The sequence below is a fragment of the Sciurus carolinensis genome, chromosome 4, assembly GCF_902686445.1.
Source record: "Sciurus carolinensis chromosome 4, mSciCar1.2, whole genome shotgun sequence".
Classification (NCBI taxonomy): Eukaryota; Metazoa; Chordata; class Mammalia; order Rodentia; family Sciuridae; genus Sciurus; species Sciurus carolinensis.
Genome location: NC_062216.1, coordinates 127,273,989 through 127,346,077, shown reverse-complemented (window position 1 = coordinate 127,346,077; position 72,089 = coordinate 127,273,989). Strand labels below are relative to the sequence as shown.

Genomic DNA, 72,089 nt, shown 5'->3' with positions numbered 1-72,089 from the left:
TTGTCTGTATTGTAGTTGTCAACGCGGCTGCTGCGGTTGTGGCTGCTGCTGCAGAGGCTGCAATGGCAGTGATCACAGCTGTTGTGATGCCAAAATCTCTTTTGTTTCTTGATAATCGCACTGGTAGTTCTGTATCTGTAACAGAGACTGGGACTGGTAGGAAGGTAGCAATACGCATTAAGACTGCCCGTGAGAACCTAGAAGCATTCCAACATTGAGAGAGAAGTTTGGAGAATAGCAGCTTGATAAATACCCTGCTTTAAAACTTGTATACTTGGAAAATATGAATACATTTAATATTCAAGGAGTGACCATTTCACAATTACCCTGACACTTTAATCTTACTAAATTTAGTTTTTAAAGAAAAATTTAGACTCTGTAACATAGTACAATACTCTTAACAGTTGTTCAACCATAATTGTATAAACCCCAATTTTTAAGACTAATTGTTTTAAAGAATAAAACTTAATAGACACAAAGTTAAGAGTAAATTAGTGTTTCTAAGAAATTCTTGTTATTTTACCATGTCATTTTACCATATAGATTAAACTTTGGCTTATATCAGAACATTAGTATTTCACCTTAGGAAAAACCTTAAATAGCTTTAGCTGTTTCACATACACACAACCAACTTAGTTACACACAGACTTGTTGAAACTTGCCCTTTACTTACACACAGACTTTTTTAGCACTTACTTAGACCCTCATGTATTCCATCACATAGGCACTTTCTTACCCAGAAACATTTTCTTTTCCTTTTTATTAAATATATTTCCAAACCTAGAACCTTTTATTCTCTCTTCCTATCTGTTGACCCCTTTTTGTTCACATTCTGAAACAACTCTTATGAAATTTCTGAATTTAGATAAATTGCTCTATTTTAATAAGATTAAATATTTTGTTGTTTATAGTACTCTAATTGAAACACAGCTGAAACTTTTGGGACCCTTTGTATATAGAATTCCACTTGTTAGGACATACCTCTTAGTAACCTTGTTTTTAGTTTAGTGATGACACAAAGCAAGTTTAAACCCTTTTATTTACCAACCTATGAAAACACCAATAATGTTTAAGTATGATACCCCATGGAATTTGAGGAGTTAAGAGTACTTGATGTTATTTAATAATTAGCATTTTAACTTTGCAAATTAATCAGATGTCACCAACAAACACATTTGAGTAATCCCATACATGTTAACTTTAATTCACTTATTCTGTAAAAACCAAGAAAGCAGACAAGTGTCCTGAACAGTATTTGCTGTCTTTTTCCTGTTGAAAAAAAAAAGTCCTAAAAACAATTGATATTAGACATTGTTTAACATTAACATTTCATTAGTTTGACCACCTAGAGACTTGCAAGTTATTTTTAAAGACATTTCATTTTTATTAATTTACTCAATTTAAATTGAACCCTTTTAAATCATGTGAATAAAAGTATTTGGATCCATTTTTAAATTTTAATTTTAGGAGCGCTCAGTTTTGATACAGACAAAACATGACATTAGACAGCACAACATAACACATAACACAAAATCAAAGGCCTTGTAACTTTATAGGTGAATCTCCATTGCAATGTAACAGATGTTCAAAAACTCTAGTTGAATAAAAATTAGAACTGATCAAAAAGAAAAAAAAAATCATTAACCTAGGTATGCTGGATCAAAATTATGAGCTCAAAAATATAGCATTAAAGAAAAACAAAACAAACAAGAATCCTAGAGAATGAGTTAGTTCTGTGTAGCAGCCCAGAAGTTTAAAACAGACACCCTTTTTTTCTTTCTTTTTTTTCTTATCTTCAGGTTACCTCCCTTTCCCGCTGAGAAAGGTGCTCCATTAGCCTTTAATAAAGCCTTTAATAGTCCTTCCAAGCGAACTGTGGACATTTCTGAACCCATGCTTTAGCTATAGTGGCCGCCTTCCGCGTGCCTACTTTCACTTTAACTGGACCGCTTTCCTCGTGTCCCTGGACCACCTTCCGTGAGTCCTGATAGTCGCTTTACCGCGAACTTTAAGGCTGCCTTTATCACTCCTATTTTATTATTTACAACAGACAAACTGGTTAACATTAATCTCTAAAACTTATATAACATTAATCTCTAAAACTTATATAACATTAATCTTTAAAACTTATATAACATTAATCTTTAAAACTTACCTAGGTAGTTGCTGCTGATCTAAAGGTCCCTGGTTCGTTCCCGGGTTTCGGCACCACTCGTCGCGTTCCCTTCTGCCCGCAGAGAGAGACATGACACACTGGTTGTTCGTCAGAGCTCTTTATTGTTCCTCTTCTTCCTCTTTCTCCTTTCTCTCTCTCTTACAAGGAAGTCATGGCCATTATATATGAATCATGAGCCAATCAGGTTACAGAGCATGTGGGGAGAGCATGATAACAATGTAATACAATAAGGGCAACAAGAGGGCACGCAGCGAGCATGAGTCACCTTGTCCAATCAGAGCAGTCCATTCTGGCACTGGCTTAGTGCCGGGCCAACTTCCTTAAGCAATGTTAGCTGTTTGTTGCAAACCAGGGGCCCCGGCTCAGTGCCAGACTAGGGTGGGGTCCTCGATGTTGCAAACTGGGCCGCCCCTGCTCAGTGCCAGACTAGGGTGGAGTCCGCGGTACCCCGACATCTCCTTACGTTTTGCACCCTAAACACCTTACTCTTCTCACCCTATGTCTTGCCTGGGTTTCCAGGGTATTATGTGTTCCTATTCAAACTCATTTTGTAGAACCCTCCCCAAAACCATCCTTGCACTTGAAGTTCTAGACTCTTAGTCTTCCAACTTCTTGCCTAGACTATCTGCAAGGATCAGAGTCAAAATATAAAACATGGACTTTGACCATCAGAATGATTGGTGATTTTGAAACAACTGGTGTGTCTCTATTGGTATGTGTAAGCAACAGCCCTGCAGCTTGTACATTCTGTGCCCTCTTTCTCAATTATGAACATCATGTCCTGCACTGTTTCTGTACTTTCTTTGTTCACTATTTGAGATCATAAATTCATTTGGTGAATTTTCTGTTTTTATTGTGGACAGTGATTGAACTAATCATTGCAGTTTATAATGAGAGGGCAGTGGATGACTTTCTGGGAGTTGATAGATTTGAGGCTGTATATTGTTTGCACTGGGTGCTATTGATGTTGGTCTCCCTCTTATGGTAGGGATACTAGAAATCTTAAGGTAGAATCTGTATTGTCTCAGATCCCATACAACTAGATGGGAAAACACACAAGCAACATGAGAAATCAAGGGAACAAAATGCCACAAACCAAGATGCCCCAATAAGAGAAGCCAATGACAACACAATAAAAGAAATATTCAAGAAGGAGTTTAGAATGAACATGGTTAATCCGATCTGTGAATTAAAGGATGATATAAAGAGTGAAATCAAAGAGAAAATACAGGAAGTGAAAGATCACTTCGATAAAGAGTTAAGAGATTATGAAAACAAAAACAAGCAGAAATCCTCAAAATGAAGGAATCAATAAACCAAATAATAAATTCAATGGAAAGCATCACCAACAGACTAGACTATTTGGAAGACAGAACCTCAGACAATGAAGACAAAATATTTAATATTGAAAATAAAGTTTACCATGCAAAGAAGATAGTAAAAGAATTATGGGATAACATGAAAAGATCAAATTTAAGAGTTTTAGGATAAAAGAAGTAGCAGAGATACAAACCAAAGGAATGTACAATCTTTTCAATGACTTAATATCAGAAAATTTCTCAAATCTAAAGAGTGAAATGGAAAAATCAAATACAGGAGGATTACAGGACCCATGTACAAAATTACAGAAGACCCATACCAAGACACATTGTAATGAAAATGACTAAAATACAGAATAAGGATAAAATCTTAAAGGCCATGAGAGAAAAAAGGCAAATTACGTATAGGGGAAAATCAATTTAGGTCTCAACTGAATTCTCAAACTAGACCCTCAAAGCAGGAGGTCATGGAACAACATATTTAAAGCTCTGAAAGGAGATGGATGCCAACCAAGAATTTTATATCCAGCAAAATTAAGTTTCAGATTTGAAGATGAAATAGAAACCTTCCATGATAAACAAAAGTTAGAGGAATTCACAATTAGAAAGCCTGCATGACAGAACATCCTCAACAAAATATTCCATGAGGGTGAAGTGGGAAAAAAAAAAGTGAAAATCAGCAAAGGGAGGAATGACACTAAAGAAATAGTCAAAAGAGAATCTAAATCAAATTAAAAGCTAGAAATAAAACAAAATGACCAGGAATACAAGTCATATCTCAGTAATAACCTTGAATACTAATGGCCTAAACTCATCAATCAAAAGACACAGACTAGCAGATTGGATTGAAAAACAAGACTCAACAATATGCTGTCCCAAGAGACTCACCTCATATGGAAAGGCATCCATAGACTGAAGGTGAAAGGATGGGATAAAACATGTCACTCACATGGATTGCACAAATAAGCAGGATTTCCATCCTCATATCAGATAAAGTGGACCTCAAACCAAAGTTAATCAGAAGGGACAAAGAAATCATTTCATTCTACTGAAGGGAATTATACAGCAGCAAGACATAACAACTGTAAATACTTATGCTCCAAACAATGGAACATCTACGTATGTTAAACAAACCCTTCTGAATTTCAAGAATCAAACAGACCACAATGAAATAATATTGGGAGACTTTAACACACCTCTTTCACTACTGGACAGATCTGCTAAACAAAAACTAAATAAAGAAACTATGGAACTAAATAATATAGTCAATAATTTGGACTTAACAGATATATATAGAATATGTCATTAATCGAGTGAATACACTTTTTTCTTAGCAGCACATGAATCCTTCTCTAAAATAGACCATATCTTATGCCACAAAGCAACTCTTAGTAAATACAATAAAATGAAGACAATATCCTGCATTCTATCAGATCATAATGGACTGAAATTAGAAATCAAAGATAAAATAAAAAGTAGAAGCTACTTCTACTTTTTATCACAAGGAAACTTTTTAACACAAGGAAACTAAATAATACACTATTGAATGACGAATGGATAGTAGAAGAAATCAAGAATGAAATGAAAAAATACTTAGAGGTAAATGAGAATAGTGATCAACATACCAAAATATCTGGGACACTATGAAGGCAATACTAAGAGGAAAGTTCATTGCATTGAGCTCATTCATTTAAAGAATAAAGTCAATAAATAAAAGACCTAACATTACAGCTCAAAGCCCTAGTAAAAGAACACATCAACACCAAAAGTAGCAGAAGACAAGAAATTATTAAAGTCAGAGCTGAAATCAATGAAATTGAAACAAAAGAAACAATTGAAAAAAAATGACAAAACAAAAAGTTGATTCTTTGAAAAAAAATCAATAAAATTGATAAACCTCTAGCCATATTAACAAAGAGAAAAAGAGAGAAAACCCAAATTACTAAAATACATGATAAAAAAGGAAATATCACAAGACACAACTGAAATACAGAAGATAATTAGAAACTATTTTGAAAATTTATATTCAAAATATAAATTTGAATTTATATAAATTCTAGAGACATTTAAAAATTCTAGAGACATATGACCAACTTAAACTGCACCAGGAGATCATACATGATTTAAACAGAACAATTTCAAGTAATGAAATAGAAAATGCCATTAAAAAGTCTACTAATTAAGAAAATCTCAGGACCAGATGAATTCTCAGCTGAGTTCTACAAGACCTTCAAAGAAGAATTAACACCAATACTACTTGAATTATTCCATGAAATAGAAAAGGAGGGAACCCTTCCAAACTCATTCTATGAGGCTAACATAGATACCAAAACCAGAGAAAGATACATCAAGGAAAGAAAACTTCAGGCCAATATCCCTCATGAACATAGATGCAAAATTTCTCAATAAAATTCTGGCAAATTGCATATAAAAACATATTAAAAATTTAATGCACCATGATCAAGTGGGGTTCATTCCAGGGATGAAGGGTTGGTTCAACATAAGGAAATCAATAAATGTAATCTATCATATCAATAGACTTAAAGACAAGAATCATATGATCATCTCAAATGTGCAGAAAAAGCATTTGACAAAATAGAGCACCAATTCATGTTCAAACTGTTAGAAACACTAGGGATAATAGGAACATACCTTAACATCATAAAAGCTATATGTGCTAAACCAAGGCCAACATAATTCTAAACAGAGAAAAATTGAAAGCTTCCTCTTTAAAAACTGGAACAAGACAAGGATGCCCTCTTTCACCACTTTTATTCAACATTGTCTTTGAAACTCTAGCCAGAGCAATTACACAGAAGAAAGAAATTAAATGTATACAAATAGATAAAGAAGAACTCAAACTATCACTATTTGCCAATGATACAATTCTTTTTGGAAGATCCAAAAAATTCCACCAAAAAACTTCTAGAACTAATAAGTGAATACAGCAAAGTAGCAAAATATAAAATCAATACCCATAAATCAAATGCATTCCTATACATCTGTAATGAATCCACTGAAAGAAAAGTAAAGAACACTATTGCATTCACAATTGCCTCAAAAAAAAAAAAAAACCCATAAAATACTTGGGAATCTGGTACTTTTTTTTTTTTTTTTGTGGTGGTGGGGATTTGAACCCAAGGCCTTATGCTTGCAAGGCAAGTACTCTACCAATTGAGCTATATTCCCAGTCCAGTACTTGGGAATCAATATAAAAAAGAGGTGAAAGACCTCTACAATGAAAACTAAAGAACATGAAGAAAAGAAATTGAAAAAGACTTTAGAAAATGGAAAGACCTCCCATGCTCCTGGATAGGCAGAATTAATATTGTCAAAATGGCCATACTATCAAAAGGATTATACAAATTTAATTCAATTCCTATTAAAATCCCAATGATATTCTTCTTAGAACTAAAAAAAGCAATCATGAAATTTTCTTGGAAAAATGAGACCCAGAGTAGCCAAAGTAATCTTTGGCAAGAAAAGGGAAGCAGTAAGCATTTTAATACCAGACCTTGAACTATACTACAGAGTTATAGTAATAAAAACAGCATGGTACTGACACTAAAACAGACTTGTAAACCAATGGTTCGGAATAGAAGACATAGAGACAAATCCACAAAAATACAGGTATCTCATACTAGACAAAGGTGCCAAAAACTTTCACTGGAGAAAAGATAGCTTATTCAATAAATGGTGCTGGGAAAAATGGAAAGTCACATGTAACAAAATGAAATTAAACCCTTATCTCTCACCCTGCATGAAACTCAACTCACTGTGAATCAAAGACTAGGCACTATAACAGAGACCCTTAGACTACTAGAAGAAAAAGGAAGCCCAAATCTTCACCATGTCAGCCTAGGATCTGACTTCCTTAACAAGACCACTAAAGCATAAGAAGTTAAATCAAGAATTAATAAATGGATGGACTCAAACTAAAAAGTTTCTTTTCAGCAAAAGGAACAATCAGTAATGTGAAGAGAGAGCCTATAGTTTGGGAGAAAATCTTTACCACATGCACTTGCAGTAAAGCATTAATCTCTAGGATATATAAAGAACTCAAAAAACTTAACACCAAAAAAACCAAATAACCCAATCAGTAAATGGGCTAAGGAACTGAACAGACACTTCACAGAAGAAGAAATACAAGCAATCAACAAATATATTAAAAAATGTTCAACATCTCTAGAAATTAGAGAAATGCAAATCAAAACTACTCTAAGATTTCATCTCACTCCAATCAGAATGGAAATTATCAAGAATACCAGCAACAATAAATATTGGTGAGGATGTGGGGAAAAAGGTACACTTATACATTGCTGATGGGAATGCAAATTGGTGCAACCATTATAGAAAGCAGTATGGAGATTCCTCAGAAATCTTGGAATGGACCCACCATTGACTCAGCTATCCCACTTCTTGGTTTATACCCAAAGGACTTAAAATCAGCATACTACTGTGATGGGGCCACATCAATGTTTATAGCAGCTCAATTTACAATAGCTAAACTATGGACCAACCTAGGTCTGTCCTTCAACGGATGAATGGATAAAGAAAATGTGGCATATGTATATATGATAGAATATTACTCAGCTTTAAAGAAGAATAAAATTCTGGCATTTACTGGTAAATGGATGGAGTTAGAGAATATCATGTAAGTGAAATAAGACAAACCCAGAAAACCAAAGACTAAATGTTTATCTGATATGTGGATGCTAATTCACAATAAGGATGAAGATAGGGAAGAATAGAGTTACTTTATATCAGGCAGAGGGGAGTGAAGGGAGGGAAAGGGGTTTGGGGTTAAGAAGGATAACAGAGTGAAACAAGCATTATTACCTCATGTACATATATGACTACATGACTGATGTGATCCTATAATTTGTATAATCATGAAAACGAGAGATTACACTTCATTTATGTATGATCTATCAAAATGTATAAATGCATTCTACTGTCTTGTACAACTAATTAGAACAAAAAAAAATCTTCCCATGGTATATACTATGTTCCAGGTACATATTATGCACTTTACAGCTATTAACCTATATAATCCACACAATAATATGATTTTTGCATATTTTTACAGATGAGGAAACCAAAGCAGAGAACATTTAAGTGAACTGTTCAAGGTCACGCAGCAGCTGACTAGGAGCTGGTGTGAGCATTCTGGCATTCTGACTCCAGTGCTCATCCTCTTAACCACATTAGTAAGCCATTTGGAACTGCCCCCAATTTAATCGGATTTGTTTGTTATACGCTATCAAATATCTGTTTCCCATTTTCTTCCTAGAATTTTATTATCTGTCATCCCTCACCATCATCACCAGCATCATGATCATCATGATCATCTGTCATCTATCTTTCCCTCACTAGAATTAAGCTCTGAGGAATAGGGACTTTTGTCTGACTTGTATCCCCAGCATTAAGAGTTGGATCAGGCACACAGGAGTCACTCTGTAAATACTAGTTAAATACCAACTGAATCGTACTCATTAGTACATTTATTTGATTACTATCTGTCCTCCCCCATCCAGGACTATAAACTACATGACATCAGGAACTTTGCTCATGGTTGTATACTCAGATTTCTCAGTGTCTAGAACATTGTAGGTTTTCAATGATTTCTGGTTTAAATAATGATTTGTTTTTTTAAATGGGAGAAATTCCAGAATGGAGACTCCTCTGTCATCACTGGGTCTCCTGAAGTAGGAATCTCCTGAATTCCTAGAACATACATGATGTTTGTTATGGTTTGGATGTAAGGTGTCCCCCAAAAGGTCGTGTGTGAGAAAATGCAAGAAGGTTCAGAGAAGAAATGATTGGGTTGTGAGAGTCTTAACCCAACCAGTGAATTAATGAATCAACGGAGGGGTAATTGAAGTGGTAGGGTGTGAAACTGTGAGCCCTCAAATAAACTTTTCCTCCTACAGTTGTTCTGGTCAGATCCTTTAGTCACAGCAGTAAAAAAGTTGACTAAAACAATGTTGAAGGCAAATACATAACTCAGAGAATTCAATTTGCCTCATCCAGAGTCTCTGAGGTTCTGGGTTGGTCTTGACTATCCTAGGCTTGACTTTTTTGAGTGCATTCTTGGCTGAAGTATAATCTTCCTTCAGAAGTATCTTGGTAATCAATAGTTCTCCTTATCCCACAAGATTTATGACTTCTACTGAAGCTGCCTTTTGGATTTTTATTTTCTTTAAATGGTTGCAGAAGGCAGAAAGAGGAGTTAACAATATTAGACTTCCACATTAGGCCTTTGTCTTTCAAGAAATAGTGTTACTAGTAAGAACCAAAAGAGATTTATAAAGAATGAAAAAGACAAATTTGTGTAATTTCACAAATAATTAGGCAGTTTTTGTTTGTTTCCAGGACTCCTAATTCAAAATTTCCAATGCCTAAACTTCTGTCTTGTTAATATCACAGCTGGATGGAATGTTCCCATAAGTTCTATCTCATGTTCTCAAATACAAAATCTAAGAAATGCAGATATTGTCAAAGAACTTCTCTGCCCTGGACTGGAATAGCAGTAATGTACAAAGACATAACTGTAGAACACTTTACAGATTACAACAAAGGAACTGAATGTATGAATAAAGATGTTCCAGTCAAAATAGAGATAAACAGTTTACTGATCTTAGGTTGATGATCAACTTTGTAAACACAAAAATAATAGGCAGTATCATAGAATAATAGACCAATTGGTTTTATTTAGCCAAATTTTAAAAATTGTATTCAAAATTACTTTAAACAAATGTAAAAGGTAAGAAGCATACTGGAAAATGATTCTTTCAAAAATTATAACAAAGGCTGGGGTTAAAAAATTTTTAAAAATTGTATCAAGTTTTATTATCTTTAATATATGAAATGCTCTTGTCAATAAGTAGATGTAAAAAGTGGTATAATAGATAAATGTTATAGACCTAAAAGGGATTTTTGACTTAAGAAACCAGTAGTGCTGGGTGACTTGGCATACACCTATAATTCCAGTGGCTTGGGAAGCTGAGGCAGGGGGATCATGAGTTCAAAGCCAGCCTCAGCAACTTAGTGAGGCCCTAAGTGAGTTAGCAAGACCCTGTTTCTAAATAAAAAATATATATAAATGAAGCTGGGGATGTGGCTTAGTGGTGAAGCACCCCTGGGTTCAATCTCCAATACCAAAAATAAAATAAAATAAAGTAAAATATAAAGAAGAAGAAGAAAAAGGAGGGGCTGGTGGGTTGAGGAGACAGAGGGAAGGTAGGAGAGGAAGGAGAAGAAGACAGGGAAGTCTAACCATTTGTTATGGTCATAACATACATCCACCAAATATTTGCCTCATACAATTTGAGTACTCATTTAACACTCATGTCTGCAGGCCACGTGGGGGTCCACTGGCCAAGGTTTGGCATGGCTTATGATGACTCTGTTCTCCACCATTTTTCATTCCTTTCCTAGGACCTAAGGGAGTGATGAAGGCATGCAAGGCCTCTTAAGACCTGAGTTTTCAAATCCTAGGCTCAGAACAGGCAAATTGTCACATCCTCCTTCTTTGACTGGATAATGCAAGTCCAGTCCAAAGACAGGGAACAAAGAAGTATTTCTGTCCAGTTCCTGGAAGGAACTGTAAAGTGACATGACAAAGGGAAGGGATAAAATGTGGGGTCAAGAATTAGGGTCACAACATAATCTATAATAGGGGATGATAAGTTTGGAAGCTGCTTCTAAGAAGTAATGAACTATGAATAAATAAAAACAGTTTGCTTCCATTGGCAAGGTCTGCAGAAGCAGCTTTCTGGGGAAGAGTATTGGGGAACACAGATGATTTCCATTTTGGGTAGTAGTCCTCTGACATAGATATAAAACAACCCACTACAGGGTTCTTAAAAGAACTTGAACAAACATTGCTTTGAAATTATTGGAATAAGTGTGAGAACCTGTTATGATGCTACAACATAAATCCTTGAACAGGTGAATCAAGGATAGTGTACGTTAATTATCAGGATGGAAAACAGTAATGGCTCCCAAAGGTAAAAAGACATATGTCTCCCTCACTGGAGATGATAGCCTGCATTAGTTAGACTTTGAATAATCTAGAAATTTTCATTGGCTGAGCTTTGGTTCTTCATAATGTGTTACTGATGAAGATGAAATCTTCAGCAGTTGAGCAAATAACAATGTCAAGTTATTTGAACAATGTCAAGTTCACTAATGAAGGGGAGAGAAGTAACAAATTGTTTCACTGAGCTTTGATATTTCCATATCTGCACTGAGAGGATTAATATGAACTATAATAATGCTACTTAACAACCCCAAATCTCAGGGTCTTAAACAATGTCTGGTTCTTGGGTCTCTGGGTCTGCTGAGTTGTTCTGATATAGGCTTCCAGCTGCTGGTCCTGTTTCAGGTATGTGCCACACAGCTTTAATTCAGCAACAGTAGCAACCTAGGGCATGCCCTTCTGGTGGTAGATGGGAGAATTGCAAGAGGTCAAGCCAAATCATGCAGCACATTTTAAACTTGTGTTACATAAAGTCTGTTAACATTCCATTGGCAAATACACTTAGTTGACACTCCCAACATCACTGGGACAGAAAAATAAACTGCCTTATATGATGGCTGTGATATAGCAAAGGGGTATGGGTGAATAGTTCTAATACAGTGATAAAGTTAAGGACTCAAACAATAATCTAATTTACATTAAGGGCCTCACCAAGCTGGTAGAATTTATATCCACTCATTTCTGGCTCACAACTTTTTGTGACCTGGATAATGTTTGTAACAGAGAACAAGCAAATAGCAACAGCAAAATAGGTAATTTCAGAATGTGATAAGTAGTATGAAGGAAATTATCAAGGTAATATAAAAAGGAACTGATGGATGGTGGGTGGGTATGCAAGGGATTATCTTAGGTTGGGTGCTCAGGACAGATTTCTAAGATGTAATGACATTGATATTTGAGTCGAGACTTGAGAGATCAAAGTTGAGTTGCTGGAGAAAGAGCATCCTGGGCAGAGGAAACAGCAAGGGCAAGGGCCTTGAAGTGGGAAAGACATTGGATGAGGTTGGAGAAACAGGAAATAGATTATGCTGGATGATAGGGCAGGGTGAGGAGTTTGAATGTTATTCTGCAAATAGGGACGTTTTTGTAGGGTTTCTTTTTTAAATTAATATTTCAACTCTTTATTATGAAATTTAGGAACTTACAAAAGAGTAGAGAGAATAATGTAACAAATAAATAAATAGATCCCAAATATCCAAGATAACAAACCCTAACATATTCACAGCATTTGGCTTAAAAAATTCTCAACGCTTGGCAAGCATGATTCACAAATACTTCTTATTCCCCTGTGCAGAGTATTTTAAAGAAAATTCCATATACAGTGTTATCCATGATACTTAGACTTACCTCAGTATTCAGGACTCTTAACAACATAACTGAAATAGTAGTACACAAGAATAATTCTTGAAACCATCAAATTGAACATTTTATAAATTTTTTATATTTGATTTTGTTGAATTGAAATTCAAAATAAATGGACAGACTTATTTCTTAAATCTATAGCAGCTCTCCCATCACTTAATTGCAGAAGAAATGAGGTTATTATTGATCCTATAGAATTTTCTACCTTCTGGATTTTGCTGCTGATATCCTTATAGTGACAGTTATATGCCCCGTTCCTTCAGTTTCCTGTAAACTGGCAATTAGATGTTCAAGTTTTTGGCACTAATTCTCATGGTGTGCGGTGAACTACCCATTGCATCACTGCAGAAGGCATGTGACACCTGGCTGTGTCTCTTCTCTTGATCTTAAGATAGATCAGTGGTTTCAGATGCTGTCAGTCAGATAAAACCATTTTAAATAGGGAGTGGCAAGCCATGATTTATGCTACAAAGACAATTCTGACTATTATGGTGCAGAAGGATTGTTGGCAGAAATGATAATAAAAATATTTAGTTAACTATACTGCATGAGTTCTGACTAGCTACAGAGGCCTGCAGATACAGTCACTGAATCTGTGTCCTGATTGTTGGAGTGGAATCTTGGAAGGCAATTCCAAGATATGATGGTGACTTGGACCCAGGAGAAAGTAGAGATAGGGGAAGGTTGGATTCTAGAAGCTTTGGAAAGATCTAGGGGTGCCCGGTGTGTGAGCTGTCCAAACTGGAGCTATCACTTCAGCTTAGCAACCATGTACTTTATGGACTCCTGACTTGAATCCTATCCCCAAATTCTTAGGTTCTGATATCATGGCCCTAGAACAAAGCTTGATTCTAAAAACAAAGAAGTTAATTCTCTTATTCTTTTTTATCAACTTAGTGGGAAAACAGAAGGGTCAGTGTATCACTCAGGAAGAGGAAAACAAAAAGCAAATACTGGATTTTTCAAAAAGCAAAATGTTTAAGGAAGCAAAATATTAATGTAGCTTGTGTTGTTTTGGGGCAATTAGAAGGAGAACATTTCATAAGCATCTGGACATTAATTTTTATGTTAAACTTTGTATTTATTGAAACAAAGTGAATATCTTAAGTGTAAATTTGCTGATAATATATCTCAAGTTTCTGTTTCCTGCTTAGCTCATCTTTAATGAAAAAATGGTATGTGTCACCACAGTTACCTGTCTTTAACCACAAGAGAGGAACTAAGTTGTATTTCCTCGACAAAATGTAAGACAAAATTCACGTTTTTTCTGTTCATGTGTAACATCTTGGGAATGACCAATGACACTTTCCTACTGAGAAAGAAAATTTTTCATGGTAGTAGTAACCACAGCTTTGGTTGATTACTCACATTATTACATTAGTAACATCTTTTGCTCTATACTCCACACAAGGAAAAAAGTGTTGAATGTAAAACCACAACCCCAGCTGTCAGTGGAAATGATAGTTCATTAACTATCTTGCTGCTGCCCCTGGGGCCAATTCTTGGTAAGAGAATTATCTTGAATGTGGTTTCCAAATCAATGGATAAGAAGAAGTTGTGGCAAAAATTAAATGATCCACTTGCTTATATGGCTTTAAAAATAAATTGAAAGAAAAGAAATTAAAATATAGTTATAAATTCTATTAATCAACATACATTATAAATTATAAAAACTGATAAAGACCTTACACATGAAATGAATTTGTGCTGCTAAAAATTATTGCAAATGCTGCTCTAAGTTATGGCAGAAATAATTTTGGTCCTCAAAATATCAATTAAGAATTCCAAAAATCTATATTGGAAAGTTCTAGTTATCAAAATAGCCAAGACAAGTCCTGAAAAAGAATAGAATTTAGTTGAGTACCTTCCAGAAAATCTAAATTTATCAAATAGTTTGTCAAATTTCACAAACATCAATGAAACAAGATATATTTAAGAATAATGTAAATAAAATTATGTCACTTGCTGGTAATGGATGGAACTGGAGAACATCATGCTAAGTGAGATAAGCCAGACCCAGAAAGACCAGGGTTGATTGTTTTCTCTCATATGCAGAAGCTAGAGAGAAAAAAAGAATTAAACAACAACAAAAAAAAGGAGATAGGAAAAATAGAAGGAAAAACAATGGAGAATCCTGGAAAGGGATTGAGGGGGAGGGAAAAGGAGTGGGAAAGAAGAGGAACTACAGAACGAAAATGACCAAATTATGCTCTGTGTATGTATGACTACATCACAGTGAATTCAACTTTTACCTATGTAGGAGCCAGTGATGTAAGTGCCAGAAGCAATCTCCATGAAGGTGGCTTCTTGGACCAGTCTTCGTGAGTAGCCAGCATGAAAAGTTTCATAAGCTCACTGTGGGATCCTATGATGTCTCCTATAGTTTCACTGCCACTGTTGAATAGAACTTTTCTCCTTGCTCTCATGATGAGCTACATGAGCAGAACACTCCTGTTGGTTCTCCACCTTATTTTTCACTCAGTTGCCCAAAGTGGGGACTCAGCTGACAGCTGTCTGGGAGACAAATAGGATGTGCATATCCCAGCACCTTCTTCTGCTCTCTTCTTTTCGGGTGGGGGGACTGCATGTTAGTCTCAAATCCATTTTAGGATTCCCACTTGACCACAGGTTTGACACACATTTTAGTATCAGCTAGTATCAGTTTTACCAGTACAAGGATATTTTGCCTTTCCGTTTGTTCCACCTTTTGTTTTGGTTTTAAACTGGCACAGAACTAGAAAGAGGACTCTTATTTATTTGGTGTACCACAGAATTCCAAAATTCACTCACCGAAAACCAACCAACCAACCAACCAACCAATTACCAAATACAAACCAAAACAAAATATCTAGCATTTCCTTCTTATGGTTTCTACAAAGTTTCTCTTATAAAAACTTTGGACTTTTTTAGATCCAAAAAGGTAGTTGTCCATTGAAGTAGTCCTCTATAGTTATTTTCTCTGCTGCCACTTGAGATGATTGCTGAAGAATGGCCTTACGTGGTGAGCCAAGGCTAGCTCTGTCCTTGCACAGGCCACCAAACTATTTTAAGGAGGTGATTTCAGTCTCTCTGTGATTAACTGCCCAAGGTGCGCCACCTTCAGCTTTCAACCTTGATGCTTTTAACGATTAGCCCTTGAGTTCCCACATGTGGCTGCCTCTCAGGTGACTCTTGGCCCCAGAAGCACTTCCTGAGAACTGAATTCAGCGTAGGTCACTCAACTGATCAACCACTCTCTGCCATGAGATCCACTCTAGTTCTATGGCAGCTTTTCTCTCTTTTCAGTTACCAAAATGCAAAGGGAATGATTAGTGTGTGTGTGTGTGTGTGTGTGTGTGTGTGTGTGTGTACATGTGCATGTGTGTGTACATGTGCATGTGTGAGTATTTTCCTATCTGGGTAATGGTGAAAACTGCCCTATGTAAACTCTGACCACTCATCTGCAAGAGAGAATGAAATAGCATCTATTTCATAGAACTGCCTTAGAATTAAATGTTAATTCATGTAATTGGTATGTAGTAATCATTCATTAAGCGATTTGACAATATTTGTTATTATAAGATTTCTTGTTACAGGAAGGGCAATATACCACTATTGTATAAAATATAATTGCTAGAGAAACCAGCTATATGTGAATGAAAGGTGGTTGTACTGGTTCCAATAGTGTCTCTCCAAAATCCATATTCTCCTGGGACCTGTGAATGTGAGCTTATTTGAAAATGCAGCCATTGCAGATATCAAACAATTAAGATGATGTTGTCCTGGAGTAGCACAGTCTAGTCAAATGACTGGTATTCTTAAAATAAGAGAGAAAATTGGACATGGATATACACTGAGTAAATTTGCCATATGAGGCTGGAGGAAGAAAGAGGAGTGATAATTTGTTTTGACAGTCATAGGATAATAATATAATTGCAAAGAGAGAGACTGGTCCCCCTTCTCTGCAGGGTATATGGTCCAATATCCTGGGGGATGCCTAATACCATAGATAATGTGGAACACTATATATTCTATGTTCTCCCCCCTGTATATATATATAAATGAACATATGCCTTAGTTTGGATCTGAAATGTTCCCCAAAGACCCATGTGTTAAAGTCTTGATATACAAATTGACACTGTTGGAAGGTAATGGAAACATGAAGTGGTGGCGCATAGTGGGATAACTTTAGGTCATTGGGCAAATACCCTGGAAGCAGATGCCCCTCATCTTTTTGCTTCCCAGTGGTGAGGTGACGGTTTTGCTCTGCCACATGCTCCTGCCATGATATATTGCATCATCACAGTCCTCAAAGCAACAGGGCCAACTGATCATGGGTTGAAACCTCTAAAATTGTGAGCCAAAATGAATCTTTCTCCTTTATAAATTGATTATGTCAGGTATTTGTTAGAGTGACAGAAAGCTAAAACCCATATATATATATATAATAAAGTTTAATTCATAAATTAGGTACAGTAACAGATTAACAATAATAGTAAAATAAAATGGAACAATTATAATAAGAATTATGTGAAAGTGATCCATATCAAAATATCTTGTTGTACTTTGACCCTTTCACTTAAAGGAAGCATTTTATGACTTCTCTTCACTTATATCCAAATTTTCAGCATCACTTCTTTTGCACTGTGGGGTCATTATTAGGTAAAGAAAATAATGCTCTTAGTTGAGCATAAGCACTGAGATAACAGTCGATCTGATAACTAAGCTGGCCACTGATTAACAGTTGGTATTGTATTCGGGGTAGATATGCTAGACAGAGGGGTGATTCATTTCCTGCACAAGTTGAAGTGGGATGGTGTAAGATTTCAGCATACTACTCAGATGGCATGCAAATTGAAACTTATAAATTTTGTATTCCTGAAATTTTCCACTTAATATTTTCAGATCATCATTGACTGTGGTTAACTAAAATCATGGAAAATGAAACCATGGATAAGACATTATTATATCAGAAAGAAAATTTTTGCTAAATAAGCACTGGAATCTCACCAATATATGTATTAGTGTAACACCACACTCACTATTAGGCTAGAAAAATAACAAAGGTCATGTTTAAAATTCATTCACTTTATAAAAGCCAAATACTGTAAAAATTACCTTTCCAAATAACTTCTGTCTCCAGCATGGCTTCTAGGAAATTAAGATCTTTAGGAAATAATTTCTGGAATAGGGAAGAGGGAGAGAGTTGTGTTAACCTCATTAAACTGGATCACATCATATAGGTTGGTTATCTGGGCCATGTTCACATACATAAAATGAATGGACAACTACTTTTGTTTGCTTTGAGGTGTTCTTATTGGCCACTAAAGTAGTTTCCCCTGGGGAGATAGATCTCAGATGGGGAGATAGATCTCAGATGGGGAGCTAGATCTCCCATGGGTAAATAACCAGAACACAGAATGCCCTAGAAGTGACCTAACCTAGTAAAGAATATGAGAAAATGGAATATTTGAAGGGGGTGGGGGTGAAGAACATAAAGAGAAGCCAGGGTCAAGGCTGAATGAGTTATAAATTTTTCAGTGGACTGGACTCCTGAAAGGACAGGGACTGCAAATGGGAAGGGCCAGAGGTTTATGAAAGCCATGTCAATAGTCCTATGAAATCACATGTATATTTAAGTCTGTATATTATCTTTTCTTTCTCTTAAAACATCTTTATTCATTAATCATTTATAGAAAATTATATTGAACATCAATTATGTGCCAGGCACTATGATAGATTGGGAATACAAAGGAGAATAAGATAAATTCCCTAGTCCTAATGAACCTCCTAACTTGGTGGAGAACACCTACATATCAAAAAAATATATAATATGATAAGTACATGACAGAGATATGCACAATATACTAAGGGAGCACAGGGGATGAGAACTGGGTGCATCCTGAGTGAGCCAGCTAGAACAGGTGATTTCTAAGCTGATCTGAAAAGCAGGAATGATGGAGAGGGTTCAGATGAGCTGAGAACTGAAATCCGCACAGTGATGCAGAAGCTCAAGTTTAAGTCAGAGGATGCTGAGATGAGGTGGGCAGAAGTCAATAAATAGTTTCTATCATCACAATAAAGAACTGATACTTGAGGACGGGCATAACTTTTATCTAGCTGGAAAAAAATTCTCTGGAGATCGGAGTTGAGAGGACTGAGCAGAGACTGAAGTTGATCAGGGTTCAGGAAAGACAACAAGCCTATTTCCAAGGATGGGCAGAAATGAAAAACATTGGACAGATTAGGAGATATAATTGGCAGATAAAAGAAACTAAGTCAATGCAAAAGTTTCCCTCTTGGGGGACTGGGCGGAGTCGATGCCACCACGGAGGAAGAACATAAGCGGAGGAGGCTTAGGGTAGACATATTATGTTTGAGGTGACTGTACAACAATTGCTTTGAGATCTACCCTGCTCCTGGCATCTTGGTTTGTTGGTTTCTAAGGTGTAACAGTCAGGATTTGTTCAGAAAAACAGAAGTCACTTTAGGTATTTCATGTAAGGCAGGTTTTAATGGTGATAATTAGTGGGTGTGTGTTTCGTCAATTGTAGGGAATTGCCTGAACTGCGTGGTTCTTAATATTTACTCTAAGCAGATGTGAATGTCAAGAACCTGGGAGGTTCCTGTGAATCATTTCAGCATGCAGCACTAATGTGGGCAGTTCTCAGGAGGTTTACCTGGAAGCTACTTTGAATCTCACATCTGTCCTTGTGCCTGCCTACAGAGAATAATGGCCTCACCTTGCCTCTGTCTTCTAAATCTTCTGCAAATGCCTTAATTGGCCAGCTCTGTCCAAGGAATGTACAGAGAAGAGGATTCTGGGAAATGCAGTTTGCACCACAGAGGAAACTTTAGAATGGTTCAAGGATTCTGCAAGACTAACAGAAAATCTAGATATGTCACTCAATTCCTATTGAAAATTCTGATTTATAATTCAGAGACAGCTGATTGGCTGAGAAGCAGAGAAAGATGCAGAAAGAGAAAGAAAAACAAATGTGCACAGAATGGTGGATATGAAATATCATGTAGCCCACAGCCAGAAAAATGGAGAGACTCTTCTTGAACAATTGTTGAACTTCCTCTTTTGGATTCTCTGAATAAAACCTGGGTCTTTAGAATAATCTCCCTCTCATCTCTCTCCCCTCCATAAAATAGCTTAAGTTGATTTATAATTCTTTTACAAAGGAGTCTTAAGCAATATAGCATCTGATCAGGGATGTCTACACAGCTGTGGGAGGGGTGCATCAGGTTCTAGAGAGAGGTCTTTCCTGGAAATAGAGACTCAGCGTATAGAAGCAGAACTGTGAGAACCGAGCAGCTTGGGCAACGGTTCTTACTCAAAGGTGAATGATAATGTGGATACTAAGAGAGTTACAAGTGGATTTTTAAAACACATATTTGTCCTTTTTTATGGGGTACAGTGTGACTTTCAATGGTCTCTCAAGCAATCATATATTAGTGCTGATATAAAAAAGAAAATCAATGTTCTATGAACAAATGAGTGAAATTGAAGTGTGAAATATGGAAGCATGAATAAGGTGGATAAATATATAAATAAACACACTCCTTATTGGATAAATGCTATAGGAAATTATATTTACTTGTAGGAGTGCTGTTTAAACCTTGACCTTGGGCATGCAACTTGCTAATGAATGAAAAAATGTCAAAATTTGAGTTTCTTTTTCATGACATCTAACAATAATTATGAGCTTGGTTTTTAGTTGGTTTTGACAATGCATTTTTGTATACTGGGTTATAAAATTTAAAAATTGTCAATCAGAACTGGGTATGATTGTACTTCCTTGTAATCCCAGGCAGGAGTAGTGCAAGTTTGAGGCCTACCTGGGTAACAGTGAAAATCTATTTGAAAAGTAAATAATAAAAATGAAAATTGACAGTTAAATTTCAGCATGTGCATTTAAAGGATAATGTTACTGTCATCAAAGCAACATTTTGATAAAAAATTTATTTAAGATGACTAGTAGAGAGGATTTTGAACGTTCCCCAAAGAATGTTCCTAACACATTTCTTTGAGATGATACGTATGTACGTTACCCTGATCTGATCATTACACATTGTACACATATATTAAAATATCACACTGTATGCTACGGATATATACAGTTATTATGTGTCAATTAACAAACAAAAATATATTTAAAAAAATAATTATTTTAGGAAGAAGATACATTCCTATCTTCCACAAAGAAAAATCTCAAAACTGTAACAACATGTTTCATTTACACATTAATGCTAAAATGTGATTCTGAATTGACAGAATATGTGTGTAAATTTTAAATAATTACTTTTTCTTGTGAGGTAGTTTATAAATTAATTGTATGAATGGACCTAATTATTTGTCTGTCCAGCACTTTTCCTTCCTCCTTATAACCTGGCTTTTATTTTGTTCACAGTTTTTGGTGGAAGCAGAGGAGTCACCATGTTTTTGTGTGACTTCATGGTAGAGTACTCCTAAGGTGGGCAACTGAGTTGGGCCCCTGACCTAACAGAATTTCTCACTTGGATTTTCTGGATGACTGCAGAGCCTCCTAATTGGTTTCTCAGTTTCTACTCTTGCTTCAATAGAGACTGTTTTTCATCTACCAGCCACAATGAGCCTGTTAAATGGTTGGCAGATTATGTCACACTCTTGGTCAAAATGCAGCAGACACACCCTCTTTTTCTCTAGAATAAAATCTGAAGTTCTTTCTAGATGATGATCTAGCCTCTGGTTCCTCTCTGACCCAACTACTTTCTCCTCAGGTCCAGTTATCCTGGTCTTTTTTCTATAATTGGAATCTGGCTAAGGATGTTTTTGTCTTGGGTTTTTCTATTTTGCTCTTCTCTGCCTGGAACACTATTTTCTCAGCCATGTTCACGACTCCCTCCCTCATTTCTGTCAGGTCTCTGTTCAAATGTCCTTCCTTAGAAGAGCCTATTCCTCTTGCCCTCATCTCAAACCGACCATTTCTTTTCCGATTTTACTTTGTCATCAATGTCACTACCTGACATTGTTTATGTAATTACATGTTTGTTTATGTCAGTCTCCTCACCGGCATGTCAGATCCATGGAGAAAGGGGTTTGTCCTCTCTCCTTTTTCATTATTGGTGTTTCCCAAATACCTAGAACCACGTCTTGTGCATCAAGTATTTTTCAAAGTAGACTATATGTATATTTTTATAGAAGTTTTGATTTCATAGCAAAATTAAGAGAAAGTAAAATTCAGAGATTTCCCATATACACCCTCTCCCTACACAGGCTTAACATCCCCCATAATGGACACCCCCTCCTCCAAAGTGGTACCTTTTTTACAAGTGATGAACCTACATCCACACATCATGATCACCTGAAGCCCATAGTTTTCATTAGGGTTTGCTTCTGGTGTGTTACATTCTACGGTTTTAAAAAAATTCCACAATAACGTGTTCATTGTAGTACTATACAGGTATTCCCACTGCTCTGATAGTCCTCTGTGCTGTGCCTTGCCACCTCTCTTCCAATCACTGATCTGTCTTTTCAAGAAGGTCACATAGTTGGAATCATACACTCGGTAGCCTTTTTAGACTGGGGTCTTTCACTCAGCAATATGCATTTAAGACTCCTTCATGTCTTTTCGTGGCTTGATAGATCATTTCTTTTTACTGCTGAATAATATTCCATTGTCAGAAAAAACAGTTTTGGCAACAGTGAGTAAAGTTCTACAAGCATCCATATGCATGAGTTTTCAACACTTTTTAAAAATTTTTTATTTTGATTCATTGTATACAAATGGGGTACAACTGTTGTTTCTCTGGTTGTACACGAAGTAGAGTCACACCATTTGTGTAATCATACATGTACATAGTGTAATAGTGTTTGTCTCATTTTGTTATTTTCCTTCTCCCTCCCCCTCCCTCCCCCTCTTTTTCCTCTATACAATCCATACTTCCTCCTTTCTTGCCCCCCTCCCCCCCGTTATGTATCATCATCCACTTATTGGCGAGATCATTTGTCCTTTGGTTTTTTGGGCTTGGCTTATCTCACTTAGCATGATATTCTCCAGCTGCATCCATTTACCTGCAAATGCCATAATTTAATTCTTCTTTATGGCTGAATAATATTCCACTGTGTATATATCCCACAGTTTCTTTATCATTCATCTATTGAAGGGCATCTAGTTTGGTTCCACAATGTAGCTATTGTGAATTGAGCTGCTATAAACACTGATATGGCTACATCACTGTAGTATGCTGATTTTAAGTCCTTTGGGTATAGGTCAAGGAGTGGGGTTCCTGGGTCAAATGGTGGTTACATTTCAAATTTTCTAAGGAATCTCCACACCACTTTCCAGAGTGGCAGCACTAATTTGCAACCCCACAGCAATGTTTGAGTGTGCCTTTTGCCCCACATCCTCATCAACACCTATTGTAGTTTTCAACAATTTTGGGTAAACACAATTGCTGGATCATGTGGTGAGAATATGTTTACTTTGGTAAGAAACCACCTGTCCATCTTCTAAAGAGGCTGCACCACTAAATGAGAGTACCTGTTGCCCATCTCCTGGCCAGCATCCAGTGTTCCAAATTTTTGCCATTCTAACAGGTGTGTCCTGGTATTTCATTGTTGTTTTAATTTGCATTTCCCTGGGGATATGATACAAAGCTCAACAAGTGTTTGATGGAGTTGTGCTGTATTTCAAACTGCAATGGAGAAAGTTTGTTGGGGGCAAAAGCATGTAAAAATATGACATTTTGGAGGAGTATTGTGAGAGCCCAGTTTCCTTCCAACTAGAGGATTCTGTTTTGTGGTAGGAGATATTGTGTTGTCTCACCAAGAGAAGCAGAGACAATAGCCAGAAACAAGTCCTGTTAGCACTTCATTATTTGGTTCCAGCTGTCCCTGATGTTTCCCTCTGTTACAGTGATAGCTGTGTCCTTCCAATAAATACTTTTCCATTAAAATAGTGTGGCCGGGATGTCCATCTCTTGCTATCCAGAAAGGCCTAAGAAATGCAACTTCTCAGTGTACTGACACCAACACTGAAAAATAAAGGAAATTATGAAAACTGAAAAAATTAGAAAACTAGTAAGGCAAACTTGCAGAGATTGCTGATGCTGCCACGGCTTGCCCATACCTCTTGGCTGCCCCCCTCTCAGTCCTGACCCACCCCCTTTAACTCTCACAACGTACGATTCTTGACCTAAAAATTCTTTCTGTCTGTGTGTGGGGAAGGCTGGAAGTGCTGGGGGGTCAATGTTTTTGGAGAAACCCTTAGACAATGCTGAAGAGAGTGGATGGTAAATACTCCAGCTTCCTCTCCGCTTTGATGGGACCACTTTACAGTGGATTCTGTGCCATCACCCAGAGACCTTAGTGAACTGAACTCCAATTCCCACTGTGCCCTTCTGTTTGTTAACTACTCTCTTCACCTCCTTCTCTTCCCTGAATCATGTCACCTCTTACCTACTGGTGCTTCCTAGAATCACCTCTGCAATGATCCTGTCTCAGGCTCTACTTCTGGGGTAACCCAATTTAAGTTTCTCTATATAATATATACTTCAATCGAACATTAACAAATATATTGAAAATGAAGAAATATACAAATACAACTTATTGTAAATCGGGTGGTAGATGAAAAACTTCATCAAAATAATGAATGTATATTGTGCTTAACATATGCCAAGTATTGTTCCCAGTGTTTCACATACAACTCATTTGATTCCTACAAAACTTCTGTGAGATAGATGTTGTTATCGTCAGTTAAATTGAGAGAGTTTAAGGAACTTTCCCAACTGCAGATACCTGGTAAAAGATGGAGCCAGGATTCAAACTCAGTCTCTCTCCTACATCTATGTTGTTCACCATGATACTATAAAGAAGAAATAACTTTAGAAGATGATTTATCAGTAATGTCAAGATATCATGTAGGTATTGCATATAATTAAGTTGTTTATATAGATACATAGCACTATTCAAGTATAGAAACCCACACACATATATAAGTAGTTCTAGAAATAAATTTGAAATCACTATAATCTAAGGATCAGAGAGTCACCACAAAAATAGTAGTTATGAGATAAACATATTCCTTAAAAATCCTTTTAAATTAATGTTACTCAATTAGTTGTTAATGAAAGTGATTTGTCATCAATATCTAACAGTGAATGACCACTAGCAGCAGCTTCTGTGATTGGCAGCAATACAATTGTTAGGTAAACAGTGGGCAGGTATAGTTGGAAGCTAATATTACCATGCATCGTGAGATACCTCCCTGTTCCCTGCCTTGGTTTGACACTAGACTATGGCTAAAGAATTGAGGTCTCTGAATGGCATCTTGGCCAAGAGGGCTCATTGGCTCCATGCCCCAGGTCTGGCAGTCAAGAGGTATTCATGTAAAGCACTGAACTAGAAATCTGGGGAAAGACTAGGATACTACTACACAGTGCATGCTTTTTAGGACAATAGTAGGGAAGACGAAAGTGAAGATAACTTGAATTTTATGTTTTTATGAGGAAAGCTTCAGGTGAGATTATGCAGAGAGTTTAACTTCATATGGATTTTCACACTTGTGCACAATTTTTACTATGGCTTCAACTGCTGCAACTCTGGCAGGGAGTATGGTTACCTCAGAAGAGGGAAGAACAAAACAGTCAGCCCTAGAGCTCTACAGGTGGTTTACAGCTCTTCAAACAAGAGGAAGTCAAAAGCCTCCTGACTGTGACAGAGTGCCCTGCCTTGCGCACTCTGCAGAGGCTGGAGTGTCTGTGAGTGCATCTCCACATACCAGTGAGCTGGGCTGAGAAGAGAGGACTATGATGTCAGTGCTAGGCGGGGAATGAGAGCCATTTCCTTCTTCTCAAGGTGACCCGCAGGAAGGCAATGGGAAGTCAGGTCAAAATTGGCTTGACACCTCTGTCCTGGGAAATCCTATCAGATGACTAAAAGAAAACCTAAGCCGCCAAGATGCTGCTCTAGGCCAAGAGATGGGAGGCACCTTGGGGGAAACCCCTGACCACAGGCCAATAGAACAGAAGGTAGCTAGCCTTGCTGAAAAACCAACTTGAAAAACACTTCAAATTCCACCTGAGGTGACAAGAAATTTTTCCCAGTCTTGAGTGCTTTCACTTTCCTAATAGAACAGACTAAGTGTCTTTGTAATATGTCATTTAGATTTCCCTTCTGGTGGTGAATTTTTTTTTTTTTTCTCTTTAGGAAGAAAAAAGGTGACAGAATGAGGGCATTTGTCGTTGTTGAAGAGGCTTCCTAATGAAATCATAACTGTGACCAGCATGTAGGTTATGATCTGTGATTCTAATGTTTTCAAATAGGGCAAGCCATATATCATTATGCTTGGGGATGCCAAATATTAATTAAAGAAACTGATATATATGTGTTTCAAGTTGCTTGGAGTAATAAATCTGTGCTATACTCTCAAAGAGGTAAGACAATTTGTTGGACGAAAAAGATGAGAACTTTAACTTTTTAATCCAGCATGTGGTATGTTGCCTTTCAAAATTAAAAGAATAGGCAAAACTTCTAAATGTCAGTCACTACAAATCTTTTGTGGAATTAGGAAAATTATCATTAGCAAGCAAGTAAACAAACCAAGATAAAAGGAATAACATCAGAATGTAAAAAAAATAAATAAATTAAAAAGTTTGATGAATAGAAAATAAACAGAATGGTTTCATAGGTTCCTCAAAGTAAAGAGGTCTTAGGAAGACAATAATAAGTGAAAATATAGGAACAGACTTCATTTTTACAGTAAATATGAAGGGAACAGGCTTCAGAGCAATAAAAATATGAATTTAGGTATTTCTTAATCAGGTAGAAATGGTAGTCAAGATCTGTGGTTTCAATAACTCTTAGTTAAACCAATATAGCTATATATTTTAGTTTAAGCAAAATATTTCCTTAAGTTAAGGTGCAACTTACATTAGTTAAGGTAACATTATGGCTATATATTTTAGTTTAGGCAATATATTTCCTTAAGTTAAGGCACAACTTACATTAGTTAAGGTAACATTAGTTAGGGTAATATTAATTAAGTTTAGTGAGTTTATATAGTTAAGGTAATACAAACCCCTCCCCAAAATGTAAAATGGCCTAAACCTAACAATAGTTTATTTCTTGCTATAAAGTCCAAAATGAATATATTAGAGCAGCAGGTATCTTCTCTAAACAGGACCAAGAACTTTTCTTTCTGTGGCTTCACCATTTCACTCCTTGGACTGTGAGGTCACTGTGTATATTCACATCAGGTTGGTTAATGGAGAAAGAGCACAAATGATAGTCCACCAAGGTGGCACACATCAGGTCTACTCAGGGACTGGAACTCAATCACAAGTCCACATGCAACTGGAAGGGAATCTGGGAAGTGTAGGTGAGTTCTGTGCCAGGAAGAAGAAACGGGTTTGATGAACAACAAGCCAGTCCTGTCCTTAAAGTCATTCCAGATAAAATGTACATAAGATAATTCAGTATGTGAGCAGTCTCTGCATTGACTGCATTGATGAGTGGGTTTTTATTTATTTTTTTAAATTTCTGATCATTAAATTGTTAATAGATCAAGAAATTTCCTTGAAATGAAACATTTTAAAAAGATATTTTATGTTCAACATCTCTAACAATTAGAGAAATGCAAATCAAAATGACTCTAAGATTTCATCTCACTTCAGTCAGAATGGCAATTATCAAGAATTACAAGCAAAAATAAATGTTGGTGAGAATGTGGGGACAAAGACACATTGCTGGTGGGACTGCAAACTGGTGCAACCACTATGGAAATCAGTATGGAAATTCCTCAGAAAATGGGAATGGAATCATCATTTGACCCAGCTATTCCACTCCTTGATTCATACCTAAAGGACTTAAAATCAGCACAGCACAGTGACACAACCACATCGATGTTTATAGCAGCCCAATTCACAATAATCAAACTATGGAACCAACCTAGGTGTCCTTCAACAGAGGAATGAATAAAGAAAATATGATATATATAAACAATAGAATATAATTTAGCCTTAAAGAAGAATGAAATTATGGCATTTGCAGGTAAATGGATGGAACAGGAGTGTATCATGCTATGTGGAATAAGCCAGTCCCAAAAAACCAAAGACCGAATGTTTTCTCTGATATGTGGATGCTAATTCACAGTAAGATGGGGGGCTAGGGAAGGATATAGGTATTAGGCAGAGGGAGTGAAGGAAGGGGAAGGGGCATGGGGGTAGGAAGGATAGTAGAAAGAATTGGATATTATATCCTATGTACATATATGATTACATGACTGGTGTGATTCTACATCACATACAATCAGAAGAATGGGAAGTTACACTCCATTTGTGTATAATGTGTCAAAATGCACTCTACTGTCAGGTATAACTAATTAGAGAAAAAAAGATATTTTATAAATTCCACTGAGGATTTTGACATTCCATGAGCTCTTCAGAAAACTTCTATTAAGGTCATTTTCCCACCTTTTTGGTAACCAAGCATCTTTCTCTTTTCTCATGGTTCCTTAGTTTTCTTTTGGAGATTTCTTATCACTTTCAGTATGGATGGCCGGGCTGGGCTAGTAAGTCATGAATTTACCAATTCCAACCTGCATGGTGTCCTGTAGGAGGGTCGAAAAGTTTCTGGGGCTGAGACTTAAGATTGTTCTATTTTGAATATGCTTCTTCAACTTTGTCTTCCATCTTTGAGCTCCTCCATATGCCTTTATTAAGTGTGATCTATAGATAATTAAAAAGATCTATAGATAGTTCTTTTTAAAACATGTGAATAAAGAATTCTAAATGATATATTAGGTAAGACAAACTTTCAGGACTTGAATTAGAGAGCAGCCTCTAGCTTGGTTGGAACAGGATAGTTAAGACCACCAACACAGATTAAACCACACGTGACTTGGTCACTTACTAGTTCAGTGATTTTAGATAAATTGCTTATCCTCTCTGAATGCCACTTTTCTCCTCTACTAAGTGAAAATAAACTTAATTTCCCTTAGATGGTTGTCCTAAGTTTTCATTTCTGAAAACATTTCAATGAAATTGATGTAGATGCATTAAAATAGTTTGGAAATCACAATCTGGAGCTTATTATACAATTTATTAACATGAATTATAATTATTAATGATATAATTAATAGTATACTAATACTGTTATCACTAATCATTCACTTACTACTTCTCTCAAAAAATCAGGATTGTAAAAACATAAATATTTATTTTCAAGTTACCATGAATGGTATATTTTTTGCTCAATTTAAGTTTTTTAGGTGCAGCATAAATAGGACCATGGGACATATGAGTTAAATGAGAGCATGAACATTTACTTATTATGTGGACAAAATTATTTACTCTTAGGGAACAGTATTTTTCCTGGCAGAAATATTTGGTTATAAAATGCTTGTTCCTAAGCTTTATGTCACTGGAGCCAAATACTCATTTATTGATATTTTCTTTGACTTTGCAGTCTTCATGCTAAGGTTAAATATCTTCAATTTATAGATCATTTTGAACAATAATAAGCCTAAGCTAATTTGGTAAATTATAACATATAGCCTCTGCAAAATCTCAAACTAAAAATATCAGGACCAGTGTGAACAACAAAGACTGGGACAGTATATTCGCCATGGTTCAGATATGCTTAAACATTGAAGGTTTGGAAGCTGGGTCCTCAGTGTGGCAATGTTGGGAAGAGGGATTTTTAGGTTGTAGGGCCTAGTGTGAGGTTCTTAGACCAATGAGTGTTGCACCCTCCAATGAGATGGTAGGGCCCCAGCCTCTTTCTGGCTCTTTCTCATTATGTGATTTATTCCTCTTGCTTGTGCTCCCACCATTGCCATCTGCCGTGCATCAGGTGGAGACCTCACCAGAATCTGCTGCTTTCAGGTTCTGTGAGCTAAATAATCCTCTTTTCTTTATAAAGTTAGCCTGCTTAAAGTATTTTGTTATGATAATGAAAAATCGACTAATATATTGTTCAGTACTGCTTGAACTTTACAATTAAACCATTGACAAAAGCAACAAAAATTCTAATCAAAATATAACATGCTAAATCTGTAGGGGATGTCACTTCTGATTATCATAGTGAACCAATCCTTTGCAACCTTACAACTTGGGCTGCTGCTTCCTCCTTTGAGATGGAGGGCCTGAAGTCATTTGTTCCTGATACAGAAAATTTTCATCCCAATTAGAAATTCCATCTGAGATGTAGACATTTTCCTTAATACATTGTTTTTAAACAGGAGGGAAGGTCTTGCAGTTTCTTTGTACTTTCTGATTCAGAGAGAGTTGAAAGTTTGGCAATTTGAATCGACTAAACCAACTGCTACTTGCTTTAAAATAAAACACTTCTGAAACTTTTTAGTTTTCTCCTTAATAGTTTCAAATATCACTAAGGATTTTGCTTATGAGAAAACATTAACCTGCTGGAAAAATCTAATGTGAACCAAACTGAATTTCACATTTTATTAATATCATCTTCCTAGTCACCTGCTGAATATAAAATAATCATGTAAGCAAACTCTCCACATATCCTCACAGAACATACTGTATAAAAGAAAAAATACAGGCAATGCACAATAAAATACTAATTTTGTCCAAAGAGAGGTTTGATCTTGCCTTCAGTTCTGGGATATAAATTGTAAGTTCTGGGTATTTCCTATCTGACAAGATCCTCCTTGTTTACCTGTGGGTAGCAGGCCATGTTGATAGTCTATGCTAACAATGTAATTTATGGTGGGGGATTACAATGTAATTTATGGTGTAATTTATGGTTTGGTTTACAAACTATTAGACTAGCCTCTGGAAGTGCTGGAGAACAAGGTGGGACATGCGCGTCACTAACAGTGTCTGTGTGAGAAAATTCAATAAAATCTCTGAACACGAAGGCTTGGCAGAGCTTCTCTGGTGAGTAGTATTCCATGCATATTATTGGACATTACTACGAGGAAAAGTTGGCACTGTCCACTGCCAGTTTGGCAGAGGACAACTGAAGGCTCTAATCTTGGACCCTGTTCTATAAGCTTCTTTCCTCTCCCATTTTAACCTGTGTTCTTGTGTTGTAAAAAACCATAATCATAAACATAAGGACTTTGCTGAGTTCTGTGAGTCCTTGTAACAAACTATAGAACATGAGTGCTCTTGGAGATCTTCAAAGTTGCAGTTGGTTAAGAAAGGTGGTCGTGGGGACTCTGAAATTTTACAAATAACAAAATCTTATAACAAAAGGCCTATAATGAAAAGTTAGTAGTTTTCTGGTCCATGCATTTCCATTCCTGAACCACATTTCTCTTTGGAAGTCACTTTCGTTTTGTTTAGTTTCAGTTTTTAGTCCAATTTCTACTTAATTCTACATCACTACAATTTCTTATACTGGCGGCGTGAGCTTGTAATCCCAACAACATGAGAAACTGAGGCAGGAAGATGGCAAATTCAAGTTCAGTCCTAAAGTTTAGTGAGGCCTAAGCAATTTAGCAAGACTCTGTCTCAAAATAAAAAACAAAAAGGGGCTAGAGATGTGGCTCTGTTGAGAGCAGGGTTGCCTCAAGGACAGACAGGACTGCAGGGCCCCTGTTCTTACCAAGGTTATTAAGAGATAATTGTCCAAGGAATGTGCAGCTGCCTGGAGACCTTATCCGTCAAGGACAAGAGCAGGGCCTAGCCCCGACTCAGCTCCTGAATAGTTCACCTGTTCCCTCCCCACTTCTTCCTCTAGGACCATCCAGTTCTGGCCGGACCCAATGAAAATCAAATAGATTGACCGGACCCAACCAGGGGAGGTTTAGCTGTTTGAATGTTAGCCAATTAGAAGAACACTGTAAAACTGCTTGCTTTTCCTTATAAAAACCCTGCTGACGAGGGCTCGGGGCCTCTCTCCTAGCGTCGTTGATTAAGGACGCAGAGGACCGGGTTCGAACTCGCTAATAAATGACTCTTTGCTGCTTGCATTGATCGTGGTCTCTGGTGGTCCTTGTGGGGTCTCAAGCCTTTGGGCACAACATATGGGGGCTCGTCCGGGATCCCCAAGCCCACCCAGACACCTGATCATAGAGTCATAAGTGACATCTTCCACCGGTGAGTAAGGCATTGCCGTGTGTTTTCTGGTCTGAATTGCCTGCAGGCTCTGGTTCTGGGCTGGCACAGTCCTGGCGGACGCGCTATAGGACCCCAGCAGGGTCTCGGGAGACGTCCCCTCGACCCATCTGGTGACATTTGTCACATCTGAGCAGCTGGTGCTGCATTCTGGCGATTCGTCGCATCTGGTGACATTCTTGTCACATTCTGAGCAGTTTGTGCTGCAATCTGGTGACATTTGTCACATCTGAGCAGCTGGTGCTGCATTCTGGCGATTCGTCGCATCTGGTGACATTCTTGTCACATTCTGAGCAGCTTGTGCTGCAATCTGGTGACATTTGTCACATCTGAGCAGCTGGTGCTGCATTCTGGCGATTCGTCGCATCTGGTGACATTCTTGTCATATTCTGAGCAGCTTGTGCTGCATTCTGAGCAGTTTGTGCTGCATTCTGGATGAATTTGTCACTTCTGAGCAGCTTGTGCTGCACTCTGAGCAGTTTGTGCTGCATTCTGGGTGAATTTGTCACTTCTGAGCAGCTTGTGCTGCACTCTGAGCAGGTTGTGCTGCATTCTGGGTGAATTTGTCACTTCTGAGCAGAGTCTGCGCTGCTTCTGAGCAGCTTCAGTATTGCATTCGGACGACTGGCCGCATCTGGTTAACTCTTTGTCCCATTTGGGCTTTGTGTGGCACCTGGGAAACTACAAAATACCAGCTAGCCAATTTTTGACTCGGCGCGTTACGTGGTTGTCTGTTTGTGTATTGTATTATATGGTCTTTACTCCTGCCTTCTATTAAGTTCTTCTTTGTGTTAGTCTGTTACAATCCACCGTTCCTCACTCTCAAACTTCACACCTCCAATCTGGAGGAAAACGGGTCTATAGATCTCCTGATAGAAAGGAGCAGTACTAATCAATGGTCAAATTCATTCCATCCTTTTGGAATTATACAGGAAACAGGTTTTCAACCGGATAGACGACCAGCGGCAGCTCTCTGCTGTGACGATATCTCCAACCCACATCGGCGTCACCTGGCCCTGTTTCTTTTTTATCTAACCCTTACATCTCTCCTCCTCTCGATAGTTGGATACTTAATTGCTATAGAGATGGGCCAAACCCATAGTACTCCTTTGACCATTATGGTCAGCCATTTTGAGGAGGTTCAAGCCAGAGCACGTAATTTGTCAGTTGAAATCAGTAAAAGAAAACTTATAACTTTTTGCAAGTCGGACTGGCCCACCTTTCAAGTGGGATGGCCCCCAGAGGGAAACTTCCACCTTCCAACTATCCGTAAGATCAAAAATAAAATCTTCCAATCAGGAAAAATTGGCCACCCAGCTCAAATCCCCTACATTATAACCTGGGAAGATTTAGTAGAGAATAACCCTCCAATCTGGCTTTCTCCCTTCCTACCACCACCGCCCTCCCCTACAACTAAGATGCTTGCCTTAAAGAAGTTAGATTTGTCAGAAAAACCCACAGCTCCCTACCCTATTCTCCCGGAGGAAGATCCAGACCCCCTTCTTGTTAATCCTCCTCCTTATATGCAAGCCCCTATTTCTCCTCAGGACCCAGGACTGGAGGGGGCAGAACAGAGAGAAGCGGCTGCAACAGGAAATGAGGAAGAAAAAACTGGCTCGGGAGGGCTGGCAAGACGAACGCGGAGCTGAGCCCAACAAGCAGCCGGCCCCTCCCAACCAGAAACTCCAGACTCCACAATCGCTCTGCTGCTCCGAGAAACTGGGCCACCAGATAATGCTGGCAATCCCCAGCTTCAATATTGGCCCTTCTCTACGAGTGATTTATATAATTGGAAAAATCAAAATGCTAAGTTTTCTGACAACCCTAAAGATTTAATTTCCCTTTTAGATAGTGTCATGTTCACTCATCAGCCTACTTGGGATGACTGTCAACAGCTACTCCGGATTCTGTTCACAACCGAGGAACGTGAAAGAATTCAGATGGAGGCCAGAAAGTTGGTTCCTGGAGACGATGGACAACCTACTGTAAACCCTGACTTAATTAATGCTTCTTTCCCTTTGTCCAGGCCCCCGCGAGATGAATGGGACTACAATACGGCTGAAGGTAGGGAGAGACTCCGGGTTTATCACCAGACTCTAATGGGGGGTCTCCGAGCAGCAGCTCGTAAACCCACTAATTTGGCCAAAGTGTATTCAGTCATGCAAGAAAAACAGGAATCACCCTCAGCTTATTTAGAAAGATTAATGGAGGCATTTAGACAGTATACTCCTATGGATCCAGAGTCCCCAGAGAATCAGGCAGCTGTAGTAATGAGCTTTGTTAACCAGGCAGCACCGGACATAAGGCGTAAGTTACAAAAGATAGAGGATTTAGAAGGGAAAAGCATTCAAGACTTAATGAGAATAGCTCAGCGGGTATTCAATAACAGAGATGCACCAGAGGAAAAGCAGCTTAGGGCTACTAGGGAAATAACCAAAGCATTAACAGTAGCAGTGCAGGGAGGGAGAGCAGAGAAAGAAGGAAACAGACTCCCAAGTAATCGACCACCACTTGGAAACTCCAGAGCGCATGATCTGGGTCGAAATCAGTGTGCCTACTGTAGGGAGGAAGGCCACTGGGCTAAAGATTGCCCTAGAAAGAGAAACCATAGAACCAGAGATAGTAAATGGACACCTAGGAGTCCATTGGTCCTGGTCACCCAAGATGAAATGCACGATTAGGGGCGACGGGGTTCGGAACCCCTCCCCGAACCTAGGGTAACTCTGAAAGTGGAGGGGACTCCAGTGCAGTTTTTGGTGGATACAGGAGCTCAATATTCAGCTTTGACTGACCCTCGAGGAGAGATATCAACAAGCACCTCATGGGTGCAAGGGGCTACAGGGATTAAAAAGTGCCCTTGGACAACCAAAAGAACTGTAGACTTGGGAACGGGAAAAGTGTCCCACTCGTTCTTAGTCATACCCGACAGCCCCTATCCCTTGTTGGGAAGAGACTTATTAACCAAAATCGGGGCCCAAATTCATTTTCACCCCGAAGGTGCCCAGGTAACTGATGGATCTGGGAAATTGTTACCTATGCTAACTCTTACTTTGGAGGATGAATATCGGTTACACCAGCAACCGCACTCCCCTGATAAAAACATTGCAGACTGGGTACGGCGGTTCCCAGATGCCTGGGCAGAAACTGGAGGAATCGGGTTAGCTAAACATTGGCCTGCCCTCTATATAGAAATAAAACCAGGAACTAACCCTGTTAGGGTTAAACAATACCCCATGCCCAGGGAAGCTCGAACAGGAATAACCCCCCATATTCCGCGACTGCTGAGTCAAGGAGTTCTACGCCCTTGCCAATCGGCATGGAACACCCCTCTGCTTCCAATACAGAAGCCCAACTCGAACGAGTACCGCCCAGTTCAGGACCTAAGGGAAGTAAACAAAAGGGTGGCAGACATACACCCTACTGTGCCTAATCCGTATACACTTTTGAGTGCGCTTCCTCCTTACAGACAATGGTATACGGTGCTGGATTTAAAAGATGCCTTTTTCAGCTTGCCTCTAGCTCCAAAGAGCCAAGAGCTATTTGCTTTTGAATGGACAGACATTGACGGGGGTATCAATGGACAACTTACTTGGACGAGACTGCCGCAGGGATTCAAAAATTCTCCCACCCTGTTTGACGAAGCTCTACACGAAGACTTGGGTGAGTTCAGGCAAAAACATCCCAACCTAACCTTGTTACAATATGTAGATGATCTCCTTATAGCTGCAGAAAACCGGGATGAATGTATCCAAGGAACAGAAAATCTACTCCAGACACTGGGCACCTTGGGATATCGGGCGTCAGCAAAGAAAGCTCAAATCTGCAGACCCGAGGTAACGTACTTAGGCTATCTCCTAAGAGAAGGTAAACGATGGTTGACCCCAGCCCGCAAAGAAACTGTTTTAAGAATCCCAAAACCCCAGTCCCCACGCCAAGTAAGGGAATTCCTCGGGTCAGCTGGCTTCTGTCGACTCTGGATTCCAGGGTTTGCGGAACTAGCAAAACCACTGTATGAGGCCACAAAAGACAAGCAGCCTTTCAATTGGACAACAGAAGCAGATACAGCATTCCAACAAATCAAGGATGCCCTATTGTCAGCCCCAGCTCTGGGGCTTCCCGATGTCGTTAAACCGTTCTCCCTCTATATAGATGAAAGTAAAGGGATAGCAAAAGGAGTCTTAACTCAATACCTAGGCCCCTGGAGGAGACCGGTAGCATACCTGTCAAAGAAACTGGATCCAGTGGCTGCGGGCTGGCCCCCATGCCTACGTATGATTGCAGCCACAGCCTTAATGGTAAAAGATGCTGATAAATTAACAATGGGACAAGAATTACATGTGATCACTCCACACGCTATTGAAGGAATCTTGAGACAACCTCCAGATCTGTGGCTCAGTAATGCTCGGCTCACACATTATCAGAGCCTATTGCTTAATCCTCTCAGAATTATTTTTCAGGCACCCTCAGCCCTCAACCCTGCTACATTGCTTCCTGACCCTGATCTGGACTCACCTATACATGACTGCTCGGAAATCCTAGCCCAGGTTCATGGTTCATCTGCAAGATCATCTGCTGCTTGATGCAGATGCAGTATGGTTCACAGATGGGAGCAGCTTTCTACATCAGGGTCAAAGGTATGCGGGTGCAACAGTAGTGACTGAGACAGAGGTAATTTGGGCTGAGCCCCTACCAATGGGCACCTCTGCCCAGAAGGCAGAACTGATAGCCATGACTAAGGCACTAACATTGGGAAAAGACAAAAAATTGACTGTATACACGGACAGTCGTTATGCCTTTGCAACTGCTCATATCCATGGGGCTATCTACAGGGAAAGGGGAATGCTGACTGCAGAAGGGAAATCTATTAAAAACAAGGAGGAAATTGTGTCCCTGATAGACGCCCTCTGGTTACCAAAAAAACTGGCTATCGTACACTGCCCTGGGCATCAAAAACCATCTGATCCAGTATCAAGGGGCAACTGCTTGGCAGACAAGGTGGCACGTAACGTAGCCCTCCAGAGAGACGTGATCACGGTTGCTCAACTCCCAGACTCTGGCCCACGAACCCTCCCAAAAGACCCAACCTACACGGAAGAGGACTTATCATGGATTCACCAACAACCACTAGCCCAATGCTTAGATGGATGGTGGAAAGACTCTGAAAATCGGATAATACTTCCAGAACTGATGGGGCAAAAAGTGTTGTGCAGGCTCCACCGGACATGGGGACACATGTCCACCCACATGGGGACAAGGAAATTACAGGACTTGGTGCTACAAGCAGGAATAAGAATTAAAGGTGTGCAAAATAAGATAGAACAAATTGTCAAAAATTGCAGAGTTTGTAAGTTAACAAATGCTGGATATAACAAGTGTGAATCAGGAAATAGATTAAGGGGGGATAGGCCAGGAGCATATTGGGAAGTTGATTTCACTGAAGTAAAACCTGGAAGGTATGGGTATAAATATCTATTAGTTTTTGTAGATACTTTTTCAGGATGGGTTGAAGCATTCCCCACCAAGCGGGAAACGGCACAGACAGTGGCTAAAAAGATCTTAGAGGACCTCCTGCCAAGGTATGGATTTCCTGTGATGATAGGGTCTGACAACGGGCCAGCATTTACTTCACAGGTAAGTCAGGGGCTGGCTTCGGTACTTGGGGCAAATTGGAAAATGCATTGTGCTTATCGACCCCAAAGCTCAGGATAGGTAGAGAGAATGAACAGAACTTTAAAAGAGATCTTAACCAAATTAACCCTGGAGACTGGCGGTAACTGGGTGGCTCTCCTTCCCTATGCCCTATATCGGGTGCGTAATTCTCCCTATAAGATGAGACTCACCCCTTATGAAATCATGTTTGGGACCCCACCTCCAATACTCCCTGATCTGGCTGAGCGGCTGTTAAAAGAAGAAAATGTAGATGATTTTGAACTTTTATCTTCCCTCCAGGCCCTGCAGAGGGCCCACAGAGAAGTCTGGCCTAAGCTCAAAAGTCTGTACGAGTCAGGCCCGCCTCCTGTTCCTCACAACTTCCACCTGGGTGATTGGGTCCTGGTGAAGCGACATCGACAGAGCAACTTGGAACCGTGGTGGAAGGGCCCCTACATGGTCATTTTGACTACACCCACCGCCCTCAAAGTCGACGGTATCGCCTCCTGGATTCATCACACCCACGTCAAATTGGCTGAACCCCTTTCTGACATCGTGCTTCCTGCCCTAGACGACTCTGCCTGGAGAGTGGACAGGTCTAAGGACAACCCACTAAAGATCAAGCTTTGCCGCCATAGGCTGTAAATATGTTCTTGCTTTTGCTTTGTTCTTTTGTTCTGACCACAACCATAGCTGCGGCTCCAGTTTTTGGAGCCACCAACTTTAGCCCATATCAGCCTTATGAAATCACCTGGGAGATATCAAACCCAACGGCAAAAGTTCCCAGCTTGACTGTGACTGAACACCACCCTTTATGGACATGGTGGCCTGAACTGCAAGTAGACCTTTGCACTTTAGCAAATGGGGCTTTTTCAGTGGGAACAGGCACTATCAGCGTTGACGAAGGATTACATCTAAGTAAGCGGGCCCTTACAGATGCAGTTAGTGGGAAAACAAGAAACTTTAACTGTGCTCATACCCGTGGGAGGGAAGAACTTCAACGCCTCCCCTTCTACGTATGTCCTGGTTATTCCCACCAGAAAGAATGTGGAGGGGAGGAATCTTATTTCTGTGCTAAGTGGGGATGTGAAACTACAGGGCAGGCTTATTGGATAAAAGCCTCTCGGGACCTGATTGAAGTCAAGCGAGAAAAAAAAAACAGTTTCATGTAATAATAGGTGTAACCACCTCTCCATCACCTTTACTGATAAGGGAAGGCAGGATAAACAGTGGATGAGAACCCGATCCTGGGGGTTGCGCCTATATGCTGAGGGACCTGATATGGGGATAGTGTTCACTGTTCGGATGGTTATAAAGTTTTTCACCCAGCCCTTAGGGCCTAACCTTATTTTACACCCTCCGGCCCAAAGAGTTCCAGTCATTCCCCCCACTGGAGGTCCGAAAATTATTAAATTAGTTACTAGCCTCCCAAATACCCCACAACTGACCACCCACTCCTTAAGTACCCCCTACTTAAGAACTAACCAACCCCATACACAGTCAATTGTGGATTCAATTCTAACGGAAGCTCATCCCCTTCTGAGCCTTTTGTCTCGGTCCTTCCTAGTGCTCAATGCCACCTATCCCAATTGGACCAGGTCCTGCTGGCTCTGCTATGACACTGTTCCCCCTTATTATGAGGGAGTAGCAGTGCAAGCGCATGTTACTACCTCCACCCAGCTCCAGGATTGCCGCTGGTGATCTACACAGTCCCTAACCCTAGAACAAGTGTCAGGGCAAGGGCTCTGTTTAGGAGCAGTGCCCTATGCCAGCCGATCCCTCTGTCGTTTGACATGGAAAATCCAACCGGAGGAAGAGAATTCTTTTATAATCCCCCACAACGATATTTGGTGGGCTTGCTCCTCTGGACTCACCCCCTGCGTCCACTGGAGTGTGTTAAAACAGTCAAAGGATTACTGTGTTCTAGTCAGATTGGTTCCGCGGCTAATTTACCATGAGTACAAAAGTTTTATGACCTTGATTGAACAAGGATGGGGCCTAAAACAGAAACTTGTTCGGAAAAAAAGAGAACCTATTACCACATTAACTCTTAGTCTGCTGCTCGGAGCTAGCTTGGGAGGGTTAGGAACTGGAGTAGCTTCCTTAGTTACTCAGAACAGATATTACTCTAATCTAAGAGCAGCAATAGATGCAGACATGGAGCGGTTGGAAGATTCCATCTCGCATTTAGAACAATCTTTAACCTCCCTAGCTGAAGTGGTCTTACAAAACAGAAGAGGTTTGGATTTAATATTCTTACAACAAGGGGGCTTGTGCATAGCCCTGGGAGAAGAATGCTGTTTTTATGTAGATCACTCTGGAATAATTAAAAATAACATGGCAAAAGTAAGAGAAGGACTAGCAAACAGAAAGAAAGAACGGGAAGCTAGCCAGAACTGGTTTGAATCCTGGTTCAATTTTTCCCCTTGGTTAACTACTCTGGTGTCCGCTATGATAGGACCCCTATTGTTGTTGTTACTAACCTTAACTGTAGGACCTTGTATAATCAATAAGTTAATTGCTTATGTTAAGAATAGAATAAATACAGTGCAGCTAATGGTGCTAAAAGCCCAGTACCAGCCCATTAAGCAGCAGGAATTAGAACAATAGAGACCCAAGATTGGCTCTCTAAATGTTCTTGGGAAGGGGGAATGTTGAGAGCAGGGTTGCCTCAAGGACAGACAGGACTGCAGGGCCCCTGTTCTTACCAAGGTTATTAAGAGATAATTGTCCAAGGAATGTGCAGCTGCCTGGAGACCTTATCCGTCAAGGACGAGAGCAGGGCCTAGCCCCGACTCAGCTCCTGAATAGTTCACCTGTTCCCTCCCCCCTTCTTCCTCTAGGACCGTCCAGTTCTGGCCGGACCCAATGAAAATCAAATAGATTGACCGGACCCAACCAGGGGAGGTTTAGCTGTTCGAATGTTAGCCAATTAGAAGAACACTGTAAAACTGCTTGCTTTTCCTTATAAAAACCCTGCTGACGAGGGCTCGGGGCCTCTCTCCTAGCGTCGTTGATTAAGGACGCAGAGGACCGGGTTCGAACTCGCTAATAAATGACTCTTTGCTGCTTGCATTGATCGTGGTCTCTGGTGGTCCTTGTGGGGTCTCAAGCCTTTGGGCACAACAGCTCAGTGGTAAAGTGCATCTGGGTTCAATTTCCAGTATATAAAAGAAAAATACTTACACTGAATTTTTCCCATTTCAGATGGTATCTATAAACTTCCTACAATAAAACATTATGATTTACTTACACACACACACTCACACACATCACTTTATCTTTCAACCCATCTATTGCATTTTAAACTTAAGTTACAGCTTTAAGTTCCACGTGCTTTCTCTTTGAATTCTTTCATTCGAGGTCTCTCTCTCTTAAATTTCCCCTCTGTATTGTTTTTTTCTTCTGCCTTACTGCTGTTACCTTCAAGTTTATTTTTCTATGTTTCTTTTTGAACTTCATAATCAATCCTAAAGTATTTTCTGAAGGGCATTTTGGCCATGGTGTATTGTTGTGTTGTGTAATTGAGTCCTGTTTGTTGGATTTGGTATACTACATGCATAAATGGAGATTCTTGACTTACAAGTCTTCAGGTAGGGAGATGCTTGAAATATGAATTTCCTTGGGAGAAACCCTGTTGGTATATTTAGGACTGACCATTTCCTGGAGAGGAATTCTCTAGTTACCTGCTTGAGGGATACAAACCTGGTAGCATTATGGAAGCCTAGTGATCTCACTGCCCAATATGACAACTTTAATTAACTCCGACTATTATAAGGTTACTCATTTCTTTCTCAGCTGTGTTAGGTATTTGGAACCTTGCTAGAAGGTAAACTTCCAGTCTTTAAACAAGATATAATGGAATGGTGGCCTGATTGAGAGAACTAGAAGGAATCTGACTACATTGTATACATATTTCCAACAAATTGTCCTATTTCCAACCTTGCCCTGAACTTCTTCCTTCATAGATGATGGATATCCCAATTTCCAAATCTTCTGTTGACCTTCAGTGTGACCTTTCCCTTTGTTGAATTCCTCTATTCAGGTACTTGACACAGTAGACAGTGGAGAAATCTACAGTTGAAGTCAACTTGTCTTCTTTCTATCTTCTATAATTTTACTGACATTTGTCATTTGCTATATCTCATTCTTTTTTTTTTTCATTGTCTTTTTAGCATTATTTATGTCTTTACTACTATTTTAGGGGTTCTGAGAGAAAGTAGAGGTAATATGATTCAATGAACCATGTTTTATCTCCTCAAATGTTTGACCACCATTACAGCAGCAAGGGAAGAGAGGACTGGAAGGATTCCCAGGGGTCTATTTTTGTCGTAGCCCAGGAGTGACACACATTACCTCAGCTCAGAGTTGATTGGCCAGAAAAAAAATCACAAGACACAATTTAACTAAAGGAGGCTGTGATGTGTTTTATTGCCTGTGCTAGGAAGGAGCCTAGATCTGGATATTGGAAGACACTCGTAACATTGACAGAACATTTATTGAAATCGCACTAGACATAATTTAAACTCATCTAATCTTTTGAGACACCTGCTATTTATATCAACTTTTTATAGATGAGGAAACCAAAGTAAAATGAAGCAAGCAACTTATTTAAAATCATCATTGAGAAACAAAATCACGATTGAACATACACAACCTAACTTCAGAAACTTTGGACTTAACCACTAGGTTATTTTGCCTCATTTAGTCAATCCACAAAAATTTATTGGGGAGTGATTTTGTGACAGACACTTGTGTTAGAACACAGCAAAATATGAAGCAATTTGTGTCAAATGCTTATAGTGTTTGCCTATGAGTAGTGAAATTGTAGGTGCTGTTTTTCTTATGTTCTTTTTTTTGGGGGGGGGGTGCTGGGGATTGAACCCAGGAGCACTTAACCACTGAGCCCCAGCCCAGCCCTTTTTTAAATTTTATTCAGAGACAGGATCTCCCTGAATTGCTTAGGGTTTTGCTCAGTTGCTGTGACTGGCTTTGAATTTACAATCCTCTTGCCTCAGCCTCCCAAGCTGCTAGGATTATAGATGTGAGCCACTGCACTGTTTGTTTTTTTCATTTGAAAGATTCTATATAATTTTTTAACTATTTCCATCAAAAAAATTAATGGATGGAAAGTTATTTCAGGTACTTCATGAATAGGTTTGGGAACTGGGGACACTGTAATAATGATGAAGAAAAAACTTAATATGGATTAAGATCACCATGGATTCAGAGTTTCCCTGCCAAGGAATTCTGGGATTTCCTAGGGAAAAATATGAATCTGCCAGTCTGTTGTAAGGAACTTTTATGACAGAGGATAGAGTAGTAAATATCCCTTGGAAAAGAGCCATTCCTGAGGATACCTAGAGAAAAACTCACACCTTGAGATCATTAGGGAAAAAAGTCATATGGCCTGGAGGTTTTGGTATAAGTTCAAAGCATTATTCCTCATCTGTTCTTAAAATTCTATGTATTTTTTAAAGTTTAATTAAAATTTAAAGTTGAAATTTAATCTAGATTGAAAATTTAAGTCATCAGTGAAATCCTCCAACTTTCCTCTCATTCAGAGAATTATTTCTCTTTAAATTCCTGTATAAGTTGTATCCTCTACCTTATGTATCTTTAGAAATGTCTTATAGTTAATCTTATTCATAGAAAAGGAATGTTAGAAATGGAAAGAAATTTATCATTTGCTGGATCTAACTTCATTTTAAAGATGAGGTAGTTGAGGTGTCTGGCATGGGTAAAGGCTTTGCTCAAAAATCCCACATCCTATCAGTAGCAGGTCTTAGGAACAGAGTTTGGGACTCTTTCTTTTAGGCCAAAGTTCTTTCCCTTATATTACTTTGCACATTATATTTTTTTTCTCAAATACAGATTTTCTTGGAGGAAGAGATCACGTCTTTTACTTTTTTGTAACAGAATTGAAGTAACTCACTGAGAAATCTAAGAGGCATGGCAAACAAGTAATCCTTTGCTTCAAGAGTACAAAATGGGTGATGAAATCCTGATGAGGTAGTATGTATGGTGATTTCAGTTTTAATATCTATTAGTAGCTGGATATAATGGGGTAGAATGTCATGATTTATTGGTGACATCTATTATTAGTATAAGGGAATGTATACTTGTCAGAAATGTGGGTTTTTTTCTCTTACTAATAACAAACAAGTCCTTTTAACCCTATATAAGAATATACACGGAGAAGAGAAAGAGAATCTGGATCTGTATCCAGTAACTGGAGCAGGGGATTAACTCTAGCTATCCACACGTAAATACATGCTCCCACCAAATTCTCTCACTATAGCTTATTTGTAAACCCCTGAGGCTATGGGCAGGTAGTAGGTGTTCAATGAGGACATACTAACTGATTGTAATTAGCATATAAACAAATACTTTCACCACAAAGCTTTCATTTTTCTTTGGTAATGCTATGACAAGTACTTAGTAGGTAATTTAAAATTTCTTAAGGAACAAAAACATGACATGTGAAGCAGGACCACAAATCTCTAGATTTCAATGCACAACCTCATCTGATATAAAATTGAGAATATTATAAATTGATGATTGTACTGCAGAAGTATAATGTGTTCTATATTCTTCGATCCATACTTCAAAGTTGCCCAACCAGCCCAAAAGAAAAAGGGGAATTCAGAAAACTCTCCTTTAACATACAGGATTTTATGTGTCAAACCGTGGGGAAAATCTGACTCCGTGTGGACTTCCATTGTATATGTCACAAGCTTCTTCCGAAGGTTTGGCTCACATGGCGTCATGAGTTCCAGGAGCCAACAGAGCGTGGGAGCATGGATCCGATATTGACTCATTCTGAGTGGAAGAAATCAGCACCAAAGTCTGGATGAGATCATTTGGTTGTGAGTGCTAGGGAAGTAACTGCTGATCACAGAGGAAAAGGGTAACCAATGTGTAAGTTATATCTGACTACCTACTCTGTTCATATAGGTAGCACGAGATATGCTTGAAATCTTGCTGATGCCTAAAGCATAACCATAGCCAGTTTTCAGAAAGAAAGTCTAGCTGAAGAGAAAAAAGAAAGTTTTCTGCCCCTCTGTTTTAGTAATATTGTCACACCTTGGCTCCTGGTGGCTTTGTAAAACTTTTAAAGGATATCTTGGTGGTGGATTTTTCTGCATTCTCATTATTGGTAGAACCAGCAAAGTGTGAAACCTCTAGTTTGCATGTATAACATGAGGTGTTTTACAGGCAGAAAAGAGAGAGAAATTTCTTTGTTTGCAGGTTGACAAGACAGGAAAAGATCACAAGGATATACTATTATACTAACAGCATTCTGAACTAAAGAATCATAAAATCATAAATGAAAACCTGATAGAAGATCCAGCCTGGGATGCAGATGAGCTACATAATTTGCAGGAACCAGTGTACAACTGTGGGGTCTTTGTTAAAAAATTATTAAGAATTCCAAGATGGTGACAACAGAGCATTAAATCAAATATGGGTTTTTCCATGTTCAAGGTCCTGACAGACTGCATAGTTTGCATGCCCATGAAGTTCAGTCTGCTGGGATGGTGGCTCAATAATTTCAAAACCTTTATTCTCAGTTTTTACTATTTTTTTAAGGAACGAAAGTGTATCTACTGTCTCACAAATTCTCTGGGGAGAAATCCTAGGAAACAAAGCTTAAACTTAATTACTTGAACTCACATATCTAGCATAATTAGGGGCACATACAATAATTTATTGGATAGTGGGTGAATGTAAACACATCACTTTGTTTCTCTGGGTCTTGATTTAAAGATCTATAAAGTGAAGAGATAGACCACAGACAATCTCAATAATTTCATAATTCTGTGCTTGGTCAAGAGATCAAGAATCATTAGATTTTGATTTTAGCCATGTGGTTACTACCTCTAAGCATTTGGTCATATCATAAACATATTCTCAATATGTATTTATAATTTTGAACAGGCATTCTCAAATTAGAAGTGCTAGGGCTACATATAATTCTTTATTATGGATTCCACTATTCTTAACTCCTCTCTCCCAACACTACATTCCAGTGGATGAATCAAGAAGTAAATAGAACAATTTTTTGCCCTTTCCAGAAATTTGGAATATTCCATCCAGTGACTCAGCATTTACTGATTGGTTACCTGGAAGGTACTGAGTGCCTACTGTGTGTCTCAAGGCTTTGACACACATCACTGTGTTGCCCTACAAACACATTCTCTGGATCATAATTTTCGCAGAGAATAAGAAAAGAGCTTTGTGTGCAGCATTGAAATTTCTACACTCTTCACATGCTTAACATGAACCTCTCATCTTATAGATAAGTTTTGATTTTGTTTGTTCTTTGGAAATATAGATCCTCAAAGACCTTTCTGGCTTTTTAAAAAACAAAAAATAATACAAGGAAATGTCCCAGTCATAAAGGACATATAGCTTCATATTTCTAACATTATTAATAAACCACACAGCAAAGAAAACAATTAAGAATGTGAAGAGAACCTATAGAATAGGTTTGATAGTTACTCTTCTGATGGAGAATTAATATCTAGAAAATGTAATGAACTAAGAAGACTTAATGCCAATAAAACAATAACTCAATCTATAAATGGGCAAATGAACTAAACAGACAATTCTCAAAAGAAGAAATACAAATAGCCAATAAATATATGAAAAAAGTATTCAACATTTTTAGCAATTAGAAAAATGTAAATCAAAAGTTCACTGAGATTTTATCTCACTCTAGTTAGAATGACATTCATCATGAATACAAATAATAATAAATGCTGGAAAGGATGGGGCAACAGGAATATTTTTATACTGTTAGTGGAATTGTAAATTAGTAAACAACTATGGAAATCAGAATAGAGGTTCCTTAAAAGACTAGGAATGGAACCACCATATGGCTCAGCTATATCGCTTCTCTATCTTAAAGAATTAAAGGCATCATACTATAGCAATATATGCACACTCGTGTGTAGCACCCGAATCATGGAAACAGCCTGGGCATCCATCAATGAATGAATGGATAAAAAAATGTGGTATATATACACAATTGAGTTTTATTCAGCCATAAAGAAGAAAAGAAATTATATCATCTTCAGGGATATGGATGGACCTTGAGAGCATTACATTAAGTAAAATAGGCCAAAATTAGAAAGTCAAGGGTTATATGTTTTCTCTCATATGAGGAAGTTAGAGAGAAAAAGGAAAAGAAAGGTGAGAATGGATCTCATGAAAATGGAAGGGAGACCAAGAAAATAGAGGAAAGGGCCCAGGAGGAAGGAGGAGGGGAGTAAAAGGGAAAATCCTGGGGAATAATATTGACCTAATTATATTGTTGTAGCATATATATATATATATATATGCTATATATATAGCATATATATATATATATATAGCATATATATATATATATATATATATACACACACACACACATATATACACATATCTTGCAATGAATCCCACTATTATGTATAATTATCATGCTTCAATAAAAATATGGAAAAAATAAACTAAAAAAATTCTTATTTAGTTAAGAAGTAGTTTGGCTTAGGCCTGATTGCATTGGGATTATAATTTGAGAGTATGTAACTCAGAATAAATCCTTAAGCAAACATTCAAATATCCATTTATTCAGTGCTGCCTGTGAGTAAATTTCTATGCTGAAATGTTTTAGGGAAAAATGATGTCATAGAAACAATGGATTTTAAGAAACTCATTGAACATGGAAAAATATATGACTAACTAACTCTCCTTTTCTGATGAATCAAAAACAAAAATAGAGTGTAAACCAAATGTTAAACCAGTATGGAGATTGTGAGATTAATTTTAAGTAAGATAATTTTGGGAAAACTCATGGAGATGATATTTAGGCTGGGACTGGATGATTTGGTACCAGTCTGAGGGGCTCAGATGAAGGGAAAGGGAATGCAAGGTCAAAGATACTGTATGAGCAAAGTTCAGAGTATGCTTTTTCTTTTAGGAATGACTAGTCATTCCACATGCCTGAATTATATTAGTTAACTTTAGTTGAGTGATTACTATACATGGAGAAAATTCTTTTCACTTCATATGTATTATCTGATCTAATTTCAACTGAAGTTAGGAAGGAGACACACTATTATCAAGCCCATCTTATACATAAGGAAACTGAGTAATAGAAGATTTAAGGCATTTACTCGGTGTCCCAGAGCTAGATGGAGTCAGGACTGAAGTCTGCACCCATAACCACCTTACTTTAATGTACACAGTACAGGGCAAGTTGGATTGTAACAAAAGAGTGGAGGGCCTTCTGCACCATCTTGAAGTGTTGTATTTTTTTTTTTTTTAATAAAAACTACCAAGGGACGAGGAGGAATTTCTATTTTTTTTTTTTAATTTGAGAGGAAAAAATAGATAAAAACCTGCTCTGTTATTAATGAACAATTGATTGTCTCAGGCTATGTTGTTCAACAGAGTACCCTGTAGCTACATGTAACTATTGTGCCTTCAAAATATGGCTAGTGCAAATTGAGGTGTGTTGTGTGTACCAGATTTTAAGGATTTAGTGTGACAAAAGTATGTGAAATATCCTCTTAATCAAGAATATTGATTTTTATTGAAATGGTACCTTGGTTTAAATACAACATTTCAACAAACTTATTTTTGCATTTTTTTTTACTTTTATTAATGGGGCTACTAGATAATTTAAATTCACCTATGTGACTTGTATTATAATTCTATTGGGCAATGTTGACCTAGGGCAATTTGAAACTTCTGGTGGATATTTCACTAACCAACTCTAATGAAGGACTTCCTCACACATTGGTTTTCTTTAACCATATTCTTTCCTTGCTTTCTGGTCATTTGCAAGAAAAATTTTAAAAGGCTCCCCCTTTGTAAGGTTTGAGAGGCCCTAGAATTTCCTTTTTCACTTGTTCCCAACCACAAACAAAGATCAATGTGCCCTGTGGATGAGGAGTTAACATTTTACAAGGGTAAAAGGGGTGGGGGATGCAAAAAAATTTCCAGTCCCTGAATGGTGTGAAGTAAGAGTGCTTTCAAAGGATCCCACAAGAGTGGCGCAGGTGGGCACAATGGGTCTGTCTCATAGTCAAAGGACCCAAGGAGTTGAAAGGAAACTCTAACTACAACACCAAAATGCCACAAACCATAGTTATTAATACAAACTAACTAGCATCCCTGCCTATCTGTCACCATCTCATCTTAAAAAACTTGTGAAAATACGTAATCCTGATGAGACTTCAATTAGGTATAAATACCAGCAGCAAAAGGAGAGGCAGTACATTGTTCTGATCATTTCAGATCAGCTATTAGGAGAGAAAGATCAGACAAGTCCTTTGGATCTGATCGGATTAATACAGAAGCTACTGATTACGATATCGTTGGCCTAACTCTCTCCGAAACAATGAAATACACAAGTTATTTCTTGGCCTTTCAGCTCTGCATCATTTTGGGATCTTCCAGCTGTTACTCCCAAGCCTCAATTAATAAAGAAATAGAAAATTTAAAAGAATATTTTGTAAGTATGACCTTTTCATAATGCTTGTTTGTCGCTGAAAATGACTGAATGTTGACTTGTACTTGTGTCTGGTAGGCTGTCATCTCTAGTCCAGAGTCATTTTGAGAAGATGTGGTATTTTGCTAATAGTTGACAGATGTTTCTTGACTAAATAATTTAGATTTTGCTTTAACCCTCTGCTCAATTTGCTATAGAGACTTAGAGGGGATTCATGAATATGAATCTTCCAAAAGCATAACTGTATTGATAATTTTATGATGAGAATCTAATCAAGGTTTTTTTGGTTTTGTTTTGTGATGGGAATTGAACCCAGGGCCTCGTGCATGCTAGGCAAGCACTCTATCATGAGTCACATCCCCAGCCTCCATTAAGTTGTGATAAAGCAAGCAGGTCTATATTAAAAAAAAAAAATGATTGACCATAGTTTCTGATTTCTCAAACTCTTATGAAAATGGCAGTAAAAGGTCATGGTTAGCCCTAAAAGCAGTAATAGGAAACTATCTGTTAAAATTAAAGAAGGTGAAGTCCTCAAAAATTTGGCATAAAAATGTCTCTTACACATGTTTTCTTTTTCCAAAAAATGATTTCGGAATTCTGCTGTTCCATCTATATGACCTATGAATTATACCTTCAGTCAGTCACTAACTGAGACTTTCTTGGAGTTATTATTCTGGCTTAGGAATTTTTAAACTTTTTGGTTTATGAATTTTTAAAATTTTATTTATGATTAATAAAATTTTTTTTTGCATTTTAAATAATTTATTTATTTCTCCCAAAATTAGCTATTGTAATTATAGTTATTATATTGCTCAAACATTCACAATTGATTTTTATTCTTACCATGTAAATCAGACCTCTTTTTCACACACACCTATTTGAAGCTGTTTAAAGCTGACATAGTAAAACTGTAAATGAGGGAACTGATAGATGTTAGAGAAAACTATACCATAGGGGGGCAGTATATTATAGTGTGATGACTTTGCAGTTTTTGTTTTTGTTTTTAAGTAGGCTTGAAAATACTTTTAGGATAATTTATGAACAAATTATCAATCAATTTTCCTTTCTTTTCTCAGAATGCAAGTACTTCAGATGTGGGAGATGGGGAGCCTCTTTTCTTGGATATTATGAATAACTGGAAGGAAGTAAGTTGAACATTCCCATTTGGCTGGTTTTCCTGTTATTTATTTTCTGATGGCTAAACTAACATCATCCTCTCTTCGTGCTCTTTTCTCTCAAGGAGAGTGACCAAAAAGTAATTCAGAGCCAAATTGTCTCTTTCTACTTCAAACTCTTTGAACACTTAAAAAACAACAAGATCATCCAAAAGAGCATGGACACCATCAAGGAGGACCTGATTGTTAAGTTCTTCAATAGCAGTGTCAGCAAACTGGAGGACTTCTTAAAGGTGTCTCAAATTCAGGTGAGACTATTTCAATTCTTTAATTTCATTTGCAGACTATTTCATTGTCAGAAAATAGAAATTAGTTACTTAAAAGCTGGCAAAATCTGTGATTTGAACCTCTGACTGAAACTCCTCCTTACTCATTCCACACATGCTTTGGGTAACTATCAAATCAGTGTGTGGAATCATTTAACTGTATCATTTCGAGAAACACAGGCATTAAAACTATGGTGCAAGGAGGTGAATAGATAAATCCAGACAGGAAGGAGTAGGTGAAGCCATACCAAGGAGTATGGAGAAGCAGGTCTCTCTTTGCACCTTGTTCATGTGATGGAAATTCTCTTACTTTGGATGGAAGGCTGCTTGTCTTAGTGGAAAGACATGTGGGAGTGAGTGAGAAGATTTTTGTTCTCCTCCCAACTTGGCCACTAAGCAACTGTGACCTCAGATGAATCACATGTCTGGCTGGTGCTCCATTTCCCCATATTGAGAGGAACTTGTTATGTTCACTACAAAAGTTCTATGATCTCCTTTTCTCTAAAATTCTACAATGATGTGGTTAGAAGATGAAAATGAGAGAGGAGAGAGCTATAGCTTTTGAGGAGCCACCAGGTGATCATGCTGTAGTCTCTGGTTAACATCTCAGATTATGCAGCCTAACTAGAAGTGAGAATATTTACTGCTTGTTTTTAGTGGGGAAAAGGGATAGAAGTTACACCTTTTGAGAGGTTGTTTGATTAACTTTCATATATTAAAATATCTCAGCTAGAGAAATCCTTAGGCTCCTAAGTGTTATCTCATGAAATTGTCTTGGATCTTTAAATTATGGCAATTTAAAAGCATAAAGACAACTTTAAGGTATAAAGACAAATCATGTTTTCTAAAACTTTATCTAGAAGACAAAAGCCTCGAGGATCCTTTGGCTTTGACTTTAAAATCAATGGTCTTGAGCAAGAGGGACAGAAGTCTTGCTATGAGTTCTGCTCTTAGAATTTGTGCAGAGTTTTCACTGTAGTTGGGTTTGCTTCTCACCGGGTTCATGTAGCTTTCAGGAACTGAAGGAGAGATGGAACCAGTTTTCCTTGGGCCACAGGCTAGAGACTGAGAAAGCACTTGTTCCTAACCCATACCCTGACTTGTTTAATCTTGAATCCAAGTTTCTTAGATTCTTGGTGATGATTTGTACACTTGGAATTTTTGAATTTTTTTTTTTGCCACTACAATGCATAGGTGGTAGAATTTTTTTTTTCCTATTCTAGTATTTGGTTCTTGAAAAGTGAGAAAAATCTCTGGGTTTCATCTTTCTGGAATCTTCAAATCTCCTATTTCATACTGGGCAATACTGAGTGAGATCTTAACCACCATCCCTTGCTCAATTGTGAGCATGTATTAGGCATGTTATGCCCTTTAATAATTAGTCTGTAGACTAGATACCCCCTAGTCACCCTTGGGAATAGTGTTTCCAGCATTAGAAAGAAATGGAGTGGCAGAGAAAAGATGAAAATAAGTGTTTTTCATTTTATTAATTATGAAATCATCCAAATGGCTCTATTGGTTAGTATAAAATCAAATAGTGTAATTAGCTGGTGTAGAAGACAGGGTATAGTGAAAATTGTTGCAAATTCTAATTTCAAATGTTCTATATAAGTAAATCATTTGTTGCCATGTGAGCACAACTGCCATTTATTATTAATCCCATTCTGGAAATGGTAACACTGACCATCTGTTTTGAACTTGGTGTTTTACAAAGGAATTAAAATATATTAGTAGCTCTCATACTGCGGTGGGTGTCAGAATCACCTGGGGCATCAGTGACTGGGCAAGAGCAAGGTGTTCTTCTTCAAGCTCCAGTCTTTAAGTTCTTTGTTAGGTCTCCAGGTCAGTCTGCTATCCACCCAGAGTGAGAAACTGTGGTTTATAGGATCTCATCTGATATGTACAGCAAAGACAGATCAAGGTGTAAGGTGACAGAATTAGTAGACTGATGGTCATCTCAACAATCTCTTCTGTTTAGATGAGAAAACAGAGGTTCACAAAGGTTAAGTAACTGGCTCAGAGTTACTACATGAGCAGGATTCAATCCCTCCTTTTTGTTTTAAGACTACTTCCAGTCTTTCTTTACTAAATAATTTTGAGAATTCTGTAGCAATAAAATTAGAGATATATGATGTAACCCACCATAATTTTGCACAACTATCAATTCAGTTATTCTTTTAGCCTTAATGGTGGAAGAAGTTAATAAGGTAGATTAAGATAATATATTGCTAATCAGAATCATCTTTTTAACAATGAATAATTCCATTTTCAGTGACCATGATGTTAAAAGGAGAATAATCTGATGGTTTGTATGCCTGAAATTAATTTTGCTGTGTTCTTTCCCATTAGGTAAATGACCTGCAGGTCCAGCGCAAAGCAATCAGTGAGCTCTTCAAAGTGATGAGTGATCTGTCACCAAGATCTACCCTAAGGAAGCGAAAAAGGAGTCAGTCTTCGATTCTGGGTCGGAGAGCATCCAAATAACAGTCCTTATGCCTGCAATATTTGAATTTTAAAATCTAAATCTATTTATTAATATTTAACATTATTTATATGGGGAATATATTTTTAGACTCATCAAAAAAGTATTTATAATAGCAACTTATGTAATGAACATGAATATCTATGTATTAATTATATGTATTATTTATAATTCCTGTATCCTGTAACTATTTCACTTTACCCTTTATTGTTTCTGAAAAATTAGGGAAGAGTATGTGATTAAAAGTCTTTATCTCAGGGAAGGGACCATCTAAACAGCTGACCTAAGTAAGACCCTGTGGGTTGTGCATTTATTTATACAAGGAACTCTTATACATGAAATGGTACCATCCAGTTACTGCCTATTTAAGAACATGTCTGCATTCTGAGCCACTGCTTTAATGGCACATCAGACAGCACTTGAATGTGTCGGGTGATGTGACCCATGTCCTGATAACATTGGCATCTCAAGAGATTTCACACCTGGTGCTTCTGAATATCGTTGACAACTGTGACTGCACCCAAATGTAAAGTAACTCACTTGTTCAGTTTATCAATACCTAATGTATCTGAATAAAGCATAATTCCACAACTATTCATGCTGCATCAGACTTTTTTCTAAGTGAGGACTGGGGTGATTGAACTGAATACTATTTAATGGAAAGAAGAAAGTCACTTTTAGCTGTGGAAATCTTGGAGTAGCATTAGGCCCCATCAAATATTTCTCTCCACTGGCATTTTGTTGGTTTTCACTGTTCCACCTGTTTGAATGATCTTCCCAAGGTGTAGGTTTAATTATGTCATCATGAAATTCAGTTTCTGTTATGAAAAGAATCTGCTTAGCTTGGTACACAGAGATTTATTCTACCCCATCTTCCATCTCCCATCTACCATGGGCAAATACTATTGGGTGTGGAACAGTGAGTGTTAGTTCTAGGGAGAGACCTAGATTGGAATTTGGGCTACGCCATTGCAAGTAGAGTGACCTTTAACGAATTATTTATATTCTCTAAGCTTCAGTATCCTTGTCTGAAAAAGAGAAATAATTATGTCTTCCTCCTAATATTGTAGTTAAGAGTTCATTCTATCATTTAAAAAGCATTTACTGGGGCACATACTATGTGCCTAGCAGCTTCATATACCTTAGTCAACAAAAATAGACAAGAATCCCTGCTCTTGGGGAATTTGGAATAGAGCAAATGGGAGATGGACCATAAACAAAATACTACGTAAGTAAATTGCACTGTATGTTAGAAAATGATTGGTGCCATGGAAAAAAATACAAAGTCGAGCAGGATGGGGAATTGGGAATACTGTAAGTTGGGTGGGTGGGTGGTTGAGAAGCTTAAATAGACTGAGTATAGTTGATCTCATTGAAGAGAAAACATTTGAGGAAGACCTGTCAGGGAGGAGCCCACTTGCATTCCAGATGAGAGGACTATTCTTGCAAAGACTGAGGTAGAAAATTATCTGATGGTAAAAGAAAAACTGGAAGACCAGTATGGTGGTCCCAAAACACGGAAGAGAAAAAATGGCCATCACTCAAGGAAGGTGCAGGGGAAGGAACCAGTGTCCTTAGTGGAGAGCTCCTGTAACTTGTGTAACAGGAAGTTGTGGATATGATGAATTTGGTTAGTTCTGGACTACAAATTTCAGATAACCCAGTGAGTTGATACATAACATGTCATAAAAGGAAATGTACATGGGAGTGTGCTGTAGGTTTGGACTTTGGACAAAAACTGACATGAACAAGGATAATAGAGATAATAAAATTATTTCTGGTGGCTTTGGAACTTAGTGGTGACAAGATTGAGAAAGGTTAGGTATCTGGAGCTTCTGTCTCAACAATTTCACTTAACCCTCCTACAATAGCTGAATTAAGTGAAATAGTTCATGTGAAGGAATCAATTTAGTCCTTAACAATAATCAGTGCTATGTTGATTATTGGGTAGCTGACAGTGCATTAGAGTTGATTCCAAAACTTTTAAACCTTTGAAGAGGCAAGATAAAAAACTTTAGGCTAATTTTGGCATAACTGTAACTGATATGAGATGCTGTTGGGGTCTCTCCTCTTATTGGTGTAAGATTGATTGATGCAGACTTAAAGATGTCTACAGATGGAGGGCTACTGTGAGGTTGTCTTTGTCTGGACTATAGAACCAGACCATACCTCTGGGGAGGGGATTAGAAATTCTTGCTCTCAATCATTTTAGGAAGTAATTAATGATAGAAAATGAAACACCAGGAGGCCCTAGTTTAGGGCTTGATAAAATTCCCCCTTCTTCCTGAGGTTGGTATCAGTTTGGCCCAGATTCTGAGACATGGAGAGATACAAATTGTATTCTGTGGTATCAAGGGTAGCAGAGAGTAAGACAGGGAAAAGGTTCTTTAAGAGAACTTGAGTTGAGACTGGCCTATACAAATAATTACAAAATATTCTCTATACCATATGCTACTTTTTAAATGCACGCACCTAGTTTCTGAAGTGTTGTGGGGTTTATGGGAAGAATAGACTGTGATTTAGACTAAGGGACCTAGGGCATGGCAGTGGCTCCTCTCCCAGAGCCAGCAGGGGCAAGTCACTCCTTAGTCTCAAGAGCATTAGAGGCAGACCAAAGGCCTGGAGTAGGAGAACCTGTAATGTTTAAAGTCCCATCCTCATGACTTTCATAAATAGCAGACATGCCTTGTCAGTGGAGTGATGTTTGGTGATTAGATGACTGGAATTTGAGCATTAAATATTAATGTATTGGGGCTGGGGTTGTGGCTCAGTGGTAAAGCGCTCAACTAGCACGTGTGAGGCCCTGGGTTCGATCCTCAGCACCACATAAAATTAAATAAAGGTATTTAAAAAAATTAATGGATTTCCCTTTTTTTTTTTTCCTCTTCTTTTTACTTTTCCTTTCCCACTCATTCCCATTCTGACAATATAATTCAGAATCAGTTAGGTGCATCAGAGTAAGGTAGGCATCTACAGCTGCCCAGTTTAGGGAGTCAAGTTCTGAGCACAGTATATGAAGGGTGTGTACGCAGGGCAAAACCCGGTGTGGAAGGTGTTAGAACATGAGCACAAGGAGAGTGAGTGTTCAAGAAGGGGCGGGAGAGCATATTAGTTTTCCACTGTGCTTGTGGTAAGCGATCACAAACTTAGCTGCTTAAAACAACTTACATTTGTTATCTAATAGTTTTGAAGGTCAGAAGTCCAAAACCAGGCTCAGTGGGTTAAAATCAAGACACTGACAGAGCTACATTCTTTCTGGAGATTTAAGGGAGAATCTGTCTTGTTGCCTTTTCCAGTGTCTGAAGGCCATGCCCATCCTCCTTCCCCTTCAAAGCCAGCAGTGCAGCACCTTCTGATCTCTCATCCTCTTTCTCTATGGCTCTGATATTCCTGCTTTCCTCTTATAAGGACCCTTGTGATTATATTGGGACCGCTTGAATAATTCAGGATGATGTCTCCATTTCAAGGTTTTCAACTTAATTACATCTGAAAAGTTTGTTTTTCCATATAAAGATACATTTACAAATTCTGAGAATTGGGATGTAGAATACCTTTGGGGAGTCATTATTCTATTTATCATAAAGAGGCAATCTGACAAGAGTAGTCAGAACTTTAGCAAAACAAGGAAAAACAGCCTGGAGTGGGTGCTATGCTGGAGACATGCCAAAAGACACCGCTACTGCTGGCTAGACGTGGAAAAATTTATGCATCCAAATGAACAGTGATAGCAACATTTTTATAACCTGTTGAATATGAAAGGAAACCACAAGTATATAATAAGCTTAAAGTTGGATGAAGAATAGGATATTTACCTAGCTTTGCTTCCTCACTATAAGACATATATTAATCACAAATTTGAAAAGAGTAATTTTATAGTGGAGAAACCTAGAAGACAACACCATATCAATCAAGGAAAAAAAATGCACACTGTTAGTTATGGGGTAAATGAAAATGATGTGCTACCTGGTAGGATGCCATGACATGAACATAATGACACACCCTCTGTGACATTCCTGTGAAAGATGCAGAAAGTTTTAATTGTGAGAAAGAACAAGGAACATACTACAAAGTAGGTGGTCTGTAGCTTTCAGAATATCAACATCATGTAAGTTAAGAAAAGAATGAATAGAGAGGAATAGCTGCTACTGAAGTGGATTACAGATACAGAATAATTAAATGCATTATGTATTTCTGAACTTCATCCTTTTGAAATTAGAGGCATTTTTAGAGCACTTGGTGAAACTTTAATAAAGTCTGAAGATGATATGGGAATAAAATATCAATGTAAGCATCTTGATTTGGACAGCTGTATTGTGGCTATGTGGGAGATATCCTTGCCGGTGGGAAATGCACATGGAAACTTTCAAGGTGATGTGGCATCAAGGCAGCACTCACTTTGAGGTAATTCAGGAAACATCAAGATTTTCCAACTCTCCTGTAAATCTGTGATTGTTTCAAAATAAAAATATGAAGAAGTTACCGTGAAATTATTTCAGAGTTACAGGCTAAATTTTTGAGATACTCCATTACAGTCATACCAGATAATTTAGAATTTCCCATCTTCTACCTGGGGCAAGTTGAATTTTCCAAAGATGACCATACCTATGTACTCACCTTATCCCCAAGCTTTCTGTACAGTGTAACTGACACCCAAGAGGTAGGGATATATCCTTCCACTTAATCATAGGTAGGAGTATGTAACTCCCCCTACCAGTGGAGTGTGTTGGAAGTGAAATTATGTGACTTTTAAGTCAAGGGTGCAGCTTCTCCCTGGCTTTATCTACTCCCACATCCAGGCCACCATTGTACTTCTGGTTCTGTCATCATGTTGAGAGGTTCATACCGTGTGGGGAAGCTACATGTGGACAGTCAAGTCAATAGTCCCAGTGAGGCTTCCAGTCAACCCCAGCATCAATTACCATATTGCTTCTGGCTCCAAGCAATTTTCTACCTATGGTCTCAGTCACTCAAGCTTCTTGTGATTAAAAAACATCATGTCAGACTTATAGAAGACTTATTTTTTAAAAACAAGAATATGTTGGAAAAACTGAAAAATCAATAATGTTTCTTAGTTCTTAGTTCAGAGAACTGAGTTTATAACCAAAATCTGCCCGCTTGGACCAGAAACCACCAGAATCACTAACTGATAAGAATACTAAAATGGTAAATTTGATGAATTGCTGGAGGCTTAGAGTGAACTAGCCTTGGAGTGAGAAACACTTAGGGGATGACATGTCAGTGATTCCTACCCTGTCATGAACTTTATCTATAGAAACCTCACCAGGTCCTAATGGTAAAGATCTGAGAAAGGATCCCTTGAGGTTCAGGCAAGGGGAAGGGTAGAGAAATCCTTGTGAAACAGGTCCAAAAAAAAGGGTTTACTCTCTGGGGGAAAAGACTTCATCAGAATCTTGTACAAGAGCCATGGGAAAGGATCTTCCTCTAACTTCTGCCCCTTCCAGTCTTCCTGTCTCATATAAAGCTATGTAAGAAGAAATGCTTGTGAAGATCACAGCCCTAAGACACAGATCACCCAAAGAGTAAGATTTAGGAGAAAGACTATAAATCCCTCTCCTTTCCACAAACCTCACCATACACCTTAGGGCTTTGGTTATTTACAGTAGATTATAGGTGGAAAGCTTCAAGATACAGACTCTTTCTAAGAAGGAGTACTTAGGGAAACCCAAAGTAAAGAAGAAAGACAAAAGTAAGGACACTAGAGAAGTTCAAAGTCTCTGGAAGGCAAAAAGGGAAGAAAAAAACAGTCTGTAGAAATATAGCAAGCATCAGGACCAGATTCTGACCTGAAATATATTGGAAATATCAGGCAAGAAACTTAAAGTAACTACAATTAATATATTAAGGGCTCTCATGGAAAAAGTAGACAACATGAAAGAACAGATAGGTAATGTCAGCCTAAAGATAAAAATTCTAAGAATCAAAAGGAAGTAGTATAAATCAAAAACACGGCAACAGAAATGAAGACTGCCTTTGATGTGTTTGTCAGTAGACACAACATAGCCAAGAAAAGAATCAGTGGGGGAAATGGGTGACTAGAAACCTCCCATTGTAAAATGCTGAGAAAAACAATGAAAAACAAAACAAAGCAAAAACCCTAACAGAATATCCAAAATCTGGAAGGCAACTTTAAAAGATATAACAAAACTATAGTTCCTCAAAAAGCATTAAGCAAGACAAATTCCCATAAACTACCTTAGGAATGTCATATTCAAACTACAGAAGAACAAAGATAAGAGAAAAAAGTGAGAGAGTGAAAGGAAGAAATCTTACCTATGTCAGAAGTCATGTGTATTAGTTTCCCATTGTGACTGTAACAAATTATCACAAACTTAGTGACTTTAAACAATACAAATTTATTGTTTTACAGTTCTGGAGGTCAAAAGCCCAAAATTAATCTCAGTGGGCTAAAATTAATGTGATGTGTAACTCTGTGTTCCTTCTGGAGACACTAGGAGAAATCTGTTTTTTGCTGTTTTCAATTTCTAAGGCTGCCTGCATTCTTTGGCTCATGGATCCCTTCCTCCATCTTGAAAACCAGAAACATTGGAACGAGTTCCTCTCATGCTCCCATCTCTCTTGCTCTCTCTTTTCTATTTAACTTTTCCACTTACAAGAACACCTACGTTTACATTGGGTCGCAGAGTTAATCAGGATAATTTCCCCATCTGAAGGTCATATGATTATCAACTTTAATTTCATCTCTAACACCAATTCTTTCTGCCATTTAACTTAACATATTCATAGAAGGAAACAAAAGATATACAGATTAGAAAGGAAAAAAATTAAATAGTTCACAATGACATGGTGGTCTATGCCACAAATGCCAATGAGTTGACAAAAGTTCTTGGAGCTAATAAGACAATACAGTAGGGTTGCAGGATATTAGTTAATATATAAAAGTTAACTGCTTTCCTAGATATCAGCAATGAGCAGTTGAGTTATGCCATGATCATATACAAGTACACCACTGTGAATTTCATCTTTATGAATATATATAAATGTTATGGCTCAGTTGTAGGTGCTTGCCTCACACATGTGAGGCACTGGACTTGATCCTTAGCATCCCATTAAAAAAATAAACAAAATAAAGTTATTGTGTTCATCTACAACTAAAAATATTTTTAAAAAACCCAATGAGTACATATAAGGAAGGTCAGTAGAGCAGAGGAAGGAGAAGAGGGAAAGGGGAAATACTGAGGATTAAAATGGAGCAGATTAAATTCCATGCATGTATGATTATGTCAAAATGAATCCCAATATTATGTATAACTATAATTAACTAATAAAAACATTTTAAAAAAAAGAATTCAAAGGCATAAGAAAGTCCTCAATAAATATTACTTCTCTCCAAAGAAATATCATTTACAATAGCACCACCCAAATTAAATAAATCTAATAAAATATGTGCATGAAATATATGTGGAAAACTACAAAGTACTGATGGAAAACTTCAAAGAAGATCTAAATTAATGAACAGATATTTCATATTTGTGTATTGAAGACTATTGTTAAGGTGCCAAGGCTTATTAACTGGATCGATAGATACCACAAAATCTCAATCAAAACACCAATAAGTATTTTATAGATAATCAACAAATTCTAAAATTTATATGGAAAGTGGAAAAACATAGAATAGCTAACAGAATCCTGAGGAGTAACAAAGAGGACTCTACTTGATTTTAAGACCTTATAAGGCTACGTTACTTGAATGATACTGTGAAAGAATATACATGTAGATCCATAGAACAGCACAGAGAACCTATACAAAGATAGTCAACTGATCTTTGATAAAGAGCAAAGGCAATTCAATGAAGGAAAAAAGTTCTCAACAAATGTTTCTGTAATAACTGGATGTAAATATGCAAAAAATTCCAGAAAAATTATGGCATTGGTACCCAAAAACAGGAAAAAAAATTTAAAGAAAAAATTAGATCAAATATTAAAAATTTGCTATTTTTTCTATTGCTAACAATTATTAACAATTAGTAAACAATGTAATTGTAACAATTACAATGAGACTCTATGGAACACTACAAGACAAACACTTTTACATTCTTTGGTGTTCCTTGAGAGAGAGATTGATGCTTGACTGGTGTCAAGGAGGTGGTCTTCTGGATGAATGAAGCTTTCACAGCCAATGATGGAGGATTGTGGGGTGGGATACTACTATAATTTTCATTCTTCTTTGAAATGGCATCATGGCACATCGAAACTAGTTATAGGGAAAAAAATGAATTATAAACTCTTATTTGTAAGAAGGAGACAGAAAACTTAATAAATTGGAATAGACTTTTTTTAAAAAAATATGGATATTCTATTTTCAGTACAAGAATCATTCTTTGAGTTCACTATTTTCTATCCTGACTATTAAGGTAAAACAATTCATTGTAGCCCCCTGTATCTGGATTTTGGATTTCATGAAAGAAACCAAGGCCCTGTTGCTTCTCTAACAAAAAGCACCTGTTTATTAAACTTACAGAAATAAGGGAAAGGAACCTTGGGAAAAATATTACTAGAGCTAGTGGTGTATGGAATCAGATGGGGCTATGGAATCAGATGGTTTGAAAAGAGTCTGTTTTTGGAGGGATATTGAGATTGGAGGATTTCAGGGTATAATAGTTCAGGTCTAGCTGAAACAGTGGGGCAAGGTTCTTGAAATGATTTTTGATATATAAGCAGCTATCTGACAATCTGTTTGCTCAGGTGAGCAATCCAGTGTTCTGAGAATGAAGTCGCTTATTCAGTTAAGCAAGCTATTTGTTCAGATAAATTGATGATCAACGATTTCCTGAAGAAATCATTAAGATCGTTATTGGCTTATAGGCTTATTTTCTTATAAAATAATTTTCTGGAACAAATACTTAAGTCACCTGTATCCAGGCAAACTTAGATATGTAGGTGATGTAGACATGCAGTTCTTATGCTTATCCAATTATCAGTCTGTCCTATGAGCTCTGACCCCTGTGTGATGTGTGGCATCTATTTTTGATATGTTCTAACCCAGGTGTGAAGCTTAATAACCCACTCACCCAAAAGCATTAGTATTCATAGAGGAAGAATGACTACCCCATAATCAAGAGATTTCCATTTCCAAAACTTTGTCTCAGCTGTGCCATTACATGGGAAATGAAAATCTACTATTCTCAGCATAGTGCTCAGTTTATGTTCTCAACAGGGTACCTTCTGTAAACTCCCATTTCCTTACTCTTTTATTATATGTAGTGGTTTCCCTCCTTCTTTTGAAGTTGTGACTGGAAGGGAATCCATTCCCTAGGGTTCAGTTTTTAGTCTAAGTCTTATCAAACCATTTTCTATAGTTAGGTTTCTCATACAAAATACTTCCTACTAAGAAGAATATGTTTTTTCCTGTCTAGTTTTATTACCTTTAGAATTGTTTTCACAATGATTTATGTAACTATTTATCAAATAGTTACCCTGAATGATAGTTGATTGAAATAATTGGCATAGATTGAGGAATCTTGGCTCATCTGTAGAGTGATCAGCATCTGAGTGCTCTAGGAGCAAGACACAAAACCAAGAGCCTCGCTCTGGTCTGTTTACCTAGAATGAGAACATGCCTGCCTCACAACAGGGCTTCTTTCAGTCAAATGGTGACGAAGGACCAAGGGTGAAAGTGACACCACCACCTGAACTGCGGTTGTAAAGCCACATCAGAGAGTCATTGGCATACTGGGTACGACCACTCCCAAGGATGTGTGATAAGTTAGTGTAAAACAGTATTAATGAGTAACTATTGGTCCCATGCTATAGATAAGAGCCTTGTTCAGGATTCAATTAGACCTAAATTTTATTAGCTGAAAAATTTTAGGAATGTTTGTTGTCTTCAAGTCTCATTTGCTAGAGGAGAAAAGCTTCTACAGCCCTCAGACCAAAAGGAAGAGGAAAAAATATAAATATGATGATGCAGAGAAATGTCAGTGAACTGAGATAACAACGCTGGATGTGAGAGGATCGTGTGGTCTATAATGGAGTCTATTTAGGTTAGCTCCAGTTTCTCCTTGAGCAAGGTAACCATATTTCATCAGATACGGCATTATTCTAAGGAACATTTTCTTTGATTTCACCAAGGGACTTTGGGCTATTAACTCTGTTTAGGCTAGAAAACTCTGTTAATAATCCATCAGATACTACTCTCAATCACATTCTGCCTTGGGTGAGGGAGTGGGTACCCTTCGGAGGGATGGGCTGGCTGCAAAATAAAAGCTATGAGAGCAATATATCAAGAAATAAAGACAAAAAGGCAAGACTTACATATTTTCAAAGCAGGGGCTTGACCGGATGAGCCAGAGGGATCTGACTTCTAACAAAGAAAAAGCCCGAGTTTGCTTTATTTATAGCGGTACAGATCAAAGGGGATCGGTAGGTATAAGGTTTCAGTGTTGCAGGGGATCTTGGGTAAACAGGTTGCTTAGTGCTTGGCAGGTTATGCCCACCTCCACCCATCTTGCTCATCTCTGCCCACCTCCAGGAGGCTGTTTGATCTTAAGACTGTGAGCTGCGACAGGGTGCCAGCATAACCTGGGCTTTCTTGAACTGGGCAGATTTCACCCAGGAGTTCCCAGAGAAGCAGCTTCCCTGCCTTAATGGTTCAAACAAATGCATAATTAATATATGGTCTCCAACATACTAACATGTGATTTTGCTTTGTTTTTCTGTTTATGTTTTAAGAAATATGGTGATAGTCTTATTCATCACAATAGCACTTAAATAATGCACTTGCTTTACAACCATAAGAAAAAATATTAATGCTGAATGATAAATGAACACTGAAATTTCCTAAGTTCATGTGATTTGCACATTGCCATAGGTGTATCAAGACTTTTATTAGTTAAAATAGAAATAAAAGGGGACACAATCTGTTTAACCACCTTGACATCATGCTGCTTCCAGTGAACAAGGAAATACTTTACCTTTGTAAACTATTCAAAGACTACAATGCTGTGCATGATTTCTTAGTTAAACCAAAGAGAACTTGGATTTTGTCCCACTATATATGCTATCATTATTGATTTACCTTTGGGGTTTTACTTGGTACCTAATATAGTTATACCTGATAGAGACATTTTTCTGCTGGGGTGTGTTTTTGGTGAAAAACCAATAACAACCTTTGTAAGTTAGTCTCCTGTCACTGCTTGAAGACACCCACTAGCAGACGCTTAGATTCATGGATTATTTGCACCTCATTAATGTTGAGGAAGATGAGCTTGCTGCACTGTAGGAAGCCCTCATTGTCCATTAACATATTCCTAATGAATTCCCTCTGGGTGTTAACCCCTTTGTTGCCAAGGTCTTCTGAGGTCTTTGCCTAGATAGCTAGAAACCTTTCTAAAAATGAAGGTGCCTACTGGTGAGCCAATAAAGACATGGCACGCTAATGATCTGTAGGTTAGACTTTGAGGTGCAAGGAACATGAACCAATATTGTTTCTGTCTTTTAAAAATGTTAAAGACATGTAAGGTAGTGTCACATGGTCATGAATGGTCCTAATTATTTTCAGATCAGTGAAGTAAGAGTTGTCTTTATCTCCCTAGGGAGAGTGAAGTAAGCTGAATTAAGGGAAAAGCAAAACAGGTTCTCTGTGAATTGGGGTGTCCAGGTGTGAACCTCATGAGAGAGGTGAGAACAGTATCAATCTATTCACTGGAAGTCTTATTAGTTTTTAGTCTTACCAGTCTAACAAGTTCAGTTTAGTTACAATGATCACTAAGGTATAGGTGGATGAGCAGATTCCATTTTTATTCCTCTTTCTCAATCTTACATGGTTTTACAGTTCTAATACTTGACCAGTGGGGCAGAATCTTAGTCACCTTGACATAATTCTTCTTTCAAGGAACCAGGAAATGCTTTTCCTGTGTAAGCTATTCAAAGACCAAAATGGTGTGCATTCTTTCCTAGTTAAACCAAGCAGAACTCAGAGTTTGTCCTACTACATCTACTGTCATGGAAATAATTTATCTTGTAACCTTTACTTATTCAGTACTTAAATTCAACCATTTAAAAAAATAAGGAAATCTTCCTAAGGCAGACCTTATTTATTGCCATATACATGTAGTAGAGCAGGGACATTTAAATTTGGTAGAGAAAAGAGTAAATCTTTTGTATTTCTTAAGACTTTTTTTATATCATGATTACAAGGAAGTAGGAAGTAGAAAAGATGTTCCTGGAGCTGCGCAAAAGTGCACTCAGTGTGCTCCGGTAGGATAGTAGCTCAAAATTACCTTGACAGTGGTGAACTTTGTGTGAAATTTCAAGGAATTCTGTCATATTTTACAAGGAATACTTATTTCAATTTGAAAATATTAAGAGTAATTAATCTTTGAGCCTAAGAACTCTATGGTGTCCAAAGTGATTTCTTACACCCTTAGTAAATTCTAGAGGGTGCCTGTGTTAATTGGCACCTGTGTTGATTCCTAGAGTGGTGTTATTGGGAGGTGGTGGAACCCTTGGGAGGCAGAGCTTTGCAGGAGGTCCTGAGATCATTGGGGGTGGGCTCCCAAAGGGAATTGTGGGGCTCTAGCCAATCTTCTTTTTCTTTCATTCTGGGTTTATGATGTAACTGGTTTTTTTCTCCCATCATTATGTACTGTTATTATCAGAGGCCCCCCAAAATGGGGATGGCCCAATCTTGAACCATGAACCAAAATAAAATTTTACTCTTTTAAAAGTTAATCATCTCAGGTATTTGTTATAGTAACATGAAGCCAACCAATAAAATAGTAACCAATCTTGCATGAATTGGTAGGGGCATCAGGAATTTTGGGTAACTGAAGCTTAGATATTTTTGTTTTTATCATTAAGTTTAGAGACTATGATCAAAGTAGAAAAATGCTGTGTAATTGGAAATTGGCATGCTGAAAACACTGGTACAGGAGTTAGGAAATCCCCACTGTCAGTTTCTTTAGGCTAATATACTGGGGTTGATCAAAAGTAACTGAAGGGCCAGTTTTCAAAGCATATTGGTCTGCAAGTGCAGCAAATAATGGAATATTATCAGTGAAGGAAATTTGTCATAATGTTGTTAAAAGCAATGATTGTTGCCCCGAGTTCTTTTTCTACTTTAATTCCTGACTCAGGGCTATCAGAGGCGAATCAGGAAAGCACAAAACACACACTGAGAGAAAGCAACAACAAAAATGAATGTGCCATGCATCTCTGAACAACCACATCCCCCAAAAGTCCATACGACTTTCAACAGTGAACTCAACATCTGAGACAGCATCTTTCCCAGAACATCAAGGTATTAGATTCTTAACTGATGTGTGTATCAGCAAGAAATGAACCGCCTCATGTAATTCTGGTTTGACCTTTGTTTAAATGTTATTTTTCAACTTTTAAAGATAAGTCTTGTGGCTGCCGCTGTCCTATCTACTGTTACTTCATGCCCATTACCTGTGAGTTCAGGTTGAATGACACAAAGAAAGATAGATAATACCTGAAACCAGTAACTATCACTTCCAGTAATGGGACAGTGACCCAGACTCCCTCTTGAACTGAAAAGAAAGGGGTTTGAAGAAGATATCGATACACAGTCACGGGAAAGAGCATTTCAAGGGACACTATTTCTGAAGTAAGAAGAGATTGAGTTAGGAAACAAAGTTCTACTCTTAGGAAATTTTTTTTTCCTGACAAATATCTTAAAGGTCACATACCTATTAGTATAAGAATGTTTTTAACCACACAAGTTTCAGTAAAATCAAAATCAAATGCTACTAAGGAAACCAGTTCTTTATTTTGAACACCAGGCTAGCAAATAAGGAAAATTGTAACTTGTGAGGCTGAATGACTTGAGGTTCTAAATGGTCTAGCAAGCAGTGCCAGGGAAACCACAGACTGGGTTTTCTACCCTAAAATGTGGAAACATATTTATTTTCATCTTTTCCTATCTCAAAAACCAGATCAGAATGATGATGTTAAAAACGGATTCACACATTCCTCACCAAAACAATTATATACCAAATGGCAAAACATGAAGAGATGTGCTCTTGGCAATATTGGGACTTGAAGAAGTTTCCTAACTTGCTTTCTGCTCCTTATTAAAGACAGTTAGTGGGGAAAAGGCAGACTGTGAAGAGACAACAGGAAACAGCTTCTCAGACATGAAATGAGAAGTCATTTCTAGATTTATCAGAGAAGAGTGGTAGGGGAAATAGGAAAACAGGCTAATAGAAGATTCGAATAGCACTAAATAAGGGCTAAAGATGCTATACTGGACTGCAGCAGACAGGATCCCAGAGAGTGCACTTGGATGAGGTAAACTGCTTCCCAGCTTGGAGAAAGTCTTTTCAATTCAGGTAAACAATCTGGACTTTCTGCAAAACATGTCCTCAGAATGGAGATATAAAGTACTATTTCTCAATCTCCTATCTCTTCTATTCTTTTTGCGCTCAGAATTTTGCTTTGGAAGAGCAAAAAGATGATGTAGATCACTAAAAATTTAGCATAGTGCTTGGCAGAAAATTAGCACTAAGCGAAAGTCATTGTTTTGTTAGTATCATTTTTCATTTTGGTGGAGATTTTATTCAGACTATCAAATGTCACAAAGTATCTTCATTAACACTTGTTGATTGGATGATTAATTGAAGTAGTCACAGTGATAATAATAGTCTCAAGCATTTATTTTGCATTTACTATGTTTGTTTCCATTTAGTATAGTAGTTCAGAAGTGGTACTGAACTCTTTACATGTAGCTCTTTGACAGGGGTATTATGACTATTTCCCTTTTGCAGATGAAGAAACTGAGGCCCAAGATCAGTCATCTAGTGCCAATACAGGCAGCCTGGCTGCAGAAACCATAATTTCTGTGAGGACACTTCACCTGAGAAAAAGGGAAGCTAGTCAGGAACTGGATGATCTGATCTGGTACCTGATGGGGCATTGTGTCTGGGCAGTTAATCCTGGAAACAGGAAATGGATCTCCCTTGCACAGCAGAGAAGCCCTTAGTCAGAAAGATCTGCAGGGGCAGAGGCAGTCCTAGCAGCAATTTATTTTGCTATATAATGGCCTCCACACAACCCTTCCCATCTTACCCTCACCCATAGGGACCACTTAGTCCTGGCAATGCCTATGGAGTGAGAAGAGGAAGCAGTTTGGTCAGTTGTTGCAACAGCCACTGCAGCAGGAAAGTAATCAGTGCAATTTAAAGAAAAGAAAGATGACCATGGTGTCTCAAGCTTGGCTTCAGAGGCCTTGTTACAGAGAGCTTCAGGGAAGTTAAAACTAGGGGAGAAAGTAAAAAGATCAGGTAAAGTGTCCAAGTAGGAGACCTGTATCCTATGCCCATTCCCTTCTTTATGTGAGTCTCCTTTCTCACACCTGCACTCATCCTAGTCTGAGTTTGGCTTATTTCACGTAAAATGTTATTCTCCATTTTCATTCATTTCCTGGAAAACACCATATTTTCTTTCTGCTTTATGGCTGTGTGTGTATACACACACACACACACACACGCACATACAAATTTATTAATCCATTCATCTGTTGACAGGTACCTGGGTTGATTCCATAATTTAGCAATTGTGAGTTGTATTGCTGTAAACCTTGAGGTGGCTATATTGCTATAGTATGTTGGTTTTAGATCTTTTGGGAAATACAAAGGAGTGGGACAGCTGGGTCATGTGGTAGTTCCAATCCCAGTTTTTTAACTGCTTTCCAGAGTAGTTTTATTAATCTGCAGTCCCACTAATGATACACGAGTGTTCCTTTTCCCCCATGACCTCACCAGCATTTATTAATGCTTGTACTCTTGATCATTGCTATTTTGATTGGAGTAAGATGAAATCTTGGTGTAGTTTTGATTTGCATTTCCCTGATTGCTAGAGATGTTGAACATTTTAAAAGGTTATTTATTTTTTATTTTTAGTATACAAGAGTATATTTTGACATATATACAAACAAGGAGAACATCTAATTCTAATTAGGATCCCAGTCTTGTGGTTGTACATGAAGTGGAGATTCACTGTGGCATATTTATATATACACATAGGAAAGTTAAGTCAGATTCATTCCACTGTCTTTCCTATTCTTGTCCCTAATCCTTTCCCTTCATTCCCCTTTGTCCAATCTACTGAACTTCTGAACATTCTTAATACATTTGTTGGCTATTTGTGTTTATTATTTTGAGATGTTTATGTTTAATTCTTTTGCCCATTTACTGATTGGGGTATTTGTTTTGTGGCATTAAGTTTTCTTTCAGCTCTTTGTATATTCTAGATATTAATCCCCTATTGGGAGGAGTAGCTGGCCAATATATTCTCCCATTCTGTAGGCTTTCTCTTCAAGCTCTTAATCATTTACTTTTCTGGGCAGGAACTTTTTTAGCTAGTTGGCAATCCACTTATTGATTCTTGGTTTTATTTCTTGCACTTTGTGGGTCTTGTTAAGGAAGTCAGTGCCAGCACCTATATGATGTTTTTTTCTAGCAGTTGCAAGTTTTCTGGTATAGTTTTTAAGCCTTTGATCCATTTCAATTTGTGTCCTATGCAGGGTGAGAGGTAGGGGTCTAGTTTAATTTTTTGTGGGCTGGCAGGGAGCCAAAGGGTGTGCTTGGTATGCCTGGAGAAAAACAGGAAGCTATTACAATTGGCTACATGTATGCTTGAGCTCATGATTGCTTGACCTTTAACAGGATTGGGTGGACATATCTGATCGAAATTGCTTATGCATGAGACTGCTTATATATAGAGGGTATTATCCGAATAAACAAAAAGCTCCTTCCTGACAATCTGAGGTGTACGTGTCTTTATGTCCCGCTGGACGGTGACATTTGGTGGCCCGTACGGGGAACGGTTAGCGCTCAGGTAAGTAATAAAGGAGAAAATTTTTCACTGGCACAGTCAACTAGCAGTCAACTAGCAGGTTTCCCTATTCGAGGAAACAGTGGCCTTAAGGTACTAACAGAAGGCTTCCCTAGTGAGGGAACTTAACAGAAGGCTGTCCCAAGAGACAGCAAAGGACGTCCTGTAGTAAATGAATGTGTGTAAGGTGTTAGTTGTGTGAATATTTTTGTTACTTTTTCTTGTTTGGTTTCTGTTTGTTGTTGTGGTGGTGATCAGAGAGGCCATATTATAGCCATGGGATTGGAAATTTCACGGATTCGCATGGAAGGTTCTCTTAAGGCATTGTTAAGAGAAAATGGAACTCCGTTAAAGTCTAAAACTGCGTGGACTTTCCTTAAAACTATATAAGAAGCCTGTCCTTGGTTCTTAGAAGAAGGGCTCCTTACTGTCCCTCAGTGGGAGCATTTGGGAAAGGACCTCCATAAACAAAATGAAAAAATGCCCCTCCTTCTTGGTACTTTGCCTATATGGACATTAGTTCATTTCTGTCTGACTTCTAAAATACCAAAATTTCAAGGTCAGCTAAGAGAAGGGGAAGAGATATTAGAAACTGTAAAAGAAGAACAATCAAGTCAAGCTTCTGAAAGAGAAAGTAGATATTCAAACTCAGAACAGGGATATGACTCTGAAGAACAAGAACTATCTGAGACAGAGCTAGAAAAGAAGTTCTCTCAGTGGCATTTAGCCCCTACCGTGCCACGCCCTCCGGCGTATAATCCAGGTCACCATTCTTTTCCAAGTTGTAGGGGCGCATGTACTTGCTGCACAGGGGCAGCCCCCAGACAGTGAGCTGATGTAGAATGTTGATCAGTGTTCCCAATATTCCTCGTATTTGAAGATCAAAACAATCAGAGATATCATCAAATATTAGATATAAAATTAGTGAAATAGTTAAAAGAGGGAGTTACATCCTATGGAGTACAAGCTGCATTTACCATTTCTTTATTAGAGAATGTTGCAAGTCAAAATCTTAATCTAACTGATTGGGGTAATTTAGCAAAAGCACGTTTATCTGGGGGACAATATCTTATGTGGAAGGTGGCCAACCAGGAGTTATGTTCTGATACTGCCTGACGTAATGCAGTTGCGGGCAATCTTCAATGGAATCTAGACATGCTGACAGGCCAAGGACCATATGAAGGGCAAGGTAATCAGATTAATTTCCACCCTGGTGTGTATCAACGAATTAGTGCTGCTTCCACTAAAGCTTGGAAAACGCTTTCAGGTGCTGGCGATCTTCAAGGACAGTTATCTAAGGTTATTCAAGGCAACAATGAGCCCTATGCTGATTTTGTAGACAGATTGATTCAAACAGCAGGACGTATATTTGGAGATGTGGACCAGGCTATGCCTTTAGTCAAACAGCTTGCATATGAGCAAGCAAATAAATGGTGTAAAGAAGCAATAAGACCTTGGAAAAACAAAGACCTTGGAGCCTATTTAAAGGCTTGTAGGGATATTAATGAGGCTTTTATTCAAGGTCAGGTGATGCCTGCAGTGCTTGCACAGGATCTTAGAGGCAATGCCAACTCCTGCCCAGGCCAACAGTGTTATCGGTGTGAACAATATGGACACATAAAAAAGGACTGACCCCAGGGTCCTGTGCCAAAATTATGTTTCCGATGTAAAAAAGGGAAACACTGGGCAAGTGACTGTAAATCAACTAGGGACAAAGATGGTAACCCTTTACCTCCAAAAAACGGGAATCAGGGCCCCTGACCTCAGGGCCCACAAATATACGGGGCTATCCAGTCCATACCTCGGACCCATTACCCCTTGACTCCCCAACTAGACAAACAAGAGGAAGCGCAGGATTGGACCTCTGTGCCTCTGCCAGAGCAGTATTAACTCCAGAGATGGGAGTACAACCAATACCAACTTCGGTTGTCGGCCCATTACCTAAAGGAACAGTGGGACTAGTTCTGGGGAGGAGTTCTTCTGCTTTAAAAGGATTAAATATTGTTCCTGGAGTTATAGACCCTGATTTTACAGGAGAAATAAAAATCCTTGCTTCTTCACCAAGAGGTGTAGTAATAATAGCTCAGGGTGATCGCATAGCACAATTGTTGGTCTTACCCAGCTGCCATGATAATATCCATCAAAGAATATTATTAGGGGAAATAAAGGATTAGGTTCTACTGGCCAAAATATGGTCATGTTAACATTGGATTTAAAAGAT

General features: G+C 38.0%; 2 protein-coding genes across 2 annotated transcripts; both read left to right on the top strand.

Annotated features, from left to right (window-relative positions):
- Positions 1-30,695: 30,695 nt before the first annotated feature.
- LOC124982936 (uncharacterized) lies at positions 30,696-37,552 on the top strand (the record flags this gene model as incomplete). Its single annotated transcript, XM_047549794.1, is given in 6 exon segments — positions 30,696-30,772; positions 33,505-33,733; positions 33,829-34,021; positions 34,955-35,070; positions 35,473-36,509; positions 36,511-37,552. Coding segments are annotated over 6 exon segments (2,694 nt in total), but the record flags the coding sequence as incomplete, so codon positions are not given.
- An 11,428-nt stretch (positions 37,553-48,980) lies between these two features.
- Ifng (interferon gamma) lies at positions 48,981-53,599 on the top strand. Its single transcript, XM_047550571.1, has 4 exons — positions 48,981-49,112; positions 50,186-50,254; positions 50,350-50,532; positions 52,900-53,599. Exons 1-4 carry the CDS (start codon positions 48,999-49,001, stop codon positions 53,032-53,034), a joined length of 501 nt encoding a protein of 166 aa, XP_047406527.1. The 5' UTR covers positions 48,981-48,998; the 3' UTR covers positions 53,035-53,599.
- The last annotated feature ends 18,490 nt before the right edge of the window (positions 53,600-72,089 follow it).

Bases quoted from the DNA above. Each gene is read 5' to 3' on its own strand.
- Ifng (XM_047550571.1), top strand. From the start codon at position 48,999: ATGAAATACACAAGTTATTTCTTGGCCTTTCAGCTCTGCATCATTTTG. The intron at 49,113-50,185 runs GTAAGTATGACC...TTCTTTTCTCAG, and splicing joins AAAATTTAAAAGAATATTTT to AATGCAAGTACTTCAGATGT. The intron at 50,533-52,899 runs GTGAGACTATTT...CTTTCCCATTAG, and splicing joins TAAAGGTGTCTCAAATTCAG to GTAAATGACCTGCAGGTCCA.